Here is a 72,089-nt window from a genome sequence, read left to right as displayed (position 1 = left end):
GAGTGGTAGAATTCATAGAATGCAGGTAACAAGGGAATTGAAGAAGGGTTGCAGGTGTTCGGGTAGTAGGAAGAATGGTTAGGGAGGACAGAAGGTGGTGGCCAGGATGTGAAAAATTGAGATTATGAAGGGATTTTAGTTAGTGAAGGGATTTAGTTATTACATGAAGGTCAAGGTCTAGGAAAAAACCATGAGGACAAATACCTCAAAGTAGGACAGAGGATATGATCACTGGAGAAGTCTAGAATTTTAGAAAAATTGTCTATATAAGTAGTGAAATTTGCATAAATTACCACAGAAATAGTGCTAGGGAAAAAGTGATCACGAGCTAGGAGCTCAAATCTTAAAAGAAATGAGGGGGAATGATCCAGAAGATCTATGCTCATACTCAGTCACTCAGTTGTGTCTGACTCTTTGCAACTCCATGGCCTGTAGCCCACCAGCTTCCTCTGTCCATGGAATTTTCCAGGCAAGAATACTGGAGGGGGTAACCATTCCCTTCTCCAAGGGATCTTCCCAACCCAGGGATGAAACCCACATCTCCTGTCTCCTCCATGGGCAGGAGGGCTCTTTCGCACTGCGCCACCTGGGGCGCCAGGGGATCTGTCGACGACTACAGCAAGGTCGAGTCTGATGAGATGCAGAGCTGGGGCGTTCAGAAGAAGGAAAAGAGGGGCCTGCAAAGATCCATGAGAACAATTCTCTCCTGTACCTCCTCGAGATATGAGGGGCACGGGAAGGAAAAGAGCCACCAGCTGAGAAGACTGCAGGAGAAAACTGAGGAAAGCGACATCAACAAGTGAAAAGCTCAGTTTCACCCTAAACAGAAAGATGAGGGAAATGTTTGGAGAAGAGGCTGAGGAGAAGGGAAGTCCTGTGAAAGGAGAGAGGCAAGGAATCTGGGTAGAAAAGTAAATGGACAGAGACACACGGGCAAGAGGAAGGACCCTAGAGTCCTGGGCTTCTTGTGGAGGTTAACGTAAACAGAGAATAAGAGTTTAATCTTGATGACCTGGAGGGAAGGATGAGTGAGGCTGTAATACTGGGTTAGGCAGGGGTGAAGAGAGCTTGGGGGCTCTTTCATTCTTGCCAACAACAGCGTGGATTTGGGTGAGGGACAGTTTCATCTGGGCACTTATTTACTTCTGGAATATGAAAAGCACTAGAGTTCCTTCCTCGCTCCTGCCCATAGACACCAAAAGGCTAGGAGAGTTTCCGATGATCTGTCCTTTCAAGAAGTGGCTTCACCCTCACTTCAAAACACCAATACCCTTTCAACTGTAGTTATAGCTTTCAGGAGCTGGAAGGGATTATACACAGTGACGCTCCATCCTCCCCACCAAGAGAGCAGATGTGCCAAGGAGCCAGCTGAAGCTCAGGGTATAGTCTGTGCCCATGAAGGGGAGCAATGCTAGCCAGGGTCACACTACGACCTCTGCCTTTTGGCACAAGGCTTCAAACAAATGACCTAGTAAGCCCTCAAAACCTAGCTCTAAACTCCTTTCACCCATTCAAAGCTCCAGAAGCCACTGCAAACGCATTAAAAACCTGTTCCATTTCTATGCTTAATAGCACCCCACCAAATTATGTGACTATGTATACAGATCCCTTCAAGTGGAAAGTTTATACATGCCAAATCTGTGAATTAGTGTTAATTCTAAGTAGAGCTGAATGTACATATGTATGAACAGGTACTAAACATTAAAGAAAGATGAGACGCTTGAAGCAAATTTCTTTTTGAAGGAAGACAGAAACAAATAACAAGTTGTATTCCACTGTGGAGAACGATTATGTGGAAGCAATTTCCCTTTTATTAGGTGATAGGCAGTCTCTGAGATAGCCCCAGTGATCCCACCTTCTCAAATTCAAGTCCTGTGTGATGTCTCCCCTTGAGTGAAGACTGGTCATAGTGACTTGATCCTAGCAAGAAAGCAGCGGAAGTGATATAATGTTATTGCAGAGCTCTCCCTCTCTGGGTGTCCATGTCTGTGTCTGTCTGTCCCTCCCTCTGTCAAAAGCCAGCTGCCTTGTTGCAAGCTGCCCCATGGAGAGGTCCACATGGCATGGAACTAAGGGGAGCACCTGGCCAAGAGCCAGCAAGGAACTGAGGCCCTCAGTTCAACAGCCCATGTGGAACTAAATCCTGCCAAAAACCCTGTGAGTGAGCTTGAAGTGCATGCCCCCTGCATTCAGTCTTCAGGTGAGAAGAGGTGCTCCTGTTGACACCCTGACTGCAGCCTCACAAGGAACTCTGGGGCAGAGGCACTAGCTAAGCCACATCTGAATCCTGACCTACAGAAACTGAGATAACAAATGTTTTAAGCAGGTAAGTTTTGGGGTGATTTGTTACATAACAATAAATGAATAGACAATGAATAGACCTTCAAATTTACCATCCAAACCAGGATAATTTTAGGACTGAAAGACAGCACTATTAATACTTGTCACAGATAACACACATAAATGAAGAGTTTTGGAGACAAACCAGGCTATATGCTCACCCTACCTTTTATTCCTTTTTAGTAGCACAAAAGAGGAAAATCTTAATGATAGCTCAGAAAACTGGTCAGACATGCTGAAAAGGCACACTAGAACATTCTCTACTTGCTCTTCTGAATAAACTACCCATGGCTGGGGAGAATAAAACCCTAACTTTAGGGGAAAAAAAAAATTCTTTGGGAAAGGTCTTGAATACTAAATTACTAAGTCCTACACTTGAATGGGATTTAACTCAAAGATTAGAAGTAAATGTGTTCAATTGAAGTTTTAAAACCTGAAATGAAACAATGGGTTTATTAGACAATGAACAGTGAGAATTTAAGTGTTAATTAGAAAGTATCAATTTCATTTCATTAAAATCTTGCTCTATGTATATTTCATTAAAATAGTATGTTCTTTATTTCTACCATATTCAGGCATTGAGTGGTAGAAAAGAAAACATGATCCGGCATTAGAAGACGGGTTTGAAACCTAGTTCTACTACTTCATGACTCAGGGCAAAAACAAAATTTTGAGACTGCTGTCTTCAAGTATAAAATGGTGATGTTACTGCATAGTTCAGAGTCTGGAGCAAATGAGATAATACATTTGCATGTATTACAGGAAAAACCCCTGTAAATGATCCACACAAATACTGATTTCAGGAAAATTCTATTTTTGAATTAAAAAAACAATTAAAAAAATTTTTTAAAGTGTAACAAATGCTCTTTTCAGGTATTGATATTCATATTAATGGTTAAAGCTTAATTATTCAGACAGATCAGCTTCCCTGGTGGCTCAGATGGTAAAGAATCTGCCTGCAAAGTGGGAGACCTGGATTCAATTCCTGGGTTGGGAAAATCCCCTGCAGGAGGGCATGGTAACCCATTCCAATCTTCTTGCCTGGAGAATCCCCATGGACAGAGGAGCCTGGCGGGCTACAATCCATGGGTTCTCAAAGAGTGAGACACGACTGAGTGACCAAGCACAGCACATTCAGACAGATACCTGTCCTCACCTGATGACGGCCTTATTCTCAGAGCAAACTAAGCACTTAGCAAGAAATAAATATGCATTTGAGTGCTGAACTTAAAACTCTAACCTTTCATTACTTGAGATTTTTTAAAAACTTAAAAATGTAGAAAAGAATCATTAAAAGCAATCATTAGTGCAGTTTTTATTACTAACTTTCATTATAACTGCAGGTATAACAACAGACTCAGAAAATATTTGATCACATAGGTCAAGGAGTAATCTTTTTTTTTTTGGCCATGGTGCACAGCATGCAGGATCTTAGTTCCCCAAACAGAAATCAAACCCACACGCACTGCAGTGCAGTGCAGTCTTAACCACTGGGGAAGTTCCAAGGAGTAATCATCCTAGTGTTCTTATTCCCATACAACCAACCCAGAAAGAAAAGGTAGGCAGAATACAAATATTTTTATAATACCTGACACTTGTTTAGCAAGTTATAGTTTACAAAGCATTTTCATAGCTATTTTCTCATTTAATTCATGTGTTCTTTAGAAACTAAAATATTCTAACTCTCAATGGGGAATTCTGACCCCTAAGAAATGAATTTTAAACTGGTTATTGCCAATCAAACTTTAATATGTCAATTATGCCACAAACTACTAGGAACTTCAAGATAAATTATTCATAATGTTGATCATTCAGCATTGTCAGGGAAAACCTTGGTTTAGGGGAGAGATGGAAGGAATACAGCCCCCAAAATAGAATGTCTGAGCTCTACAAAGATTCATTTAAAACCTATTTCATGCTGAAATTTAGCATGTGAATATCTTTAATTTACTAGGTGCTGCTAACAGAGATAAGATACAGTCCCTTACCCTCAAGGCATTCAACACAGAAAGGAAACAGGTAAGTAAGTTACAGTTGTTATTTCTACCAGAGGATAAGTATAACCATAAAAATGAACACAAAATAAAAAGAAAGTTGAAGATATAATTAACTGAAGTACAGAAGTTAGAGGTGGAATGGGAGATGGTATCTAAGCAGCAGGATGATTAATCTGAAAGACTAATATTATTGTTAGGTGAAAAGGGAAGAAAAAAAGACAAGGACTCGAGGTAGAGAGCACAGCACATGCAAAAGAGTTCTGAAGCAATGTGGTGTGTTTGAGAAATGCAATTTAGTACTACCGTGATTATAGTATACACTCGGACTACAAAAGAAAGCTAAAGTTGTACTCTTTAATTCAGTCAACAGTTAAACAACTACACAGCCTAGGCAATGACCAAAAGAAGTCCACCTTTGCAGAACTGACATTTCAGCAAGGAGAGCATGATAAAAAGCAATAAACATAATAAATAAGTGATGCCGGATATTAGAGGGCTATACATGCTATGGGGGAAGTGTTTAACAGCACAGTTTATTTCCATCTCCTTCTACTACACACTGCACAAGCTGGGGGAAGAGAGGAGTGCAGAGGAGAAAGAGGGAGGCATACTATTACACACACCTCACCAGAGAACCCCATACCCTCAGCATCTCAGTGGTTCTCAGCACGGACAGCACTACTGCCTAAAATACGTTCTGTAAATCTACGGAAGTGATTTGGGACTGTCAAAATGACAGTAGATGCTACTAATATCTAGTGGGCAAGGACCAAGGATGCTACATGTCCTGTGAGTGGGACAACAGGCCCACATTCCAAAAGACTTTCCATTATAGAGTCATGTAGCAAAATAAACTTTAATATCCTGAGCCTAGACTCTAACTCCATTTTACATACAAACACAATATATGTTCAGCATCATTTTACTGTAACATTTTCCAAAAATGCAATTCCCAAAAGAATATAGAAAAGGTTGGACTTGAACTCTGTCTTGTTAGGTACTTTACCAAAAGCACCTTTTGTTTCAGAAAGTCACATCAAAATCAGTATCACTTATTATATTTAAGTAACCATCACATCATACCTATATCAATCTGTCCTACAACAGTCATATTTATAGCTAAACTAACCTTACTTGCAAATATATCACCTCTTTATTCGGCTTCCTGGGTAGCTCAGCTCGTAAAGAATCCACCTGCAATGCAGGAGACCCCAGCTAGATTCCCGGGTCAGGAAGTTCTAGAGAAGGGATAGGCTACCCACTCCAGTGTTCTTGGGCTTCCCTAGTGGTTCAGACGGTAAAGAATCCACCTGCAATGCGGGAGACCTGTGTTCAATCCCTGGGTCGGGAAGATCCCCCGAAGGAGGACATGGCAACCCACTCCAGTATTCTTGCCTGGAGAATCCCATGGACAGAGGAGCCTGGTGGGCTACAGTCCATGGGGTCACAAAGAGTCAGACACGACTGAGCACAGCACAGCACTACTTTATTACTTTTCTCCAGTACCTGAGTATTTACTCACTTAAATGGCATAGTTTCCTACTCTTTCTCCCTTAACACAGCTGAGACATCATGCCAACCCTTAAAAATTTACATGTAAGAACAGTTACCAGTGAATTTCACTTCAGGAGAGCCAAAGAGGTGCTTCTAAAGACGCCAATGGCACCCCACTCCAGTACTCTTGCCTAGAGAATCCCATGGATGGAGGAGCCTGGTAGACTACCGTCCATCGGGGTCGCTAAGAGTCGGACATGACTGAGCGACTTCACTTTCACTTTTCATTTTCATACATTGGAGAAGGAAATGGCAACCCACTCCAGTGTTCTTGCCTGGAAAATCCCAGGGATGGAGGAGCCTGGTAGGCTGCAGGCCATGGGGTCGCTAAGAGTCGGACTTCACTTTCACAAATATGTTTTAAGAACAGGGTGTGGAGTCTGGTAGAGTTGAGAACCACTAAATGAAACAGCTCTTAAAATTCCAGTCAACTGTGAGCTTCAGAACGTCTTCTCCATCCCAATTTAAAACCAAGATTTGATTTTCTGATGTCTCCAAAATTCTCAGTCCAAACAAATGCTTCCCAATTTTCTGAACTCCCAAATAACTGTACTGCTTAGATCAGTCACAGATTCACAATTATTCATTTTAAAGTCCAAGAACACTTGATGTGTTTGTGCACGCATGTGTGCTAAATCCCTTCACTCTTGTCCGACTCTTTGTGACCCTATGGACTATAGCCGGCCAGGCTCGTCTGTCCATGGGATTCTCCAGGGAAGAATCCTGGAGAGGGTTGCCATGTCCTCCTTCACGGGATATTCTTGACCCAGGGATTGAACCAGTGTCTCTTAGGTCTCCTGCACTGGCAAGTGGGTTCTTTACCACTAGCACCACCTGGGAAGTCCCTGATGTGTTTGTATATTGTCACTAAAGAGATTTGGGCTGTCACAATCCAGAACATCAGAAATCTGATACTTTGAAATTTTACTCAACTGTGCTTTACTGTCAAATGTCGCCCCTTCCCCATGTTCTGACTGTGTTCTGGTGACAATAAAGTCACAATATCCTAAATACTGCCTCTTTGCTACTTGAAGAGTTCTAGTGAGACTATATTTCTCTGCCATAGAGTTAATTTCACCATTAAAGAAAACTATCTGCTGAAGAATTTTTTTCCCTAATATTGACGGGGTAAAATCTACCTCCCTCTGGAACGATACAAAAAAGGATAATATCAACAGTTCAGTTCAGTAGCTCAGTTGTGTCCAACTCTTTGCAACCCCATGGACTGCAGCACACCAGGCCTCCCTGTCTTTCACCAACTCCCAGAGTTTACTCAAACTCATGTCCATCAAGTCGATGATGCCATCCAGCCATTTCATTCTCTGTTGTCCCCTTCTCCTCCCCTCTTCAATCTTTCCCAGCATCAGGATCTTTTCAAATCAGTCAGTTCTTCGAATCAGGTGGCCAAAGTATTGGAGTTTCAGCTCCAATCAATAAAAACTGACCTTTTCCTTGCAGCTATCATACCCTCCTGTGTATTAAAAAATTCCCACCTGCTTCCAAAAGGAAGAAAAATTAGAAGAAAATGCCTAAGTAAACTCAAAATTTCGTAGATACTTTGGTTTTTGTTTTACTTTTCTGTATTCTAGTAAACTTTTAGCCTGATTAGGACTCCATCAGATTCTCATTCAATTTTTGCAGACCTATCACATAGTATTTTTTAAACTACTTTTATCTTTACTTTTTAAAAAATCATGGGATTCATTCTTTGGTGATTCTAGAGGTTTGAAGCATCCTCCCTCCCAAAATTCACCAAAGGCCTTCTTTTCTGCAGTCTCTAGCAACTTTCAAAGTTTATAAACCGGCACTTGAGTCTGGCCAGATCCCATCTGCATAGAATATAACATACGTACGACAGCCAAAATTCCTAGAATATAATCTGTTTCAATCTCATAAACCCAATCATGAAAATACTTAAATATGTAATTGTTAACTTAACCTACTTGGATAAGAGGCAGCCTGACCTCTTAGTAAATGATTAAGACTGAAAATAAGTAGCAAATAAGTCAGTACTCACAGAAAGTCTGAAATAAAATACTAAAATGTAAGGTAGTGCACACAAAATACTTTTCTAATTACGTGTTTGGAAACCTGACTCTGACACTTCATGTTGCTGCTGCTGCTGCTGAGTCGCTTCAGTCGTGTCCGACTCTGTGCAACCCCATAGACGGCAGCCTGCCAGGCTCCCTCGTCCCTGGGATTCTCTAGGCAAGAGCACTGGAGTGGGTTGCCACTTCCTTCTCCAGTGCATGAAAGTGAAAAGTGAAAGGGAAGTTGCTCAGTCGTGTCTGACTCTTCGCGACCCTATGGACTGCAGCCCACCAGGCTCCTCCGTCCATGGGATCTTCCAGGCAAGAGTACTGGAATGGGGTGCCATTGCCTGACAGTGCACAGGTCAACCTCTCTGGTTCTCAGTTTTCCCAATAAGAAAGTGACTAGGACAAACTAAAGACTGTCTGCAAGCTTCTTTCATACCAAGACTCCATAATTTTACTCACACAAAGAGGACTTTTTTCACAATAGAAAAATCGACGACAGTTTAAAAGAAATATGAAGAACAGCCTCTACTTTTTCCGTGGTGAGTTTCTAATATTATAAAATATTATTACAGCTCTTGCATATAGTATAAAAATGTTTTAAGTATGCTTAGGTGGTCTGAAGAACTGGAAGCAATTTAATATGCACACTGCAATGTTTATCTTTTTAAAGTATGGTACAAATCACAAACAGCTATCTGAGTCTCAGTTCAGTCGCTCAGTCGTGTCCGACTCTGTGACCCCATGGACTGCAGCATGCGAGGCTTCCCTATCTATCACCAGCTCCTGGAGCTTACTCCAACTCATGTCCATTGAGTCTGTGATGCCACCCAACCATCTCATCCTCTGTTGTCCCCTTCTCCTCCCACCTTCAATCTTTCCCAGCATCAGGGTCTTTTCTAGTGAGTCAGTTCTTTCCATCAGGTGGCCAAAGTACTAGAGTTTCAGCTTCAGCATCAGTCCTTCCAATGAATATTCAGGACTGATTTCCTTGGGATGAACTGGTTGGATCTCCATGCAGTCCAAGGGACTCTCAAGAGTCTTCTCCAACACCACAGTTCAAAAGCATCAATTCTTCAGCGCTCAGCTTTCTTTATATATTTGAGTCTAGATGATTTTTAAGATTCCTTCTCACTTTTAAATTCTATTTATTTACTCTTCAATGTAGACAAAAATGTCTGAAGACTGACGGCCAAGAAGAGATCCCTCTAGATAGAATAAATGAATCAAGTACGGATTTATGGTGCCAAACAGGAGAATCTGGAAGTCCAAGGGAGCAAGAACCTTCTCATTGGAGTGACAAGGGTTGTGAGGAGTTTTACAGAGATTGAGATATCCTCTGGGTTGGCAAAGGTTTATTTAGATGCCTTCTAAAGTGTTAAGATAGCCCAGGAAATCCACTAGGGTGCACTGAAATGCCTACTTCTCAATCCTGACATAACAGAGTGAGGCTACTCAGATATGGATGCAATATTGTCCTTGACAATAAGAATAGTTTGAATTATTCTTCGAAACTACAGTTATGCAATGACTTAGAAATCCAGGGTAACATCTTTCATGGTACACCTCAGAGGTGACACAGTCCAGATAGGCTACCTGCCTCCTTATTCAAAAAAGAAGGAAAGAAAAAAAAAGGCTTTATTTGTTTCAGAGTTTTAGAGGCAGTAAATACCCTTGCCTCGGAGCTATCCATGGTGCTTGACCCAGTCTGTCTCTTGCAGCATCTGTGCGTTAACTTTTTGATCATAGTACCAGTCAGGATCTGCCTGACCATCATCCACATTGAGGTCTGTGACTATTATGCCAATATCATGGGCCACTTGTAATTTCAATCTATTCCACTTTGCCTGTGTCCAGATGTTACTTTGTCCTACTGAAATTTCTCACCTAGCTCTGTCTCCCAGGTCTGCTACACCATCTGCTACAACAAAGTCCTTTCTGTAGATACAGTATACCTTGGGGAAGATCACTGGTATATTCTGGGAAAAAGATTATAGTTCTTCAGAGCCAAGTCTCCCACATGGTACCTTACATGACTTTTAAAACCTTGTGTTATAATTTGTTACCATTCTAAAATTATTTTAAATGAGTTTTAAATTTTATGATATGTTTTTCTGACTGACTGGAATGAATAAAGAATAGGAACTGTTAACTCAAGATTTATGTGTGGGTTTCAGGGAATTCATGAGCCTCTTGAAATTATGTGATTCTTTAGGCAGATGCATGTTTTTCTGGGGAAGATGGTGTTGAGCCTCTTAAACCAAAAAGGCTAAGATCGACAGACCAATGTACTGATGATTCCCAATAATAATCATCTCCCCAGGTTTAAGCATTAGACCTTTATGTATGCTCAATCACTCAATCATGTCCAACTCTTCATGATCCCATGAGCTGTAGCCTGACAAGCTCATCTGTCCACAAGATTTTCCCAGAAAGAATATTGGACTTGGTTGCCATTTTCTTCTCCAGGGAATCTTTCCAACCCAGGGATCAAACCCTCGTCTCCTGCATTGCCTGCACTGGCAGGCAGATTCTTTACCAATGTGCCACCTGGAAAGCCCATTAGACCTTTATATCTGTAGTTTAATAAATAATGGGTTAACCAAAAAGTTCATTCAGATTTTCCATTCGTGAGTGAACTTTTTGGTCAGCCTAGTATATCCAATCCAGTCTTTCTTCCAGTTCCTGGCAAAAAGCTCCTCAAACTCTTGAAAAATTTCCTGCATTATATGAGTATCTTTACTTATTCATAAGGAATACTTTTCAAGAGCTTATGCTAATCAATGATCAGGCTGGGGCCCTAGATAGCCTCAAGTTGGGACTGGTTACCAAAAATACCAAGTGATTAGAGGGCTGGAACTTTCAGTCCCAGCCACCAACCTCTGGAAAATGGAAGAGAGGGAGGCTGGAGATTAAAGCTCTATAAACATTCCTGAATAAAATGTGATGAGTTTCCAGGTAGGTGAATGGATCCACAGGCCAGGAAGATTTTGCACCCCAGTTCCACAAGGACAGAAGTTTCTGAACTTGAGACTTTTCTAGATCTTGACCTATGTACCTCTTCACCTGTCTATTCATCTATCCTTTAGAATAAACTGGTAAACATAAGTAAATGTTTTGCTGAGTTTTGTGAATCATTCTGACAACTGAATCCAAGAAAGGAGTAGTACAATCCCTTGATTTATATCTGGTCAGTCAGAGGACAGGAGAACAATGTGGACTTGGAACTGCTGTCTGAAGCAGGGACAGTCTTGCAGGACTTAACCTGTGGAATCTGATACTATTTCCAAGTAAACAGTATCAGAATTGAGCTAAACTGTAGGGCACCCAGCTGATAACCACAGAGGACTGGAGAAAACTGCTTGGTGCTGTGGAAAACATTCCAGAATATCCAACTGCTTATTGGATGCCTCTAAATGAATTTCCAGAAAACACTTCAAACGCAGCATGTCCAAAATGAAACTAATTTTTCTTCCTTATTCCTCTAACACAGGCTTCCCTGGTAGCTCAGCTGGTAAAGAATCTGCCTACAATGCAGGAGACCCTGGTTCAATTTCCTGGGTTGGGAGGATCCGCTGGAAAAGGGATAGGCTACTCACTCCAGTATTCTTGGGCTTCCCTGATGTCTCAGCTGGCAAAGAATTTGCCTGCAATGTGGGAGACCTGGGTTTGATCTCTGGGTTGGGAAGATTCCCTGGAGAAGGGAACAACCTACTCCAGTATTCTGGCCTGGAGAATTCCACGGACTGTATAGTCTATGGGGTCACAAAGAGTCGGACCAGACTGAGAGAGTTTCACTTTCCTCTAACATGTTCTGCTTCTAATCCTCACCATCTCGGTAGATGATACCACCTAGATATAAAGCTAAAAGTCTTGCCAATCATACTTGATCATGATTATGACTCTTTCCTTTTCTTCATTCCCCTTATTCAATCAGTCATGTCTTATAACTTACTGAAAGCTTAATAAATTCTTCCTGAAACAAAAGAATTGTGTACTCTGTAATCATTTTGCACGTGGTAAAGACTTCCAAATGTTAACAGATTCTACAGTTTGGAATCTGAACTTTTCATTTTTAATAGAAAGTGCAACTCCGTCTCATCACTCCCCTCCTGCAATAACTTTATGACTATACCAGAGAATGCAGCTAATTCTTTATTCTTCTGAGTTTATGAAATGAGATCAAAACAGTTTTCTTTTACCGAAGTGACAAGTGGGAGCTGTTTCTGCAAAACAGCTCTTATTTGGAATGCTTTTCATTCCTATCTAAACAGTCCTAAGGATCACAGCACTACTGCTCAGTGAGGGTAGCTGTTCTCCAATTTCCAGAAAATAACAGAAATTTTCCTTTGTCAATAATTCCATACCTTTACTTAGAAGCCAACACGATACAGAGCACTGGAAAACAACTGTCAAAAGCAAAAAACTAAAAATCAAAGTAACTGAAATTCCTGGCTCTTGCCACTACTTTAAAAATTCTTGATGAGAATGGGAGGAAATAAGCCTAGATCTCCAAGTGAAACTGGAAGACCCTACCTAATTCTTGGTAAAGCATAAATGACTTCTTGACCATTTGATGTCTGAATTCAGGTGGCAATCTTTCCTTAAAAAGATAGCAAGATGTCCAGAAACATGCAATGAGAATCTTCTGTTCTTCACACATTCCCATTAAAGATTAGGACGTTTATACTGATTTTCTTTTAGCACCAACTCCTGACATACCTTGCGTTCACTGGTGTTTTGTAAACAAAGAGAAAACTTTAAAATGCACTTATGAGATTTTACTTTGCATTTACTACTAAAAACCAAGAGAGACCAAATTCATACTTATAGGATGTGATGAGTGAAGTCACTCAGTCGTGTCCGACTCTTTGCGACCCCATGGACTGCAGCCTAATCAGGTTCCTCTGTCCATGGGATTTTCCAGGTAAGAATACTGGAGTGGGTTGCCATTTCCTTCTCCAGGAGATCTTCCCGACCCAGGGACTGAATCCAGGTCTCCCACATCGTAGGCAGACACTTTACCGTCTGAGCCACCAGGGAAGATCTTCACAGAAAAGAACAACTTTTTAAAACTCTTGTCAGTTGTCCATGTAAGAAAGTAAATCACTATGTACTTTAAGACCAACAAATGTTTGTAATGATCAAGAACAGAACAAAATCAAGGAATATCCAGACTTGGAATATCCTATACCGTTCAAATAGCTGCTTGTCAAATAGGCATAATGGCACTGGAAAAAGAATGTAAGGAAGGCCTTAGCTGTCTCTGCAGCCTACAGTATGATTCAAAGGTATTTTATTATTTTGTCTCTCAAACCATTACAAAGTGACCAAAGTGTAATCATCCTCTTAACAGGGTCTTTCAAAAAGCATAAATTTTCATTTTAAGTCCAGTTATCAATTTTTAAAAAAACGGATCATGCTTTTGATGTTATATCTAAGAATTTGTTACCAAACCCAAGGTTCTGGAAATTTTCTCTTTATTCTAGAAGTTTTATATTTTACAATTAAATCTATGATCCATTTTTAATTAATTTCTGGTGTGAAATTGAGATCAAAGTTCATTTTCTAAACTATGTTTAAGAGGATGAAAAGACAAGCTACACACTGGGAGAAAATATTTTTGAAGTACCTATCTGACCAAGGACTCATATCTAGAATATACAAAGAACTTTCAAAACTCTACAGTCAAAAACCAAACAGTCCAATTAGAAAGTGGGCAAAAGGACATGAAAAAATACTTCACTAAAATATTTTATTCATATTTCAATAAAATATGAATGGCAAATAATGAAAATATTTTGACATTACTGTTACGGAAATGTATATTAAGACCATGATGAGATATCAATATACGTCTATTAGGACAGCTAAAATAAAAGCTAATGATAAAGAAACTGTATCTTTCCTATATTACTGGTGGGAATGTAAAATAGTACAGTCACTCTGGAAAAGTTTGTCAATTTTTTTTAAGAACTAAACATACATTGATCACAGAACCTAAAATTGCACTGCTGGGCATTTATCTCAGAGATACAAAAAGTTATGTCCACAGAAAAGCCTGTACCTGTTTGTTCATAGCAGGCTTTAACAGCCAAAAACTACAAACAACTGAAATTTCTAATAGGAAAACAGTTAAGCAAACTATCTTTCAGACATCCATATTATAAATCCATATCCTGGGATGCTGCTGCTGCTGCTGTTGCTAAGTCACTTCAGTCGTGTCCGACTCTGTGCGACCCCATAGACGGCAGCCCACCAGGCTCCTCTGTCCCTGGGATTCTCCAGGCAAGAACACTGGAGTGGGTTGCCATTTCCTTCTCCAATGCATGAAAGTGAAAAGTGAAAGTGAAGTCGCTCAGTCGTGTCTGACTCTTCGAGACCCTGTGGACTGCAGCCTACCAAGCTACTCCATCATTGGATTTTCCAGGCAAGAGTACTGGAGTAGGGTGCCACTGTCTTCTTTGTATCATGGGATACTACTCAGCAATTAAAAGGAAGAAACTATTGGCACATCTACAACAGCTTAGATGGATCTCAAGGGCTTCACACTGAATGACAAAAGCCAATCTCAAAAGGTCAAAATCACAAAATCACAAATCTCAAAATGACAAAATCACAGAGATGGAGAAGAGGTTAATAATTGTTGCCCAGGGTTAGAGATACCAGGTGTGACTGTAAAAAAGTAGCATGAGGGAGATCTTGACCATGTTGTTACACAAATATACACATGTGATATGATAGAGAGGTACATACATATTTATACCAATAACAGTTATGTGGTTTTGATATTATACAATAGTTAAATAAAATGTGACCAAAAGGGGAACTGGGCATAGTATACATAACAATCTCTTTGTACTACCTTTGCAACTTCCTATGAATCTGTAGCTATCTCAAAATAAAAACTTAAAAAAAAAAAATGCAATCAATGTAAAATCACCCAAAAGCTTGGGAAAATGTATAAATGTGTTGAAAACAGTGATGCTGTAATGCTAAATGCAAACCAAAGAGGGATAGGGTGATCATGGCTATGACCAAGAAAGACACCTGGAGATTTCCTCCAATTCCTCCAAATACACAGTTCAATCAAATATTTATTAAGAACCTAGCATACAAAAAACACACTGTTATAAAGAGTGAAAGTGTGTTAGTGGCTCAGTTGTGTCCAACTCTGCCACCACATTGACTGTAGCCTGCCAGGTTCCTCTGTCCAGGTTCTCCAGGTAAGAATACTGGAGAGCCATGCCCTCCTCCAGGGGATCTTCCCTACCCAGGGATCGAACCTGGTTGTCCGGCACTGCCGTCAGATTCTTCACCGTCTGAGACACCAGGGAAGCTCTATAAAGAGTAGCTAGATTAAAAAGAAGGAAAGGTCCAGCATTTACCTCTGAATTACTTTACTCTCTAAGAAGATAAAACAGAATAATTACTAAAAGCCTCAGGGCCTCTGCAACACAAGTTTCCTTTGCCTGGAATCAGTTCAGTTCAGTTGCTTAGTCATGTCCGACTTTTTACAACCCTGTGGACTGCAGCACACCAGGCCTCCCTGTCCATCACCAACTCCCAGAGTTCACTCAAACTCATGTCCACCGAGTGGGTGATGCCATTCAACCATCTCATCCTCTGTCACCCTCTTCTCTTCCTGCCTTCACTCTTTCTGAGCATTAGGGTCTTTTCTAATGGGTCAGTTCTTTGCATCAGGTGGCCAAAGTACTGGAGTTTCAGCTTCAGCATCAGTCCTTCCAACGAATATTCAGGACTCATTTCCTTTAGGATTGACTGGTTTGATCTCCTTGCTGTCCAAGGACTCTCAAGAGTTTCTCCAACACCACAGTTCAAAAGCATCCATTCTTTGGCACTCAGCTTTCTTTATAGTCCAATTGGAACACCCATACATGACTACTGGAAAAACCATAGCTTTGACTAGATGACCTTTGTTGGCAAAGTAATGTCTGTGCTTTTTAATATGCTGTCTCGGTTGGTCATAGCTTTTCTTCCAAGAAACAAGTGTCTTTTAATTTCATGGCTACAGTCACGATCTGCAGTGATTTTGGAGCCCAAGAAAATAAAATTTGTCACTGTTTCCATTGTTTCCCCATCTATTTGTCATGAAGTGGTGGGACCAGATGCCATGATCTTAGTTTTTTGCATGTTGAGTTTTAAGCCAACTTTTTCACTCTCTTCTTTCACTTTCATCAAGACACTCTATCTCTTCTGTGCTTTCTGCCATAAAGTGAAACTCACTCAGTTGTGTGTGACACTTTATGACTCCATGGACTGTATGGTATTCTCCAGGCCAGAATACTGGATTGGGTAGTCTTTCCCTTCTCCAGGGGATCTTCCCAACCCAAGGATCGAACCCAGGTCTCCAGCATTGCAGGTGGATTCTTTACCAGCTGAGCCACAAGGGAAGCCCCAGAATACTGGAGTGGGTAGCCTATCCCTTCTCCAGCAGATCTTCCCAACCCAGGAATTGAACCAAGGTCTCCTGCACTGCAGGCGGATTCGTTACCAACTGAGCTATCAGGAAGGTGATGTCATCTACGTATCTGAGGTTATTGATATTTCTCCTGGCAATCTTGATTCCAGCTTGATTTCAATCTTGATTCCAGCTTGATTTCAATCTTGATTTCAGCTGGATTCCAGGTTGCCTGGAATGCTCTTGTTTTTCTAGTTAGTTCTTACTTGTCTTTGAACTATTAGCTCATTGTCACTTCTTCAGGGAAACCTTTCCTAGCTCACTGACCTCTATATTTGAACACATTCCTCTATTACATGCTGGTACAGTATCCTACATTTTTCATTTGTAACACTAATCATCGTTCACAAAGACCTCTGTGACATTTTGATCTGTGACATCTCTTTCCCCCACTAGACTAATCTCCAAGAAGGCAGAGACAGTCTGTGCAGTTCACCACTGTATTCTCAAACCCAATGCCATGCTTGGCAAATGACAGAAGCTCAAACAAACTATGTTACATATGAAGCTAGAATTCATGTGTGCAAATGAGCAGGCAGACAAGGGCTACTGGGGTTTGTAAGAATCTGAGATCACTCTAACTTGAGAAAGCCAGTTTATATAGGATAGGAGGTTCGTGCAGAGGGTAAAGAATCTTATCTCCAAAGCTGAATAGGAATGCATCCTTTCATCAACAGGAATCCACTGAAGAATTGAAACAAGGAAACCGCGTGTCCTGTGTGCTGTATAGGAAAATTAATGTGGAGAACTGGACTACTAGGGGCAGTAACAACTATTAGAGGCAGTAAAATAAACTGCAAGGAACTGTGGTGATGCAGGCATAAAATGGTAAGGTCCTGAAAAAGAAGATGGTCACAGGAACAGACAGATGGGAGAAACACTGAGAATGAAGAGCCAAAAGAACTTAAGGACTGATTAGTTCCAGGGGCATGAAAGAGCTAAGAGTCAAAGGTGATTCAAGTGGTTTAATGGTGGGTGATCCATGAAAGACAGTACCATTAACAGAAATGGGAAGTCAGGACCAAGTTCTCTTAGAAGGAATGTGCTTTGTTGGAAGTGATGGCTAACATCCACACAACTGAAGACATGAGTCCAGATGGAGAACAGTCAAGGCTGACAATGCAGATGCATGACTTGACTACAGTTAACGTTTTAGAATGTATGAATTCTCTCAGAGGTTGTGGTTAGTCGCTCAGTTATGTCTGACTCTTTGTGACCCCATGGACTGTATCCCACCAGGCTCCTCTGTCTATGGAATTCTCCAGGCAAGAATATTGGAGTGGGTTGCCATTCCCTTCTCCAGGGGATCTTTCCAACCCAGGGATCGAACCCGGGTCTCATGCATTGCAGGTAGATTTACCATCTGAGCCACCAGAGAGAAGATATAAAGGGCCTTGAATGGAAATTCTCTAAGCCATTTGATCTGCCCCTGGTGTGAATTATGTTTTTCAGGCTATGGAGTCATTCAAACCAGTGAGTTCCCTGAGGGTATGCTGAGCTCAATCGTGCATTCCCTAAAGCATACGTTAAAGAGTGTTGTACACAGCTGGTACAAAATAAGTAGCCTATTAAAGGGGTCAATTATTTTCAAGATAATTTTTGATTATTAATTCCTGTTCCATTTGCATTTTGTATTTCAAAAAGTGGTGCCCTAGGTAGAACTCTGAAAGATCCAGGCTTCAGTTGAAATTATTATAATCAATAAAGCTTGACAGTTTAAATCATTTATCCAAAGCTCTGATTTCCCAAGGATCCAGAACTGATGAACTGAAAGACCAGACCCTGAGACTGTGAAAACCTTAAAACAAACAAACAAACAAAAAAAACAGGTGGTTGGAGGTGGAGGGGAAGAGAGGCCCAGTGAGACTGGGGCTAAAGCAAATCCCCACTAGAAGTACAGAACACTCTTCAAGAAGTTTTTCCACAAAGTTTAATAGGAAATATTACTAAGGAAGTGAAAACAAGAAAAAAAAATCAACTGTACCCTATACGAGTTGACAATGTACAAAAATAAAGACGCTTCAAGCAAAGTTAAGGATAAACGAGAATAATTAAAGGGAATTGAGAAAAGCGACTTAAAAACAACAACAGCATAATGATGGAAAAGTCATTGGCCTGTTCTCCCATAAAATGTTCCTGGGTGTCAGTCAGAGGTGTGGTAACAATCTAAATTCAATGCTTAGGTGAACATTATTTCCCCAGTCACAGTTTAAAATTTTTTTAAAAGGATTACTAAAATGGATCAGAGGAAAGATTTCTGTACAGCTCCCCTCCCTCCAAAAAAATTATCAAGGTGGAATATACCACAATTCTGCAACTGCAACAATGCTCTAACCGCAACAATGTTCTAACCGCAGCAATGCTCTAAACGCGAATTGTTGCAAATGTGCTAAGTGCTAACTGCTAAAATAGGTGAGTGTGTGTGTGGGAGAAGTCACCGAAGAGAAACCAGTTGAAGCCACAGACTCACCGAACCTGACAAGTCACCTACAATTCCACGACCAGTCTAAAAGATGGTCAACCAGTCTTTGCCGGCTGGTTTCCAACTACAACAAATGGGCCTCTGGTAAACTGACTTTTCTCAGTTGCACAGCTCTCATTTGTTGCAAAACCCTTCTAAGGTACCTTCTAGTAACTTTCACCCCTGGTCCTGGTTCTCTCAAGAGCAACACAGTAAACGGTGAAAGTCGCGTTCTGGTTTTATTTTTAAACTTCAGCAAGCAAACTAGGTTTGCTTTCTGGCATGTCAATACATTCCTTTTTTTTTTTTTTTTTTAACGTTTGACTCCCCTTGAAGGAAAAAGGAATGCCAAGCACAGGTTCCTTCAGACTCACAGGGCTCAGACCTCCACAGCAGAGCGGAGAAAAGGAGCTTAAATAACTACACACACTAGGAGACGTTGCAACTGATATGAAATACCCGTTGCCAAGAAGCAAGCAGCTCCAGCCCGTGACCGGGTGCTGGGAAGCGATAGAAGCCACACAGATCTGGCGTGGAAGCCCCAAGTCTGTGGGGACCAAGGACCCTCTATCTTTTTGCCACAGCGGCCGGGGGGAGGGGTGGCTAAGTGGGCACTCATCCCCAGCTCAGCGGCAAGCCCGGCGCCTCACGGAGCAGAGTGCTCGGCCCCGGGGAACCGGCATCGCTAAGAGGAGGGCTCGGTGAAACTGGCAAAGCCCAAGCCGCGCCGCTGGGCCAGCTGCCCGTATGCCCAACCAGCCCGCCCGCCGGACGCCGTCCTGAGAACCGGCACCGGTGAGCGCTCTGGCAGTTGGAGACGTCTCGGGCTCGGCTGGGATCCAGTCTATCCCGCCCGCCCACCCTGTCTCACTCCCCGGCCCAGAGCTGAGCCAGAGGCCACCCCAAGGGGTGGTGCCCAAGAGGCAGACGGCGTTGGTGGTGAATGGAGCGGGCTGGGCCCGAGCTCCCGCGCAGGCAAGCGAGCGGCTGCGGCGGGTCACTCACCGAGAGGACGCTCATGCGGATTGGGGTCTCCAACAGGCACGCCATCTTGAGCCTTCCCACCCGGCTGCAGCCGGCGCCGGCGCGGGGGCCGGCACTTTCGACAGCCGACTACTGGGCCAACCACAGGTACCTCTGCAGAAAGTCAGGCAGGTAGACGAGAACAGACCACCCTCTAGACACCGCTGAACTATGGCCAAAGCCCGCAGAGGGACGAGCAATGGGAAACCGCGCCAGGGGCCTCCTTACGAATCGTCCTCTCAGAAACGGCAGCTACTCTCAGCCTGGGTTAGAGGTGGGAGCGGGCAGCAGTTCCCGCATGCGCAAAGAAGATCTGCCGGCCCCACCTGCGGCTCGCGGAGGGCGGAGCGTCAGGGGCGGAGTCTCGCTACAAGCTTCTTAGACTGATTCGTTACAATTTCTTGAGTTCCAGTGCTCATTATTCCAAAAGACTGGTGTGTGGAGCCACCTACATAATTTGAAGTTCGCTTTCGCATTCATTATCTCACTCCTTCTTTGCACCAAACTCCTAGCGTCGTTATTATCTCCATCTTACAGAAGGAGAAACTGTGATCCCAGAGCCAAGTGTTTTGCCACCAGTAAGAGTGTTTCACGATCCGATGCTGAAGGGTGAGCTGTTTCAGCATTATCCGACTCTTTTATTAGAGCCAGAACGCCTGAGTTTAATCCTTGCTGTTTCACAGAGCTGCATTACCTGGGCATCTCCTATACTTCAGTTTCCTCCTGTGTCAAATAAAGGGTTAGAAGAATGGAAAATGTAAAGCTCTTTTGCCTGAGACATAGAAAGCGCTGTATATGTGTTAGCGTTTCTCGAGCCGCTAGGTCAAGTAGAAAAAAAAAGGGGGGGGGGCAAGAATCTAATTCACACTACTGCTCTGATCGTTGAAGCTAAATAAAAATATGCTTCTAATTCTATTTTCTGACTGACGAGTTCAGCTCTCTCATTCCATTTGTGTGGTTGTGTATATATTTGAACAAAGCCGCTCTGGATTTGGCTGAACAGGTTTCAACTTCATGCTGTTCGCAACCAGCGAGGTTTTCGCAGGATGACTGCAATGAACCTATTATATATTACTCGTCCTTATGCCATTGGCCACCTCATGCGAAGAGTTGACTCATTGGAAAAGACTCTGATGCTAGGAGGGATGGGGGTAGGAGGAAAAGGGGACGACAGAGGATGAGATGGCTGGATGGCATCACCGACTCGATGGATGTGAGTTTGAGTGAACTCCGGAAGTTGGTGATGGACAGGGAGGTCTGGCGTGCTGTAATTCATGGTGTCGCAGAGTCGGACACGACTGAGCGACTGAACTGAACTGAATGCTGCGATTCATGGGGCTGCAAAGAGTCGGACACGACTGAGCGACTGAACTGAACTGAACTGATGCCATTGCTGAAGACACTCCCTAATGCAGGCTGATATTACCTCTCCCCTGGACTAGACTAATAGCCTTCCGATGGAGGTTGTAGCTCTAGCGTAGCTTTCACTTTGCTCCTCACTGTTTTCCTATCTTCTCCCTGTGTTTGGTTTCCAAATTTATTGTTGTTCCAAATTCTTGCTTGTGGGCCAGTGTTCCCTCACTGTTGATCTTCTAGAAAGCAGGGATTTCATTTTAGGTTTTCTTCCTACAGCAACACTATTCCCCAAATTTCATTACCCTGCATACCACCCACACAATGTTTGCCAATCTGCACCCAGGTATTATTCCCTCAATGTTTTTCTTTAAAAACAATTTCAACTCATTAATTTCAGCCTCATCCTAAACCATAAAGCTCTGAAAAGTCACGTATAGTTTTAGTCTTGTACACATTAACATGCTGGGAGGGATTGGGGGCAGGAAGAGAAGGGGATGACTGAGGATGAGATGGCTGGATGGCATCACGGACTCGATGAATGTGAGTCTGAGTGAACTTCGGGAGATGGTGATGGACAGGGAGGCCTGGCGTGCTGCGATTCATGGGGTCTCAAAGAGTCGGACACGACTGAGCGACTGAACTGAACTGAACACATTAACATAATAACTACAAAAATGTTTAAATGTCCATCCATGTATCACCTAGCATCATATCATATACCGCTACAAACCACAAAAGAGCAGAGCATAGCCCTTGTACAGAGCGTGCCTGCTAAGCTACTTCAGTTGTGTCCGACTGTTTGCGACCCTATGGACTGTAAGCTGCCAGGCTCCTCCTTCCACAGGATTCTCCAGGCAATAATACTGGAGTGGGTTGCCGTGTCCTCCTGCAGGAGGTCTTCCTGACTCAGGGATCCATCCAGTGTTTCCTGCACCTCTCGCATTGGCAGGCAGGTTCTTCACCACTAGCAACACCTGGGAAGCCCTATGCAGAGCATACAAAGGTATCAACTCAAAGTTTAGTTGTCGTTTGCATGGTATACAGTTGTTGCTGTATATTCGATTCACATGTCATTAATTAGCTCATCTGTTAATTATAGTGACTCTTTCTTCTTTGTTGTCTCACTCTTGCTGATCCATCAATTCTATTCTGTGGAAACACTTTCCAAATAAACTACCCCATGTCTTGATGCATAATTCTGTTCTTGCCTCTAACATAGCATCTCCAACAACAGACTGTAACTTTGAGGTAATGTTCTACTTTTCTATCTCCCTGTTATACACTTCAGAGCAGGCACTAGGAATTTTATCATAGACTAGTCATTTAGTGGCTTCCCCGGTGGCTCAGTGGTAAATAATCTGCCTGTAATGCAAGAGACGTGGGTTGGATTCCTGGGTTGGGAAGATATTCTGGGGATGAGAATGGCAACCCACTCTAGTAGTCTATGCTGGGAAATCCTGTGGACAGCGGAGCCTGGTGGGCTATAGCCTGTGGGGTGGCAAAAGAGTCAGGCATGACTGAGTGATTAAACAACAACAAAGTCATTTAGTAAATGTTTGTTGAATGAATTGTTGGCTTAGTTTGCATTCATATTATATCCAACTCTTTGTGACCCCATGGACTGTAGCCACCAGGTTCCTCTGTCCATGAAATTCTGCAGGCAAGAAAACGGGAGTGGATTGCCATGCCCTCCTCCTCCAGGTGGCTTAGTTTGGGCACTCCCAAAAGTACATCTTGGGGACAATGATTTGGGTGCAGCTAGTTTATTTAGAAAGTGTTTCCGTGGAACAGAATTGATGGATCAGCAAGAGTGAGACAAGAAAGACGAAAAAGTCGGTATAAGGGTCCGTTGTTGAAGTCACTGCTTATTCCTTAAGGACCCTTGAGAAACATACAGCATGCCCCCAATCCTGGATAGCCATCGTGAGGTTGGAGCATTAATTCACCACTCCCATCCTGTATTGGTTGAGGGTTTCCCACAGCTTTTAATTCTCTACCCTCCTGGATTGTACTTAGGCATAGAATAGAAAGGGCTTCCCTAACCTGATGTAGAAAAGCAGAATGTGCAGGCTTACGTTTGGGGTAGAATGCAGAGAACATCTCCCTGGTGGGTCAGCCATAAAGAATCCCCCTGCAGTGCAGGAGATGAAGGAGTCATAGGTTTGATCCCCAGGTGGGGAAGTTCCTCTGGAGGAGGGCCTGACAACCCACTCCAGTATTCTTGCCTGGAGAATCCCACGGACAGAGGAGGCTGGTGGGCTACAGTCACAAAGAGTTGGACATGACTGAAGCAACTGAGCATGCATGCATTTAGATAGCATGCATCTAAACTTGCAATAGAACCCTCATTACAGCTGTGGCTAAATCAAAGCATCCAGGCTTTTCTGGTTTATTTCCAGAATATGACACGGCTGTTTTACAGGAAGAAAGTATTGATTAGCAAAGCCCTAAGCTCTGGGATCAGGCATCCCATTTCTAGCCCAAATTTTGCTAATAAATAATCTTAAGCGAGAGGAGAAGGGGATGACAGAGGATGAGATGGTTGGATGGCATCACTGACTCAATGGACATGAGTTTGAGTAATCTCTGGGAGTTGGTGATGGACAGGGAAGCCTGGCATGCTGCAGTCCGCGGGGTCATAGTCAGACATGAATAGGCAATTGAACTGAGCTGAACTGAATCTTAAGTACATCCTTCAAACCTAAATAATGAGTAGAAATTCAGGGGTAATTTAAAAAATTTGTTTCAGCCTCCATGGAACAGCAACAACAAAACACAGACTTCAAAAAACAGGAATGAAATTTCACCCCATCCTTCCCTTTCTCAGAGCAGTATTAATTTATGAAAAGAAAATCACAACAAAGTGAGTTTAATAAAGAAAAAGTAGGAATACACAACAGAAAATAAGGGTGGCTCAGCTGGTAAAGCATCCTCCTGCAATGCAGGAGACCCTAGTTCGATTCCTGGGTCAGGAAGTTCCCCTGGAGAAGGGATAGACTACCCACTCCAGTATTCTTGGGTTTCCTGGGTGACTCAGATGGTAAAGAATCTGCTTGCAATGCGGTTTGATCTTTGGATTGGGAAGATACCTGGAGGAGGGCATGGTAACCCACTCCAGTATTCTTGCCTGGAGAATCCCCCAGGGACAGAGAAACTTGGTGGGCTACAGTCCACGGGGTCAGAAAGAGTTGGACATGACTGAATAACTAAGAACAGCACAGCAGGAAAGAAATCCGAAAAGTATTTATAAATGTCTAAAGGGAATTGCCAGGGTAGAGAAATAAAGCCTTACTTTGGAAAGTAGAAGCATACCAATGTGAAAGAAAAAAATAATAATAAGGAAAGTTTATGGTGTAGAAAGAGCTTTCCTCATAGCTCAGCTGGTAAAGAATCTGCCTGCAATCCAGGAGACCTGGGTTCAGTTCCTGGGTTGGGAAGATCCCCTGGAGAAGGAAATGGCAACCCACTCCGGGGAATCCCATGGACAGAGGAGCCTGGCAGGCTACAGTCCATGGGCTGCAAGAGTTGGACCTGACTTAGCGACTAAACAAAAAAGGAATGATCCCAAAAGGAATTTAGAAGACCCTTTAAAAGATTTGAAAATAAAAGCTATTTCTTAAGTCAATTAAAAAGAAAAAAATAGACTAACAGTGGTACAGAGCAGATATAGTTTGGTTCAACAGACACTAACTGTGGGTTTACTTTGCACACATTGTCCTAGGGATTCAAAGTGAATAAAGATGTGGCTCCTGGCTTCAAGCAGACAGGAAAAAGAGTAAGTCTCTGAGAGGTTCAATACTTTGCTCTCTAATACATAGTCCTCTGGGACCCAATAGGACTCTCCCATATGGGATTACAGAGCACTTAAGCAAGCAACCAATTAAAGAAAATCTACAAGAGCTTTGCAATGAGAAATAATGCACCCATAATTCAGGTGCTTGGAGGATGTAAGATATGTATACACATAAAGCAGAATTAGTACAATATTCAAAAGTCTCTTAATAGAAACAACAGTAAAAAAAAAAAAAAGAAAGTGCACTTTTTGTTTTTTTTGTATTTGGTTGTGCTGGGTCTTAGTTGTGGCATGTGGAATCTTTTAGGTCTGGCCTGTGGGATCTTGTGCCCTAGCCACAGATTGAACGCAGGCCCCCTGCACTGGGAGCGCAGTCTTAGCCACCGGACAATCAGGGAAGTCCACAAAATGCACTTTTTATAACTAGATAACTGCTATGGCTGAATTTCAACTTACAAATATAGAAGAAATGATGAATTTGAAAACCACTCTTTTGACAACCATAGGAGTTATAATTGAGGCAAGAATCAACAATGAATGCTCAAACTAATTGGGAGAAATATGATGAAAAACAGAACCTCCCCACAAGTTACTAATGATAGTAGGTAAACTTGATGGATGGGCTTCCCTAGTGGCTCAGACGGTAAAGCATCCACCTGCAGTGTGGGACACCTGGGTTCGATGGCTGGGTTGGGAAGATGCCCTGGAGAAGGAAATGGCAACCCACTCCAGTGCTCTTGCCTGGAAAATTCCATGGACTGAGGAGCCTGGTAGGCTACCGTCCGTGAGGTTGCAGAGTCGGACATGACTGAGCAACTTCACTTTCAAACTTGATAGATACTACTTTATTATAGTGATTATAATTAATAATACCACTAGTGAGATAAATAGACATCCCATGGTATTATTCACTGAAAGGGATATAACATCAGTTCTGTGGTATTCCTGCCAACATCAGACAAACCTTGAGGGACATATAATAAAATAACACATCTATATCCTTCAAAACTGTCATGAAAGACAAGAAAAGCTGAAAAACTGTTAGAGGTTAAAGGAAACTAAAGTGACATGACACTTACTAAATGCAATTTGTGTTCTAGGATTGAATCCTGAAAAAATAAAATTCCTCTCTTGCTACATAGCACGTAAACTGGAACACTGGCTAAGTGGGAACAAATTCTGTGGATGAGGTACCATTGTTAATGTACTGATTTTGATAACTGTACTGTTATGAAGAAAATATCTTTGTTCTTAGGAAACACAGAGTGAAGAATTTAAGTGTGAAAATGGAGTCACTGTGGGTTAAGCAACTGTTTTTTCTTTAATAATGAGAAAAGAACTCATTTAGAGAATAATAATCAGAAGACCAAGGATCCTGGAAATTAATTCAATCAACAAAATGTACTTACTAGGTACCTACTATGTGTCAGGAACTGTGGTCAGGGGTGGTAATACAATTAACAGTAGAAACATATTCCCTGTTATCACAGAGCTTACAAAAAGGGAAAGAGAGGAACTTCCCTGGCAGTCCAATGGTTTGGACTCTGCTTCCATTTTCCACTGCAGGGGACATGAGTTCAATCTTATGGAACTAATATCACACTTGTGGCACTGTCTGGGGCGGGTGGAGGTGGGGAGGAGAAAAGAGAGACAAGTCATTAGAATGTAGAATGTAGGATGACTAGTGAAAGGGTGTGGGGCTAAGAGAGGATCTACAAGGAAACCCATCAGGATGAAAGTCATAAGAAGTCTTTCTGGTAGAGGTGGCTCCCAAGCTCTGACCTAAAGGGTCAACAGAAACAGACCAGGCAAAGCTCTGTGTGCTGCTCCACACAGAGCTTGGCTTTTCCATAAATATTTGTCTAATAAAACAATTAAGACACCAGTTCTCTGCATTTAGCTGTGGAAACACTGACAGATCTTCCAAGATCAATGCTAGGATGAGGACCTCAATTATTTATAGGAAAAGAGACACTATAAAACCAACAGGGCTTCAGATGGCTTACCATCTTCTGGATTACTGGGGACTCCAAATTCAGACTTAAATTTAAGAAAGTGGGGAAAACTACTAGACCATTCAGGTATGACCTAAATCAAATCCCTTATGACCACACAGTGGAAGTGAGAAATAGATTTAAGGGTCTAGATCTGATAGATAGAGTGCCTGATGAACTATGGATGGAGGTTCGTGACACTGTACAGGAGACAGGGAGCAAGACCATCCCAAAGAAAAAGACATTCAAAAAAGCAAAATGGCTGTGTGAGGAGGCCTTACAAATAGCTGTGAGAAGAAGAGAAGCGAAAACGAAAGGAGAAAAGGAAAGATATACCCATTTGAATGCAGAGTTCCAAAGAATAGCAAGGAGAGATAAGAAAGCCTTCCTCAGAGATCAATGCAAAGAAATAGAGGAAAACAATAGAATAAGAAAGACTAGAGGTCTCTTCAAGAAAATTAGAGATACCAAGGGAACATTTCATGCAAAGATGGGCTCAATAAAGGACAGAAATGGTCTGGACTTAACAGAAGCAGAAGATATTAAGAAGAGGTGGCAAGAATACACAGAACTATACAAAAAAGATCTTCATGACCCAGATAATCATGATGGTGTGATCATTCACATAGAGCCAGACATCCTGAAATGTGAAGTCAAGTGGGCCTTAGGAAGTATCACTAAGAACAAAGCTAGTGGAGGTGATGGAATTCCAGTTGAGCTATTTCAAATCTTAAAAGATGATGCTGTGAAAGTGCTACACTCAGTATGTCAGCAAATTTGGAAAACTCAGCAGTGGCCACAGGACTGGAAAAGGTCAGTTTTCATTCCAATCCCAAAGAAAGGCAATGCCAAAGAATGCTCAAACTATCGCACAGTTGCACTCATTTCACACACTAGTAAAGTAATGCTCAAAATTCTCCAAGCCAGGCTTCAGCAATACATGAACCGTGAACTTCCAGATGTTCAAGCTGGTTTTAGAAAAGGCAGAGGAACCAGAGATCAAATTGCTAACATCCGCTGGATCATGGGAAAAGCAAGAGAGTTCCAGAAAAACATGTATTTCTGCTTTATTGACTATGCCAAAGCCTTTGACTCTGTGGATCACAATAAACTGTGGAAAATTCTGAAAGAGATGGGAATACCAGACCACCTGACCTGCCTCTTGAGAAACCTGTATACAGGTCAGGAAGTAACAGTTAGAACTGGACATGGAACAACAGACTGGTTTCAAATAGGAAAAGGAGTGAGTCAAGGCTGTATATTGTCACCCTGCTTATTTAACTTCTATGCAGAGAACATCATGAGAAACTCTGGGCTGGAGGAAGCACAGGCTGGAATCAAGATTGCTGGGAGAAATATCAATAACCTCAGATATGCAGATGACACCACCCTTATGGCAGAAAGTGAAGAAGAACTAAAGAGCCTCTTGATGAGAGTGAAAGAGGTGAGTGAAAAAGTTGGCTTAAAGCTCAACATTCAGAAAACTGAGATCATGGCATCCAGTCCCATCACTTCATGGCAAATAGATGGGGAAACAGTGGCTGACTTTATTTTTCTGGGCTCCAAAATCACTGTGGATGGTGATTGCAGCCATGAAATTAAAAGACACTTGTTCCTTGGAAGGAAAGTTATGGCCAACGTAAACAGCATATTAAAAAGCAGAGACATTACTTTGCCAACAAAGGTCCATCTAGTCAAGGCTATGGTTTTTCTTGTGGTCATGTATGGATTTGAGAGTTGGACTATAAAGAAAGCTGAGCACAGAAGAATTGATGCCTTTGAACTGTGGTGTTGGAGAAGACTCTTGTGAGTCCCTTGGACTGCAAGGAGATCTAACCAGTCCATCCTAAAGGAGATCAGTCCTGGGTGTTCATTGGAAGGACTAATGTTGAAGCTGAAACTCCAATACTTTGGCCACCTGATGCAGAGAGCTGACTCATTTGAAAAGACCCTGATGCTGAGAAAGATTGAGGGCAGGAGGAGAAGGGGACGACAGAGGATGAGAAGGTTGGATGGCATCACCAACACAATGGACATGGGTTTGGGTGGACTCCGGGAGTTGGTGATGGACAGGGAGGCCTGGCGTGCTGAGGTTCATGGGGTTGCAAAGAGTCGGACATGACTAAGTGACTGAACTGAAACGAAAAGACACCTACACCCCCACCCCAAGCAATAATGACTATAGTAGGCAAATGAGTTTGCAAATGGAGATGTAAAGGTGGCAAGTTAGGCAAAGTAAATCCAATCTTCACCATTTACAAGACAGGAATGGAATCTGGAAGTCATCAAACCTATAAACAAGAGATGTTGCTAGCTTTAAATTAAAAAGTCTGATGAAATCAGGAAGTCTGATGGAATGTCTGACAGGTTAAAGATGCAGAGCCTAGAGCCACCACGGAACTCTTTTCATGAATATATCTCTGTGATGCTTGCCTCTCTAGTCTTCCCACCGCAGACTTGCTCACTTGTTTCTTGCAGTTAACGTACTGCCATCAGGTGTGGTAGGTGCCACAACAACCTAGTTCAATTACAAGATACAGACAGCAGGGATGGATGTTTTATTTTGATGTATAACGTTTTATTTATAAACTGACTAGAAGGCTCATTGCCCAGATAGCTCCATAGCTCATTCCTTTATTTCATGAAGCTCAATGTCACCCTATCAACATAATCTTGCAGAACCACCCTATATTCATTAAGTGCCCTGCCCCTACCATAGCATTTCCGATTCCCTCACTCTGTTCTGAATCACCCATCTTTTAAATGCAATTCTTCTTTCCTGTGTCATTTATTTTTATTCAGCTCTTATTTGGCTGGATTTCATTGTCAAGCCATATTTTTTCAAGAGGGGCTCATGGGTATTGTCTCCTTGGAGGCCTTTCGTGGCTGAAAATATCTTGCTTGTTGCCTTTTAAATACAGAACCCATTTTAGGTATTTTAAGCAAAAAGATTTCAAAATTATTGGGTAAACAGGGAGGGAATAGTTTACTCCAGATCAGGAACAGCAAGAAGTTTACCATCACTAAATGAGCTCAGGGTGCTGAGCTGCCACAACTGTTACCAGAGCCAGAAGAGAAAATAATGTTTTTTACTTTTCTTCTACTTTCTGACTTTACACAAGTGTTTCTCATTTGTATAACCTAATCCAAACTTCAGCTGGCAAGGGACTCTAAGAAATGTAGTTTCTTAGCTTCTAGCCCCTGCAACACACAAATGGGCAGATACATATGTTTCTAAATATTTCAATGTGTGTTCTCTAAAAACAAGGGAATCCTTTATGTAGCCATAGTAATATGATCAAGAGCAGGAAATTAACACTGATACAGTGCTATCTAATTTACCGATTTTATTCAGATTTTACAATTATCCTCATAATGTAATTTTATAGCAGCATATAGCATTCAGTTCTCACAAATCTTCAGTATCCTTTAGTTTTTAATCTTTCTCAGTCTGTCCTTCTATTTCACAACAATGATATTAAAAATAAAAGACAGGCCAGGTAGTTTAATATTTTTTGTCAATTTCAATTTATCTCCTATCTTTCAAGATTAGATTCAGGTTATGCATTTTTTGCAGGAATACCACAGAAATAACGTAAGTCATATCAGGAGGCACATGATGTGGATTTGTCCATTCCTAGTGAGATTAACTTTGATCACTCTATTAAGTGGTGTCTGCAAGGTTTCTCTAGTGCAAAAATCCCTATTTATCTCTTTGTTTAAAAAAAAAAGTATCTTTTGGAAAGAGACTTTGAGATCATATAAGTGAAGTGAAAGTTGCTCAGTCCTGTCTGACTCTTTGTGACCCCATGGATTGCAGCCTGTCAGGCTCCTCTGTCAATGGAATTTTCCAGCCAAGAATAAATGAGTGGGTTTCCATTTCCTTCTCCAATAATTGAGATCATATAAATAGCTTCAAATAATAGCTGTGTTGAGACTATATAAGTATCCTCTGTGTGTGAATATGTGCATGTGTGCTCAGTCACTTCAGTCATGTCTGACTCTTTGTGACCTCGTGGATGGTAGCGCCCCACGCTCCTCTGTCCATGGAATCCTCCAGGCAAGAATACTGGAGTGGGTTGCCATGTCCTCCTCCAGGGGATCTTCCCGACCTAGGGATTGAACCCAGGTCTCCTGTGTATCCTGGACTGCAGGTGGAATCTTTATTGCTGAGTTACTAGGGAAGCCCTATAAATATCTTATTACTCTTCAAAGTTTTTCCCAGTTGTTTTAACATTCATGTGAGAGTTGGACTGTGAAGAAAGCTGAGTGCCGAAGAATTGATGCTTTTGAACTGTGGTTGGAGAAGACTCTTGAGAGTCCCTTGGACTGCAAGGAGATCCAACCAGCCCATTCTGAAGGAGATCAGCCCTGGGATTTCTTTGGAGGGAATGATGCTAAAGCTGAAACTCCAGTACTTTGGCCACCTCATGCAAAGAGTTGACTCATTGGAAAAGCCTCTGATGCTGGGAGGGATTGGGGACAGGAGGAGAAGGGGATGACTGAGGATGAGATGGCTGGATGGCATCACGGACTCGATGGATGTGAGTCTGAGTGAACTCCGGGAGATGGTGATGGACAGGGAGGCCTGGCGTGCTGCAATTCATGGGGTCGCAAAGAGTCGGACATGACTGAGCGACTGAACTCAAGTGAACTGAACTGAAAATTCTTAGTTGAAACAGTGATGATGATGATGGTAAATGGTAATTTTTAACTCCAACTTTCCTTCTATACTTATCAATCAGCATTCTTATGTAAATGTGAGCTCTCTTTTCCTACGTACTTGTTTATTCACTTCTGCCAGGAGGAAATAGTGCATTCTTACTTTATTCAATGGGCTAATGTCTGTTATTACAATTATGCATTTTGATGCTGAAATTGTCTCAGATTTGGCTTGTAAGAAAGCCTTCAGTCGACGACATTTTGGTGTTCCAGATTCTTTGGGTACTTCCTGTTTTCATTTTCTTTATTTTTTAAATTATGAAAGTATGATAACACATTTATAGGAGACTTGGAAAATACAGAACAGAGTTACATACAGTTCCACTATATATTACAATTATTTTTTAAGTAGATAAATTAAGACTTTTAGTTGGAATTTCACTATCAAACTCTTAAAAACTAATAGAATGAATATAAAGAAAAGTAGAAGGATACAGTAGGCCTAAAAAGCACAATTAGGTGAAAATACAATTTTCATACAACAGTAGGATACAAATTCTATTCAAGTTCCCATAGACTATAAAATAGGGGACATATCCAGGGACATAAAACAAGGTGCAAAAATTTCATGGTCTAAAGGTATTGAAATCCTAGAGTCTGTTCTCTTATCACTGTGGAATTATGTTAGAAATTAATATCAAAAGATATTTGAAAATAACTCACATATTTTCAAGGAGCACACCTTTGTTTTATGGCACAAAATGATCCAGGCTCATGTTGTACTTTCTCTGCCTTGGAATCAATCAACCACTTCAACAAGCAGACTTGATTTAGAGGAGAAAGGTCTGGTTGTATCTACAAAGTTTTAATTAATATCTGCTCAGCTTTACCCTAGATTAGGCTTTTTTTTTTTTTAGCATGCTTCTATAGTTCACATGTGGTTTCTTTTCTCGTCTTGCTCATCATTGAGTATCGGCTTCCCTGGTGGCTCAGAGGCAAAGAATCTGCCTGCCAAGCAGGGGACACAAGTTCAATCCTTGGGCCAGGAAGATCCCCTGGAGAAGGAAATGGCAACCCACTCCAGTTCTTGCCTGGGAAATTCCATGAACAGAGAAGCCTGGTGGGCTACAGTCCACTGAGTCACAAAAGAATGGACATGACTTAGTGACTAAACAAAATGAGTACCTCTGTCTAGATATTGTCTTTACTCTAACAGAATCAGTATTCTTGACTGGAGAATTCCCCTGGTGGGCTACAGTCCATGGTGACGCAAAGAGTCGGACACAACTGAGGGACTAATATATATCTACCACATTACCCAGAGATTCCATTCCTGGCCATAATCCAAGGAGAAAAAGTGCTATGTCCACCAAAAGATTTTACAAAAATGTGCATGGTGGCTTTATTAATAACAGCCCAAGTTAGAAACAATCCAAATGTCCTTCAACAGAAAAATAGATCCATGAACTGTGGTATGTTCACACAATGGAATGCTACACAGTAATATGAAACAGCATACTACGGCTGTATCTATCCATAGTAAAGATGATACCAAACCAAACTTGGGTCTGCTTGCCCGTTTCTAGTCAAGTCAAATCTATTGGTTGTGATGAAGGAAAGAGCAGCAATTATTGCAGGACGCCAAGCTGGGAGTCCAGATAGCTAGTGCCCAAAAGATCCGAACTCCCTGATGGCTTTCAGGGAAAGATTTTTAAAGACAGGATGAGGGAGAGGGTTGTGGGGTGCATGATTAGCTCGTGGACATTCTGACTGGTTGGTGGTGAAGCAATCAGGAGACATATCATCAACCTTCTGGTTCCAACCAGCCTGAGGTCTCTGTGCTAGTGGGCAGCATACAGTTAACTTCTTCCACCCAGGGTTTCAGTATCTGCAAAACAGTTCAAAGGATATGGCTCAAGATAGTCTCTATAATAGTTCTTGGGGAACTAAAGGTCCTTGACTTTGTTTAACAGCTAAACAATTATTATTTTGTCTTGTTTGATTGCTTCCCTTTGCTTCCACATTTTCTCACTTTAATTAAATGCATTCTTTGGATTTTGGGGTAGACCTAGGACGCTAGTGTCTCTACAAACAAGGTGCGGGTGGAGGACTTTATATGGGTTGGGGGTGGGGTGGTGGTGGTGGTGGTGGTGGTGTGGTCCTCTGCCCTAGAAAGACTCCATAGTGTCCTCCTGCTCGGTTACATAAGATTCATGAACGAATTTCACAGGTATTAAGTGAAAAAAGCCAGACTTAAAAGAATACATAATATACACTGACATTTCTATGAAATTTAAAAACAAGTAAAGCTGATGCATGACGATAGAGGTTAGAATAGAGTCTTAACTACTGGATCGCCAGAGAAGTTCGATTAGATTCATTTCTTGACTAAATTTGCCATAAGGGCTTTATTTGTTTACTTGTCTCTGCCTTGGGAGGATCGCCTGGAAAAGGGATAGGCTACCCACTCCAGTAGTCTTGGGCTTCCCTGGTGGGTCAGACGGTAAAGAATCCGCCTGCAGTGCAAGAAACCCGGGTTTGATCTCAGGAAGTTCGATTCTTTTCTTGATTAAATTTGCCATAAGGGTTTTATTTGTTTACCTGTTTCTCCCTTGGCCACTAATTCATCAATTGTCAGTCTGGTCCGTTTCCCTCCGGGATGTTTTCGAGACATTCTTCACTTTCACTGAGTTTGCTGTCTAGTTATGCAAACAACTGGTAGGAAAATGAAGAGTCCCCGGCCCCCTTTGAAAAAAAAAAAAAAAAAAAAAAAAAAAACAAAAAACCTGATAATTTTAGAAACTCTTCGAAGAGATAATTTCAAAATCGTCAGTGGGTTTTTAAGTTTTATTTTAAATTTGTTTGTTTTTATTTTGTAGTGTCTTTTAGAAATCTTTTAATTTCTAATCATTTTCACGCAACTATCTTTGCCGTGAGGGGTACACCCTGTTTGGTTTCATATTATCAAACTACACTATTTTCGGGAATGTTTGTTTTACTATTCTGGTTTTAATTTCTAGCGTCTGTCAATCTGTTCGGACGCAAAAACCCGCCAAGACAGGCAAAATCCGAGTCTATTTGAAAGTTCCCTGGAATCCCTGAGTGGATCTTGCCCTTCCGATCCCTTTCTCGCGAGATTTGAAAACCGGAAGTGAATTATATTACTGGAGAGTCAATTGCAGGAGGCGGCATGTCAGGAAAGGCGGGCGGCTGCTGATCTCAGTCTGGTCTTCGCTGTCCTGGGCTGGTTCTGGTTAAGGGGTGGCGGGCAGCGCTCCCCTCTTCGGACCGGCAGGATGCGCGTGGCTGTGGCCGGCTGCTGCCACGGCGAGCTGGACAAGATCTATGAGACGCTGGCGCTGGCGGAGCGGCGTGGCCCGGGGCGGATAGATATTCTGCTCTGCTGCGGCGACTTCCAGGCAGTGCGCAACGAGGCCGACCTGCGCTGCATGGCCGTGCCGCCCAAGTACCGCCACATGCAAACCTTCTACAGGTGAGGGACGCGGTCCTGCCCGCGGTACGAGGTGTGGGGGCAGCCAGCGGTGGGGGCTGGGTTCCAATCCCGTCTGCCTACCACTGACCAGCTGTCTCTCTTAGTTCTCGTTTCTCGCCTTTGTTCACGCTGTGTATCTATGAACTGGAGCTTAGTAAATGTCACTTTTCTTCTTTCCATTCGTCTGTTTTATTTGTTTCGAAAGGGATCTTAGCCTGAGAGGGACACCTGGAGAAAGAAACTGACAGGTTCCTCTACCTCACTGTTTGATAAGACTCTGGGACTTGTTCATTTAATGATCCAAGAGTTTTTATTGGATCCTTGCTGTGTACTAGTCCTCGTTCAGGGCCTGCCCGATGGCTCAGACTGTAAAGAATCCGCTCGCAATGCAGGAGACCTGGGTTCGATCTCTGGGTTGGGAAGATCTCTTGGAGGAGGGCATGGCAGTTCACTCCTTTATTGCCTGGAGAATTCCATGGACAGAGGATCCTGGCGGGCTACAATCCATGGGGTCACAAAGAGTCGGACACGACTGAGGACTAAACACAGCGCAGTCCTCATTCTAGAAACTAAGGTTTTAGCAGTGAACTGACAAAACTTTTTGACCTCACTGAACATACTTTGGCTTGAAACCCAAAGTGGCAGCTCTTCATTCTTAAGGAAAAGGATGGGGAATTCGTTTAGAAAGAGCTTTTAAAGTTTTTATGATGAGCTCAGATTTTTTTCCTTGAGATCATTTTGCTTTTCTGCTGTGACTAAGTGTATAGGCGTGCCCACTTGCTTTTCTCTGTGTCTCTTTTCTGCAATACCAATTGACAACTTTTAACCTTATGTTCTAGGTATTACTCTGGGGAGAAAAAGGCCCCAGTTCTCACGATTTTCATTGGGGGAAACCATGAAGCCTCAAATCATTTGCAAGAGTTACCCTACGGTGGCTGGGTAGCACCAAACATTTATTATTTAGGTATGTGTTTATGGTTAATTTCTTGGTCTGATGGCATGGAAGAGCCTGCCAGGATTTGTATATCAGTTGATCAGCATCTTGAGATGTGTGGTGTTTTGGGGACTCTCTTGATTTAAATAGTTAATTATGAAAATTTAGCTAAAATAATTCACATAAGTAGGCAATCTTGAGAATATGCCTGTGCATCATTTAGTGCTTTAAGCAATACTTAATGTAACTGCAAAGAGCTTCCACACTATTTGCATTCTTTTTATTTTTTTCCTATTCCTCTTATTAAATTAAAGAAATAAACTTTTAATAATGGAAATTGTTAAACATTCATAAAATAGAGAATAGTATAGTGAATCTCTGTACCTATTAACCAGCTTTAACAATGATTATCGTACTGTGTTCCTTCTTTTAACCCACTCTCCACTAAACTCTTTTGTGGGAGGAGGTTATTGTAGTATTTTAAAGCAAATCTTAGCCATCAGATTATTTCACCTGTAAATACTTTAGCACATATTTTTAAGTGATGAAGACTTAAAAATACCACTACTACAGTACCAGGATTTTACCAATTATCTATTATTATCTGTTACCTAGTTTATGTTCATATTTCCCTGATTATCACAAAGAAGTCTGCTTTACAGTTGACTTATTCACATAGGATCCAAACAAGGTCTGTGCATTTTATTTGATTGTCATGATTCTGAAATCTCATAACTGTCTCTTGTCACTTTCCTCCCCACCCCACCCCCCCACCCCCATGCTATTTATTTGTTGAAGAAAATGGGGAATTTATCTGGCAGTAATAGACTTTCCTGCTTTCTAGGTTTAGCTGACTGGATTCCCTCGTGTTGTTTAGCACTTCTTTTATCCTGTGTGTTCCCTGTAATTTGCATTTAGGTTTATAGTCCTGATTAAGTTCAGATTCATTTTTAATCCTTTTGAACTATACAGTCCTTTCATGTCTTTATTTAAATGTTTACAGGTGTTTCTAAACTTTAGAAACTTCATTCTTCTTCATTACTGATTGATCTTCTTTTGACAATTGTAGTATTGTGAAAAGATGAAATTGAAGATGATCAATCAGAAATGAAATATAGAAACTGCAGGTGTAAAGTATAAAGAACATATAACATATATATGTTCTATAACATATAAATCCATCATAGAACATTATAAATCCATGGATTTATAATGGATGGATTTATAACATATAAATCCATCATAGAACATTTTCCCCTATTTTCCCCACCCTCTCCCCATATTCCATTAGGTACCAAGCTTCCCAGGTGACTCAGTGGTAAAGAATCTGCCTGCCAATGCAGGAGACACGAATTTGATCCCTGGGTAGGAAAGACCCCTTGGAGAAGGAAATGACAACCCACTCCAGTATTCTTGCCTGGAAAATCATACAGACAGAGGAGCCTGGAAGGCTACACAGTCCATGGGGTCACAAAACAGTCGAACAGGACTTAATGACTACTGCTGCTGCTAAGTCGCTTCAGTTGTGTCCGACTCTGTGCGATCCCATAGATGGCAGCCCACCAGGCTGCTCTGTCCCTGGAATTCTCCAGGCAACAATACTGGAGTGGATTGCCATTTCCTTCTCCAGTGCGTGAAAGCGAAGTTGCTCAGTAATGTCCGACTCTTCGAGACCCCATGGACTGTAGCCTACCAGGCTCCTCTGTCCATGGGATTTTCCAGGCAAGAGTACTGGAGTGACTACACAACAAAACAATTTCCCTCTTCACACACCCTGTCTCTTTTGTTCCTCCCTCTCCGCTCAGTCTCTTGCCTGATTTGCTTCTAGTCCCCTCTCCCTAGTCCACCTTATATATATATATTTTTTTTAATTTTATTTTTTTACTTTATAATACTGTATTGGTTTTGCCCTCCATTGACATGAATCTGCCACAGGTGTACATGAATTCCCAACCCTGAACCCCCCTCCCACCACCCTCCCCATATCATCTCTCTGGGTCATCCCAGTGCACCAGCCCCAAGCGTCCTGTATCCTGTATCGAACCTAGACTAGTGACTCGTTTCTTACATGATAGTATACATGTTTCAATGCCATTCTCCCAAATCATCCCACCCTCTCCCTCTCCCACAGAGTCCAAAAGTCTGTTCTTTACATTTGTGTCTCTTTTGCTGTCTCACATACAGGGTTATCATTACCATCTTTCTAAATTCCATATATATGTATTAGTATACTATATTGGTGTTTTTCTTTCTGGCTTACTTCACTCTGTATAATCAGCTCCAGTTTCATCCACCTCATTAGAACTGATTCAAATGTATTCTTTTTAATGGCTGAGTAATACTCCATTAAAAATATGGAATGCTTCACGAATTGCGTGTCATCCTTGCGCAGGGGCCATGCTAATCTTCTCTGTATCGTTCCAATTTTAGTATATGTGCTGCCGAAGCGAGCACCACCTTATATATTATTGGCATATTTATGCAAAAGGGTAACCTCATCATGATACTTAATTTTCACATAATTTTAGGACTGAATGGTATTCTTGACCTCTAAACCGTTAAGTTAGTAATGAGATTGCTTTTTCCTATAGTAATTTTATTTAATTGTGTAATTTTTCAGGTTTGGCAGGAGTAGTAAAATACCGAGGAGTAAGGATTGGTGGAATCTCTGGTATCTTTAAATCTCATGACTATCGAAAAGGTATTATTATCCTTTTTAAAAAAAAAAAAGACGTTACATTCTTTTTTAAAAAATTGAAGTATACTTGACTTACATTGTTAGATTAATTTCAGGTATACAGCAAAGTGGGTATTGTTATTCTGAAAATTGTTTTAATTTCTTATTTATTTTTAGTATTATTTTAAAGTTTTTATTTTATTTTTGGCTGTGCTAGTCTTTGTTGTGGTGGGAGGATGTCTCTGGTTTCATTGTGGGGCTTCTCTAGTTGTGGCTTGTGGGCTTAGTGGCCTCATGGCTGTGAGGTCTTAGTTCCCCAACCAGGGATCAAACCTATGTCTCCTGCTTTGGAAGGTGAATTCTTAACCACTGGACCGCTAGGGTGGTCCCCTGAGAATTGTTTTTAAACTTTAGAACTTATATGCCACAGAGTAACTTAAACAGAGTATATAGTTTGACTTTTTCATTGAATTTCTTCTATGAATCTGCTGCTAAGTCGCTTCAGTTGTGTCCGACTCTGTGCAACCCCATAGACAGCAGCCCACCAGGCTCCCCCATCCCTGGGATTCTCCAGGCAAGAACACTGGAGTGGGTTGCCATTTCCTTCTCCAAGGCATGAAAGTGAAAAGTGAAAGTGAAGTCGCTCAGTCGTGTCCGACTCTTAGCGACCCCATGGACTGCAGCCTACCAGGGTCCTCCCATGGGATTTTCCAGGCAAGAGTACTGGAGTGGGTTGCCATTGCCTTCTCTGTCTTCTATGAATAGATTTGTTAAATTTATAAAATATTATATACAGATGAAAACATACAGAACATTAGAATGTATCATCTGTGTATCCACCATTTAGTTTTATTTGGTATTTTGCCATTTTTAGTTTTGATTTTTAAGAAAAAAAGTGCAGATACAATCAAAATTCATTGTTTGTCTGTCCTCAGTCCCATCTCTCCCTTTTTTTCCTCTCTTACTTCACCAGGCAGTCACTATTCTGAATTTGGTGTTTATCTTTCACTTGACTATTTTATGTCATTACCATATCAGTTAATAGCTTTAAACATTATATTATATAGAATGCTTTAAACTTCATTATAAGTGTATCATTTTACATATATTTTTCTGCCACATGTTTGTTTATATGTTTTTGAAATCCATGTTGATACATATAACTGTATTCATTTTAACTTGTGAATAGTATTCCATTGTATAAGTATACCACACTGAATCTGAAAGAATCGTACCTTGATTTTAAAGAAATAGCTTGGATTCCCATTGATTTTAAACTTTCACGAATTAAATTGGCAGTTAAAATTTATATCCTCAGAACTGTTAAATTCAAGTCTGTTCCTTGCTGCCCTGCTCCCTGTTGTAAACTGTTGGAACAGGTCTACAAAAATAGGCCACCTCATATGAGGCAGGTGTAGATGCAAATAGAAACCACTCGTTGGAGGATAATTGGTAATATCTGTGGAAATTATACAATATTTTGACTAAGGAATTCTACTTCTAGGAATTTATCTACAGATATAGTCCACAAGTACAAAATGATATAAACAAATTTATTTATTTCAGTCTTCTTTGTAATAGCAAAAGATGGGAACTAGTTAAGTACATCATGATATAGGGACTTCTTTGGTGATCCAGTAGTTAAGACTCCAAGCTTCCACTGCAGGGAGCTTAGGTTTAATCCCTGGTCAGGGACCTAAGATCCCACATGCCATATGCCAAATTCCCCATCCAGCCTTCCCTCATTCTTCTTTCGCCTTCCCCATACCTTTCAGATGGTATCTTTCAAATCTTAAACTATGTGAATAAGCAGTGTATTCCAAAATTAAATATAATGTAATTTTAAAAATCAGAAGCCCCTCTAGCCATTTAGATTTATACTTTGTAATTACTTTTTAGAAAATACCAGCATTTTGAGAGCAGGGTTTTTCAAATAAAATTTTTAAGAACCGAAAGTATTGACAAACGTCAGTTTTGGAGAAGTATATGTATGTATTTATATTTTCAGTACTTAAAGGAGTTGAATACAACTTCTCTTCTTTAAGGTCATTTTGAGTGCCCCCCTTATAATGCAGCTACAATAAGGAGTATATATCATGTGAGAAATATTGAAGTCTACAAATTAAAACAGGTATGTAAAAACTATACTATGACAGACTTGAAAAAATGTAAAGAAATTGTGTACCAGAATGTATTTTGATCAGTTTAGTCTACTACTTCCAAGAAGAGCTTAATTCTGTATTTCTAAAATTTGGATCTTGAGTTGGTTATAGGAGGTTTCCAGATGAACATTTATAAATTTTTAATGGCTATACATTTATTTTAGTGATTAATAATAAAATATTTGATCCATGATTTCAGCTACTATTTCTTAAGGTAAAGCTAAAGAATACATATAGGAAAAAAGTGATAGTTTACAGAAAGTATTACTTGTTTATTTTAAATAGTGATATTAAATAGAAAATAATAGTGATAATAGAGGATATGGGAAAATCATGAAGGTGATATTGAAACACTGGCTTAATTGGAGAGTGGGTGAAACTAGGTTTTTGTTTGTGATCCCATTCAGTGCCTGGGTTTCCCCTGTGGCTCAGCTGGTAAAGAATCTGCCTGCAATTCGGGAGACCTGGGTTGGGAGGATCCCCTGGAGAAGGGAAAGTCTACCCACTCCAGTATTCTGGCCTGGAGAATTCCATGGAATGTGTAGCCCATGGGGTCACAGAGTTGGACATGACTGAGCGACTTTCACTTTCACTTTTCAGTGCTTAACTGGGCTAGCAATTTTCATCTGTGACAGTTCATATAAATGTCACTCAGATTCTGTGAGATAGATATTACTCAACTTTGTCACACTAAGGATGAGAGGCCAAGGCTCAGTTAGGTAAAGTCACCTGCCGGAGACTTCCCACACTGTTCAATGGTAGAGTCTGTCAGGCTGAACTGAGCCTGGCAGTCTAATCAAAGTGTGTCTCTACTGAGCTGCTTTGCCATAGAAAATAAGGATCATTTATGAGGTAGAGAGAAAGTTATTTCTCTTTGCTTTAATGAGTGAGTAGCTCAGTATTTCTGTAACTTCATTAAACAAAGTGTCCCTAGGATGAATTACACTGAAATCTAGAGAACTCCGTGGGTAAGTGGTGTGGTAGCCGAAGGAAGGCAGGGAATTCCTTTTGTTTAATCTCTTTTTAATAGCTTGCTTTCTTTTCTTTTTCTGTTAAAGCTGAAGCAGCCTATGGACATATTCTTATCTCATGATTGGCCAAGAAGTATCTATCATTATGGAAACAAGAAGCAACTTCTTAAGACTAAATCTTTTTTCCGACAAGAAGTGGAAAATAACACACTAGGAAGTCCTGCTGCCTCCGAGCTTTTAGAGCACTTAAAACCTACTTACTGGTTTTCTGCCCACCTCCACGTAAAGTTTGCAGCCTTGATGCAGCACCAGGTAGGAACCAAAATGTTTATTCTCTGATTTAATAAACGCTTACTGAACATCTGTGGGCACCATGGGCACAGTTGGGAAGTTAGCGAAAGAAATCAAAGATAAGTTTCCTTTTGTGAGTAACTCAGCATCCAAGAGGGAGAAGGGACAAGCAATCAATTGTAGAATAGTGTAGTAAGTCTGTGACAAAAGTGCTAGGGTACTGTGGGAACACCTAAACCAGGCCATGGTGAGATGGGGATGTGGACAGAGAGATGAAGGGATAGAGGAGGTTTTCTAAAGGAATTGATGTTGCCAGGAAGAAGCAGGTTATCAGGGTAATCTAGGCCAAGGGGCCAGTGTGTGCACAGGCTGTAAGTCTGAGAGTGTGGTGTCTTTGGGGAAGTGTAGTTGGTCTCTGGGGCTGAGGCACAGGGAGAGATAAAGCTGGAGAAAGATCATAGCTGCCTTCCAGCCATGCTCTGGAGTTTGGGAAAGTTGGGAAATAATGGCATCAGAGTTTCATTTCAGAAGGATCAGTTTGGCAACAGTTTTGTGTGTGGGTTGGAGTAATGTAAAGTGGGAGACAGAGGGGGCTATGTAAGTAAAAGATGAGGTTCTAACCTATGGCAAAGAGGAAACACAGAACGAAGCAGGCTCCAGAGAGGTTTTGGAAGCATAATCATCAGGATTTAGCGACAGAGGGAGGAAAACTCCCAGAGTGCTCCTTGAGTAGCTGCATAGCTGATTGTACTTGATGGCAGGTAGATAATATAGACTTTGTTGCTGCTAAGTCACTTCATTTGTGTCTGACTCTGTGCGACTCCATAGACGGCAGCCCACCAGGCTCCCCCATCCCTGGGATTCTCTAGGCAAGTGCACTGGAGTGGGTTGCCATTTCCTTCTCCAAGGCATGAAAGTGAAAAGTGAAAGTGAAGTCTTTCAGTTGTGTCTAACTCCTAGCGACCCCATGGACTGCAGCCCACCAGGCTCCTCCGTCCATGGGATTTGCCAGGCAAGAGTACTGGAGTGGGGTGCCGTTGCTAGGCTATTATGGAAATACATGGTTCTTCCTTTCACCTCCAATTCTGACTTAATTCTGACTTTGTATTCCCTAGGGAAAATGTTTAGAAAACACTGGGTTAACAGAGGTACCTTCTCAGAAGCTTCTCTAGAATTTCTGAGCATCTTTGTTATTTCTTTGGCTGCATTGGGTCTTAGTTGCAACATGTGGGATCGCGCGTGGCACTTGGGCATCTCTCTAGCTATGGTGCATGGGCCCCAGAGCGTGCTCTCAGGCTCAGTAGTTGCAGCGTGGGCTTAGTTGCCCCATGCATGTGGGAGCTTATTTCCCTAACCCTAACCCCTGTGTCCCCTGCATTGGAAGGTGGATTTTTTAACCACTGGACCACCTGGGAAGTCAACCTGAGAGTCTTTAATGTCCTAATGGGCATCACCTTTCTCCAGGATCAGGGATGGGGGTGTGCAGCGCTTCCTGAACTTACTGGACCAAATCCTCTTCTGTGGTAGAGGTGTACTTCAGTGATGCTCCTCAAACACAGTCTGGAAGGTTCTGTCTGAAAACATACCTGTGGGCCCTCTCTGATTCTCACTCTCCAGCTTCACTGGGGGAAGGAGGTGGGGTGATCTCTTCCATTTTCCTTTGGGCTGTTGCCAGCGTGATTATCCTCACCTCCAAGTCTTCTGTTTCTGTCAGTCACCTGCCCCGCATCACTGTTAATCTCTTCTGGGCTTGTGACTTTCTTGGACTGTTACTGAAGCACCTGACTTGATACTCCACCCCCGCCCCCACCTGCCCAACTCAGTCTTCTGGTATCAACCTCAGGAGCTTGTGTCTCTGAATTAAAGCTATGTTTGATCCCCTTTTTCTTGGCACCTCTGACTTCACCAGTCTTCTGTTTGAGCTCTTTAACCAACACCAGAGATCACCTTTCCTCAGAACCACCCTGCTTCCCGATCTGCCCGTGGTCTCTGTGCCTCCCACCACGGAATAAAAACTCTCAGCAGGGTGTCCAAGAGCTTGCTTCCTTGCTGTTCTTAGTGAGTCACTTTTTACTTCTTCCAGTGTGACTTTCTTGTTTGTGATCCCCCCATGTTGCTTTCTGCCAGTTCACTTTTTAAAAAGAGCTTTATTGGATTTTTATTTCCATATCAAAAAATTCACCTGTTTTAAGTGTAGAATTCAGTGATTCTTAGTAAATTTCCAGAGTTGTGCAAACATCATATATAATCCAATTTTAGAACATTTCCATCACCCCAAAAGATCCTTTGTGCCTCTTTGATGTCAATCTGTGTTCCTGCCCTCAGCCCCAGCCAACCACTGCTTTTTATCTCTGTGGATTTACCTTTTCTGAACATTTCATATAAGTGGAATCATAAAATAAATAGTCTTTGGTTTCTGATTTCTCTCTTTTACTTGCTTTGAGGATCATTCTTGTAGCGTGTGTCACTATTTCTTTCATTTTTATTGAATATCTACTTTGGTGTTATATCTAAGAATCTTTGCCTAACCCAGGGTTACAAAAATTTTTTCCTATTAATTCTACAAGTTTTATGGTTTTAGCTCTGCCAATTTACTTTTAAGCTCATCTCTTGTCTGGTCTTTAACGTTTGTGTTTACGCTTTGGTTTGTGTGTATTATTTGCTTTAACATTATCATTACCACCATTACTTTCTGCTGTGACTACTATAAGGACTTTTTTTTCCTTTTGGCTGTGCTGGGTCTTCGTTGCTCTGCCTGCTGCTGCTGCTGCTGCTGCTAAATCGCTTCAGTTGTATCCGACTCCGTGCGACTCCATGGACTGCAGCCTACCAGGCTCCTCCGTCCATGGGATTTTCCAGGCAAGAGTACTGGAATGGGGTGCCATTGCCTTCTCCTTGTTGCTTTGCCTGGACTTCTCTAATTGCGGTGCACAGCTTTAGTTGCAGTGTGTGGGCTCAGTAATTGTAGCACCCCCAGCTTAGCTGCTCTGTGGCATGTGGGATCTTCCTGGACCAGGAATCAAACCTGTGTCCCTGGCACTGACAGGCAGACTTTTAACCACTGGACCACCAGGGAAGTCCTCTTGTAAAGAAATTGAAACCCAGAGAATTTAAGTGCCTTGCTTAGCATTGTACAAGTAGAAATAGAGCTAACTTGTTTTGGAAAAGTAACAGTTGTTCCTTTAGCACACAACTTAGAGGTATGGGTAATAAAGATTATTTCTATCCTATTCAATGTATGACTTGCCTGAGATGATTTTTTAAAAAAATTTTTAATTGGAGGATAATTGCTTTACAATGTTGTGTTGGTTTCTGCCATAATGAACATGAATCAGTCATAGGTAAACATATGACCTCTCCCTCCCCACCCCACCCACCTGAGGTGATGTTTTACCATTCTTTATTAAATCATGGTTCATATTTTCTAGACCATGGATAAAGGACAGTCAGCCAAAGCAACCAAATTTCTAGCCTTGGACAAGTGCTTACCACACAGAGACTTTCTTCAGGTAAAGAGAAAATGAAATAACTTTGCCATGGAGTTTGCTCTTCCAATGATTAAAAAAAAAATTACTATTCTTTCAGAATTTATTGTTGCTTTTTGTGATTTATATATTCTAAGATTTCTCTGGGAATGTTTACGTTACGTTAATGTTTTTACGCTACTAAATTAAATTCCTAAACTGTGTTGTTATATTGACATTCCTAGAATATAAGAATAGGTATGTATTTCTTAAAATTACCGATTTCTTCCTATAGGTAATAGAAGTAGACCATGACCCCAGTGCTCCTGATTCCTTGGAATATGATGCTGAATGGCTCACTGTTCTCAGGGCTACTGATGATCTTATTAATGTGACTGAGCGCCTCTGGAATATGCCTGAGAATAATGGCCTGCATACAAGGTAGGTCTGGCCTTCTTTAGGATTTGCTGTCTCCAATGTATGCACAGTTTTTGTCCCCTCCACCTTGTTATAATTTTTTTAAACAAAAGGAGTTATTGTTAAATGACTATCAGAACAATTCAGAGTTTACCGACTGGCATGAAAACTGCATGTTTTCCATCTAAGAAATCCAAGAAAATGGACTGCTGAGCACCAGCTGTAATAAGTGTATAAGTGCATCAAACTGTAAGATAGTGGAGATTTGGTTTGCACATTAAAATAATTTGTACTTGTTTTAGGGCTTGAGTTAAGGTCAGCTTTTTCTAAAAATTGTTTTAATTTCAAAAATGGCCCTTTGCTAAGTTAACTATAATTTTATTAATTTTGAAATGTGGTTAATTTTTTAATTCTTTCACCTGCAGTCCATAGTTAGATCTCATTATTTATTGCTGAGGTCGATAAAATGTAAAAAGCTATTGTTTTGGACTTTTTAGATGGGATTACAGTGCAACAAAAGAAGCTATTAACGAAGTACTGGAGAAATTGAATCATGACCTCAAAGTTCCAAATAACTTTAGTATAACAGCTGCTTGTTATGACCCAAGCAAGCCACAGACACAGATGCAGTTGGTTCATAGGATCAATCCTCAGACGACTGAATTTTGTGCCCAACTTGGCATCACAGACATTAACGTCAGGCTTCAGAAGGCCAAGGAAGACCAGCACTTGTGTAGTGACTATGAAGGGCTGGATGACGTGGAGGGTAATGACTCTGGAGAAGACCCTAGTGAATATAACACAGACACATCTGCCCTGTCCTCTATTAATCCAGATGAGATCATGTTAGATGAAGAAGAGGAGTATGATGATAGTATTGTAAGTGCACACAGTGACATGAATACACCGTCTGTAGAACCGTCTTCTGATCAAGCTTCTGACTTTTCTGCAAGCTTCTCTGACATCAGAATCTTGCCAAGTTCCATGACTGTATCTTCTGACGATACTTCGGGTTCCCCAGTGTGCAAGGAGGGGAATTCTGGTGACCCTGTGGACGTGGGGGATGGAAAAGACTTAACCACGGTGCCATTGAAGAGGCTGAGTGATGAACATGAACCTGAACAAAGAAAGAAAATCAAGAGAAGGAATCAAGCCATCTATGCCGCAGTGGATGATAATGATACAGCCTGAGACAGTTTACTTGTCTTAGTATTATATGTAGATACATGATTTTTAAGACTATATTTTTAGAATTGGATCTTTGACTCAAGACTTAAGTTTGTAATAATGAACTTACATAAGAAGATTTTAGTTAGGTATAGACTTTATCTTTAGAACTTTGTATATTTCAGATGAAAAAGATATTAAAATTTCATATATTTACTTGATTGAGTACCCCTTTTTCTGAGAACTTATTCACTTTAATTTTTTTTGAGCAAGCACTTACTGAACACATACTTTGTACCAGGTACTATTCTATAAGATGGCACTACAAGGATGAGTAAGACGAAGATTCTTGCCTTCAGAGAGTTACTACCACTATAAGTATTTTGGTGTATAAAATATGGCATATTTATATATTTTTTTACAGAGTTAAGTCATTATTGTATCTATACATATATGTGCTCTCTTTTCATTTGTTATAAATATTTTCTCTTGTCAGCTCTTCAGTTCAGTTCAGTCACTCAGTTGTGTCTGACTCTTTGCGACCCCATGAACTGTAGCACACCAGGCCTCCTCCATCACCAACTCCCGGAGTTTACTCAAACTCGTGTCCATTATGTCGATGATGCCATCCAACCATCTCATCCTCTGTCATCCCTTTCTCTTCCTGCCTTCCATCTTTCCCAGCATCAGGGTCTTTTCAAATGAGTCAGTTCTTCACATCAGGTGGCCAAAGTATTGGAGTTTCAGGTTCAACATCAGTCTTTCCAATGAACACTCAGGACCGATTTGCTTAAGGATGGACTGGTTGGATCTCCTTGATGTCCAAGGGACTCTCAAGAGTCTTCTCCAACACCACACTTCAAAAGCATCAATTCATTGGAACTCAGCTTTCTTCACAGTCCAACTCTCACATCCATACATGACCACAGGAAAAACCATAGCCTTGACTAGATGGACTTTTGTTGGCAAAGTAATGTCTCTGCTTTTTAATATGCTGTCTAGGTTGGTCATACCAGACCACCTAACCTGCCTCTTGAGAAATCGGTATGCAGGTCAGGAAGCAACAGTTAGAACTGGACATGGAACAACAGACTGGTTCCAAATAGGAAGAGGAGTGCATCAAGGCTGTATATTGTCACCCTGCTTATTTAACTTATATGCAGAGTACATCATGAGAAACGCTGGACTGGAAGAAACACAAGCTGGAATCAAGATTGCCGGGAGAAATATCAGTAACCTCAGATATGCAGATGATACCACCCTTATGGCAGAAAGTGAACAGAAGCTAAAAAGCCTCTTGATGAAAGTGAAAGAGGAGAGCGAAAAAGTTGGCTTAAAGCTCAACATTCAGAAAACAAAGATCATGGCATCCGGTCCCATCACTCCAGGGGAAATAGATGGGGAAACAGTGTCAGACTTTGTTTTTTTTTGGCCTCCAAAGTCACTGCAGATGGTGATTGCAGCCATGAAATTAAAAGACGCTTATTCCTTGGAAGAAGAGTTATGAGCAACCTAGATAGTATATTCAAAAGCAGAGACATTACTTTGCCGACTAAGGTCCATCTAGTCAAGGCAATGGTTTTTCCTGTGGTCATGTATGGATGTGAGAGTTGGACTGTGAAGAAGGCTGAGCGCTGAAGAATTGATGCTTTTGAACTGTGGTGTTGGAGAAGACTCTTGAGAGTCCCTTGGACTGCAAGGAGATCCAACCAGTCCATTCTGAAGGAGATCAACCCTGGGATTTCTTTGGAGGGAATGATGCTGAAGCTGAAACTCCAGTATTTTGGCCACCTCATGCGAATAGTTGACTCATTGGAAAAGACTCTGATGCTGGGAGGGATTGGGGACAGGAGGAGAAGGGGACGACCGAGGATGAGATGGCTGGATGGCATCACTGACTCGATGGATGTGAGTCAATGAACTCTGGGAGATGGTGATGGACAGGGAGGCCTGGTGTGCTGCGATTCATGGGGTTGCAAAGAGTCGGACACGACGGAGTGACTGAACTCAAGTGAACTGAACTGAGGTTGGTCATAACTTTTCTTCCAAGGAGTAAGCGTCTTTTAATTTCATGGCTGCTGTCACCATCTGCAGTGATTTTTGGAGCCCCCCAAAATAAAGTCTTCCACTGTTTCCGCATTAATGTCTCAAATATAATTGAAACGGAAGAGGGTAGATAAGATTTCAGGAAGTAAGTACTCAACATTGGCAAACATAAAATCGTATACTTATTTGCTGAGATTAAACCTGTTGACATTTACATATTATATTTAGCTTTAATTTTAATGTAACTAAGCTCATGTGCTACAACTATTGAGCTTATGCTTTAGAGCCTGGGAGCCGCAACTGCTGAAGCCTGTGTGTCCTAGAGCCCACGCTCTGCAACGAGAGAAGCCGCCACAGTGAGAAGCCCTTGCACTGTGTAGAGTAGCTCCCACTCCCCACAACTAGAGAAAAAAGCCTGCCCAACAAAGATCTCATAGCCAAAAATAAAATTATTGAGAAAAAATTTTTGTAATAACCTATAAAGGAATTTTAAATAGAATATATATATATGTATGTACATACATGAAGTGAAATGAAAATCACTCAGTCGTGTCTGACTCTTTGTGACCCCATGGACTATACAGTCCTTGGGATTCTCCAGGCCAGAATACTGGAGTGGGTAGCCTTTCCCTTCTCCAGGGGATCTTCCCAACCCAGGGATCAAATCCAGGTCTCCTACATTGCAGACAGATTCTTTACCAGCTGAACCACAAGGGAAACATATATATACACACATACATACATACATACATATATATATATATATATATATATACACAAAACTGAATCACTGTGTTGTATACCTGAAACTAACACGACATTGTAAATCAACTATACTTGAATTAAAAAAATTTTTAAATGTATGATCTAACACCATATTTAAAAAGACAGAAGTTATTAGTAGAGATCAAGTTGCATCAGTGCTGCCTCTCATGCTACATAACAGGTTACTAATATTAAACAGTGTATAAAGATCCATGTGGAGAAGCCGCATTCTGTTCTGTGTGTGGCTAGAATGCCTGGGCCACCAGAGATTGTCAACCAGCACTTGGGTCAGAACTCATGGAACCCAAAGGCTGTTCCAGGATCCCATCCTCCCACAGCAGTTGAAATTCAGGAGCTAATCTAGGAGAATGTGCTGGCACTTGGCTTCCGTCTTATCAACATCTGACTTGAAAAATGTCTTAGACTTTGGGGGTTTTATCTTTATTGCTTTCCATCTTCTTGTTTACTTTCTTTTTTGAGTTGAATAATTCACTGATTTTAATTCTCACATAAAATATTTAAAAACTATGGATTTTCCCCATCATCGATTTAATTGAATTTCCATAAACTGACATTCTTTTTCAGAAATTTTTAATAAAGTTTAAAGCAGAAAGTAATTAGATGTAAAATAAATAATAGAGTTGATAAGTGCTGTTTCTCAAGAAAAAAAAAAAAAGATAATCCCTAGCTTACCCAATCAAGAAAGAGCAAGCACAAATACCAAAAGAATAAATAAAAGGTAGAAATGGCCACTGAAACAGGATACTCAAACTAATAGGATTACTCTACACAGTTTGTTACAAGTGAATTTGATAAGTAAATGATTAATTTTGTAGGAAAATAGAATTTACTGAAATCCTAGTAGAGGCAGAAAGTGAAAATAATTTCTGGAGAAGGAATAAGAGTTATCAAGGAACTACTTGTTATATGGTTTCAGGAGAAACTACCAAATCTTTTAAAGGCCGGGTAATCCCTAACATTATGTAAAGTGTTCCAAAATATAGAAAATGAAGGAAAATTCAGTTTCTTTTCATGAAGCTAATATAACATTGATACCTAAATCTGACAAAGATTGCACAAAAATACTACAATCTTACATATGAATATCGAACCCTAAGTAAAGTCCTAAATAAAATATTAATAAACAGAATCTATAGCACATTTTTAAGATACAGCATGACTGATACAAAGATGGTTCAATATTAGGCAGCCTGTTCATAGATTTACACAGTAATATTAATAGATCTAAGGACAAACATGATCATTAATGATGAAAAGGCCTTTGACAAAGGTGAACACTCTGATTTTTTAAAAATTAAAATCTAACATCTTGTTTAACAGGGAAAAACTATAAGCATTCCTATCAAAGGAAAGTAAGAACAAAATCAAGGAATAAGATACCTACTATCTCTACATTTTAATATTTGTGAAAAGAGCAAAACAATCAGAACAATGAGGGGAATCAGAATTGCAAAGGCAAAAACATCTTTATATGGATGACCTGAATGTTTCCATAGAATAGCAAATCATCAGAATATCAAAACTAAACCTAATATATCAATATCACTACTATGTAAATAAAGCAGTACAGCAAAGTAATAAGATATAAAATTAACATGCAAATCAATGGTTTTCACATACAAAATTACCAATGAGTGGCATGGTATAAGCAAAACAATAAAAAGAAATACTTAATGAGAAATGTGCAAAGCCTACAATGAAACCCTTAAAATGTAGCCCCAAAATGCAAAAGTTGACTTGAATACAAAACCATCTCTTATTTTTGGATAGATAAACTCAATACTATAAAGATGACAATTCTCAATACATAAATTTAGCATTAGTTAGAAATCAATACATGCTTTTTTTTGTTTGCTTTTCTGGAGCTAGACAAGTTGATTTTAAAGTGCATATGGATAAATAAGTTAAAATAGACAGCAAAATCCCACCCCTCAAAGAATAATGGACCTATCCTGCCCACATCAGTTATTAAAACATACCATAAAGCCTCTATAATAATTAAACAACACAGTACTATTCCCTTAGTGGACAGGCCAGTGGGACAGAAAGACAAGAAATAGGCCCAAACATATATAAGAGTTTAATATATTATTCAAGTGGCATCTCAAATCAGTGAGGAAAAAGATGACATTTTAAATAAATAAGATTGGATCTCTGGATATTCACTTGAAACATTTTTTTTTAATATAGCAAAATTCAATCCAAAAATACGAGAGATAAATGTAAAGAATCAAACCATAAAAATATCAGATGAAAACATGGGTACAATTTCTTATAGTCTGGAACTGAGGAAAACCTTTGTAACTCTGTCTCTGAATCCAGAAACAAAGACTGACACATGTGACTATATACAAAAATAGACACCTTTCTTATGGCAAACCAAACACCACTAACAATGGTAAATGACAAGAATGGAAGAATATATTTACCAGCTCATAGCACAGATAAAGGGCTCATCTTTGCAAAATACAAAGAACTATATAGACCCAGTAATTACACTTGTAGGATAGGTCCTAAAGATGTAATTTAGTCGCTAAGTTGTGTCTGACTCTTTGTGACCCTGTGGACTGTAACCCACCATGCTCCTTTGTCCATGGGCTTCCCAGACAAGAATACTTGAGTGGGTTGCCATTCTGTCTTCAAAATAAAAGGAGGCATAAGCACAGGAGTATTCATTGTAGCATTATTTGTAATAACAAACTATTGGAAACAGTCTAAATGTTCACCAGGAGAGGACTGATTGAGCAAATACCCAATGGAGTAATACACAGGTTTAAAAAAGAATGTGACTCTATTGAGATGATCATATGGTTTTTATTCTTCAACTTGTTGATACACTGTATTACACACTGATTTGCGAATACTGAAAAATCTTTGCATCCCTGGGGATGAATCTCACTTGATCATGGTGTATGATCCTTTTAATGTGTGGTTGGATTCGGTTTGCTAGTATTTTGTTGAGGATTTTTGCATCTATATAATGGATACAGAGGCTTCCCTGGTGGCTCAGATGGTAAAGAATCAATGTGGTACACATACAGTAAAGCATTACTCAGCCATTAAAAGGAATGAAATAATGCCATTTGCACCAACATGGATGGACCTAGAGACTGTCATACTGAATGAAGTGAGAAGTGAAAGTTGCTCAGTCACGTTCATCTGACTCTTCCTGACCCCATGGACTATACAGTCCATGGAATTCTCCAGGCCAGAATACTGGAGTGGGAAGCTGTTCCCTTCTCCAGGAGATCTTCCCAACCCAGGGATCGAAACCAGGCCTCCTGCACTGCAGGCAGATTATTTACCAACTGAGCCACCAGGGAAGCCCAAGAATACTGGAGTAGGTAGCCTATCCCTTCCAGCGGATCTTCCCTACCCAGGAATCGAACCAGGGTCTCCTGAATTGCAAGTGGATTGTTTACCAGCTGAGCTACAGGGAAGCCCCACTAAGTGAAATACGCCAAAGAGAAATAGCGCATCGCTTATATGGAAAAGGTAAAATAAAAAATGATATAAATGAACTTATTTACAAAACAGAAACAGACTCACAGACTTAGAGAATGAATTTATGGTTGGAGGGAGTGGGTAATAATTAGAGAGTTTGAGATTGACATGTGATTCTGTGTGTGCTCAGTCACTAAAGTTGTGTCCGACTCATTGTGACTGCTTGAACTGTATCCCACCAGGCTCCTCTGTCCATAAAGTTTTCATAGCAAGAATACTGGAGCAGGTTGCCATTTCCTTCTCCAGAGGATCTTCCTGATGCAGGGATCAAACCCACATCTCCTGCATTGGCAGGCAAGTTTTTTACCACTGATCTACCAGGGAAGCCTGAGACTGACATATACACACTGTTGTATTTAAAATAAATAACCAACAAAGATCTACTGTATAGCACAGGGGACTCTGCTCCATATTATATAACAACTTAAATGGGAAGAGAATTTGAAAAATAGATACATGTATGTATATGTATAACTGAATCAGTTTGCTGTACACCTGAAACTAACACAACATTGTTAATCAACTATTCTCCAATGTAAAATAAAAAGTTTAAAAAATCTGTTTCACTAATAAAAGTTTGAGAGAGTAGTACAAAAAATGTGGAATACAAAAACATATACACAAATGTTTATAGCAACATTATTCATGATAGCCAGAAGTAGAGATCACCTAAATGTCCATCAACTGATGAATGAATACAGAAAGTACATATCGACACGATGGAATATTATTCACCAACAAAGAGGAATGAAGTACTGACATATGCTACAACGTAGGTGAAACTTGAAAACATTGTGATAAATGAAAGAAACCAGATACTAAAAGAATTGTTTGTTAATTGATTTCCATTTATATGAGAGGCCCTCAATAGACAAATCCGTAGAAACAGAAAGTAGATTATTGGTTGCCTAGTACTTGGGGCAGAGAAGGCAATGGCACCCCACTCCAGTACTCTTGCCTGGAAAATCCCATGGACAGAGGAGTCTGGTAGGCTGTAGTCCATGGGGTCGCGAAGAGTCAGACATGACTGAGCGACTTCACTTTCACTTTTCACTTTCATGCATTGGAGAAGGAAATGGCAACCCACTCCAGTGTTCTTGCCTGGAGAATCCCAGGGATGGGGGAGCCTGGTGGCTGCCGTCTATGAGGTCGCACAGAGTCGGACATGACTGAAGCGACTTAGCAGCAGCAGCAGTCCTTGGGGAATGGAGTCTGTAATAATGAGGAATAACTGCTAATGGATATATGATTTCTTTCTGGGGTGACAGAAGTGTTCTAAAATTAGATTATGGTAACAGTTACACAACTCTGTGAATATACTGTGAATATAAAAATGATTGAATTTTACACTAAAAAAAGATTCATGAACTGATACAGAGTAAATTTTAGGTTATATTAAGTTAAAAAAAAATCAATGTAGAGAGCAGTGTATATTTTCTGTATGAGAAGGAAAATTTCACTCCCTTGCTTTCTTGTTTCTCTTTTAGGTTTAAATTTGTAAAACATTTACATATCTCAAAAGTCAAAATTTTTTTAAAAAATTGAAATGTAGTTGATTTACAATACTGTGTTAGTTTCAGGTGTATAGCAAAATGATTTGTATATATATATATTTTTTTCAGATTATTTTCCATTGTAGGTTATTATAAGATACTGAATATAGTTTCCTGTGCTATACAGTAAATCCTTGTTATTTATTTTACATATAGTCATGTGTAACTGTTAATCCTATACTCTTAATTTATCCCTCCGCCTCCTTCCTTTTCCCTTTGGTAAACATAAATTTGTTTTCTGTATCTGTGAGTTTGTTTCTGTTTTGTCAATAAATTACTTTGTATTATTTTTTAGATTCCACCTATAAGTAGTATCACATAACATTTGTCATTCTCTGTCTGACTTACTTCACTTGGTATGATATTCTCTAGGTCCATCTGCTTATTGCAAATGGCAGTATTTCATTCTTTTTCTGTGGCTGAGTAATATTCCATTATATATATATATATGTATATATACAGCACATCTTCTTTATCCATTCATCTGTTGATGGACCCTTAGGGTGCATCCATGTCCTGGCTATTGTAAATAGTGATATGATGAGCATTGGGGTGCATATATCTTTTTGAATTGAAGCTTTCATCTTTTCTGGATATCTGCCCAGGAGTGGAATTGCTGGATAATATGTGGCTGTTTTTAGTTTTTTAAGGAACCTCCATGCTGTTGTCCATATTGACTGTACCAGTTTGTATTCTCACCAACAGTATAGGGGGTTCCCTTTCCCCCACAGCCTCTCCAGAATGTATTACTGATAGACTTTGATAATGGCCATTCTGACCAGTGCAAGGTGACACCTTAATGTAGTTGTCAAACTATATTTAAAAGGTGTTCTCAGAGATGTCTTCCTTCAGCCCTGAGCCTCTTTACCCTGTTACTCCCTCCCCAACTCTTTTTTTTTTTCCCCCCAACTCTTTTTGTTAGTTTCTATTTTATCCTAGTGTCTGAAATGGTGATAACTGCAGGTAGATCTTTAAAGTGGTAGACACCCAAAACTTGTATGTTGTGGAGACCATTGATTTATGGCCTGCAAGCATCACTTCCTCTTTCTGGTAGTAGCACCACATGTTATTTCTTTGGGAATCACCACTACTGCACTGGTGCCCTGCTCTCACCTGTCCAAAGGCAGTCATGTGACTCAGTTTACACTAGTTGGATGCTCCCTCCTTGGAATATGGCTCTTGATTACAGAGATAAAAGGAAGAAAATAGTTGTTCCCGTGGCAGTACCCAGACAATACTCCGGAGCAGTTTCTACTGTCTGCTCCACACCCTCAGAATTGCTCTTTTCTTAACCTAGTGTTTCAGCCTTCCTTTCATCTTCTAATCCCAACCCCCTATTTGATCTTCTTCCACTAAATTCTCCACTTATTTAGTCAGTATGACTTTTGGTGCTTGCAATGCAAATATCCTGACTGATACATATGCTCTTGGGTGTTAATGGGGTTGTAACTGGAATAGGCAAAGGAAAAGCAAAATAAGAAAAGTCAGGTCATCTATTATGCATTTCTTTATCAACATATGCCATTTATTTATTTATTCTTTCAAGAAATATTTATTGAGATAAATATGTCCCAGTCACTACACCTGGTTATAACTCCAGGTTTCATGGTGCTTTAAGTACAATGAGGGGATTTAACATTAATTAAATAATCACATCAATAACTGAGTTCCAACTATGGCAGTGTGACAAATGAGAAGAACATGGTACCATAAGAGCAAATCAAAAGGACAGATATATTCACAGTATAATATAAATGACCAAGGTCTTGGTTGAAGCTATAAAATAAGGAAGGTTGTATAACATGGGGAATATAGCCAATATTTTATAATGACTGTAAATGGAAAGTAACCTTTAAAAATTATATAAAAATAAAGAAGGCTTTGCCATATAACAAAAGATCAGCAAATGAATGTATATTTTTGCTTTAAGTAGATATAAAATAATAGATGTATCTTTAAAAAAGAAAAAATATATGAAATTTTGAAAGGAAACATCATTATTTTCAGACCATCTATAGCTAGATCATCTATATACAGAAAGGAAAAAAGCAAAATAGAAAGATTTATAGAAGTGAACAAGTCAATGAAAGTTGCTAGTTCAAAGAAAACTTTAAAAATCATAGCATTTAAAAAAACTTGTTTTGGCCATGTGGCATGTGGGATCCCACTTCTCCAGTTGTGCTCCCTGCATTAGGAGCACGGAGTCTTAACCACCAGACCGCCAGTATTTATTTTCTAAAACAGCAATAATCAGTAAGCAAAAGTGATACATAGATATAACAGCACAGCAACAAGAAAAGTGAAAACACTTATGAGAAATAGTTTATCAAAGTTGCATAAGGCTTCAGTAGGGAAAAACTGAAAACTGTTTTAAAGTAAATAAGATTTAAATGAATAAGAGAATGGTCTAGGATTCCAGATGTGATAGCTTAACATTGTAAAGATGTCAATTTTTGATGTATCAACAGCTACCAATTATCCCAAACCACTGGGAGAAAATATTGACTCCATTCTGGGAATTTAACAAATGCTGGCAAATTAAATTTTAATATAAATTATTGTACTGAAATTATAAAGAAGATTCAGAATCAGCTCCTAACAGTATATAAAACTATGGTAACAAGAAAGAATGCTGTGAATTATTGATGTGACCATTATTTTTATTTTTAATGTATAAAACGTGAAGAGGAAAGGTTCAGTTCAGTCCAGGTCAGTCGTTCAGTTGTATCTGACTCTCTGCGACCCCATGGACTGCAGCATGCCAGGCTTCTCTGTCCATCGCCAACTCCCAGAGCTTACTCAAACTCATGTCCATTGAGACGGTGATGCCATCCAACCATCTCATCCTCTGTCATCCCCTTCTCCTCCCACCTTCAACCTTTCCCAGCATTAGGGTCTTTTCAAATTAGCCAGTTCTTCGCATCAGGTGGCCAAAGTATTGGAGTTTCAGCTTCAATATCAGTCCTTCCAAAGAATATTCAGGACTCATTTCCTTTTGGATTGACAGGTTGGATTTCCTTGCAGTCCAAGGGATCCTCAAGAGTCTTCTCCAACACCACAGTTCAAAAGCATCAATTCATTGGCACTCAGCTTTTTTTATAGTCCAACTCTTACATGACTACTGGAAAAACCTTAGCTTTGACTAGATGGACCTTTGTTGGCAAAGTAATGTCTCTGCTTTTTAATATGCTGTCTAGACTGGTCATAACTTTTCTTCCAAGGAGTAAGCATCTTTTAATTTCATGGCTGCAGTCACCATCTGCAGTCACCATGATTTTGGAGCCCCCCAAAATAGAGTCTGTCACTGTTTTAATTGTTTCCCCATCTATTTGCCATGAAGTCATGAGGCAAGATGCCATGATCTTAGTTTTCTGAATGTTGAGTTTTAAGCCAGCTTTTCTACTCTCCTCTTTCACTTTCAACAAGAGGCTCTTTAGTTCCTCATCACTTTCTGCCGTAAGGGTGGTGTCATCTGCATATCTGAGGTTATTGATATTTCTCCCGGCAATCTTGCTTGCATTTTGTGCTTCATCCAGTTCAGCATTTTGCTGATGTACTCTGCATATAAGTTAAATAAGCAGGGTGACACTATACAGCCTTGACGTAGTCCTTTCCCAATTTGGAACCAGTCTATTGAGGCAAGGTTAGGGAAGAATATCAAAGGATTCCAAAGCATTTCAGTTGCTTTCCTTTGTCCACTTTGGACTTCTCTACCTATTGACTTACTGAATCCAAGATAGGAAGTTCCTGATGATTTCCTGAATTCTTCACTAGCAGTTGTATCAAACTTTTGAACCCTCATCATAAAATCTGTTCATCACTCTGTTGGGATACTCAATTGCTCTTACTCAAACTTTTTTGGGGGGAATTGCTTGTATATTCATATAGAACTGAATTCCAATAGTACTAGGTGAATATGATGAAAAATCTCTTTGTGTCTCTATTTCCGAGTCACTTGAATGCTTTGTTTTCTTTTAAGAATGATAGTGGTTCTCTTCTTTACCGTGTTTTTTAAATCACTTAAAGTATGTATCTTGGAGATGATTCCGTGTCTATATATAAAATGTTTTCCTTGTTTTTTTTTTATGGAAGCTCATTATTCTATTGTATGTGTGTGTGCTCAGTCGTGTCCGACTCATGTGACACCAGGCTCCTCTGTCCATGGGATTTCTCAGGCAAGAATACTGAAGTGGTTTGCCATTTCCTCCTCCAATTCCATTGTATGCTGCTGCTGCTGCTTCTGCTGCTAAGTCGCTTCAGTTGTGTCCGACTCTGTGCGACCCCGTAGACGGCAGCCCACCAGGCTCCCCTGTCCCTGGGATTCTCAAGGCAAGAACACTGGAATGGGTTGCCATTTCCTTCTCCAATGCATGAAAGTAAAAAGTGAAAGTGAAGTCGCTCAGTCGTGTCCGACTCTTCGCGACCCTATGGATGCATCTAAATTTACCAAAGTGTTTTGCTCGGTCGTGTCTGACTCTTTGCGACCCCATGGACTCTAGCCTGTCAGGCTCCTCTGTCCATGGAATTCTCCGGGCAAGAATACTGGAGTGGATTGCCAACTCCTTCTCCAGGGGATCTTCCCAACCCAGGGATTGAGCCCTGGTCTCCTGCTTTGCAGGCAGATTCTTTACTGCCTGAGCGACTATGTCATTTGATGGACATTAAGTTTTTCACAACCCTTTGAACATAAACTCAACAAAAATGAAAACATGTCATTTCTCTCAGGTGCACCTAGATCTCTAGGATAAATTCCTGCAAATAGAATTCCTGGACATATATTGGTTTATAATTTTGATAAGTAGAGCTTGACTGTCCTCTGCTGAAGCTATACAGATTTATGCGCCCAGCAATTTGTGAGTGACTGTTTCTCCACATCTTTCCCAATGTTATAAAACTTAATAGGCATTGAGAGATGAAAAATGGTATCTCAGGGCAGCTTTTAATTATCTTATGAGTAAGACTGTCTTCATATATTGCAATCTATTTGGATTTCTCTTACTGTAGACTTCCTGGTCATAGTTTTTCCCTAATTTTCTACTGAATTCAAGTTTAATTTCTTACTTATTTATAAAATTTTTATATAACAGGCCATTTTAAACTTTCCTATTTGATTATCTCTGACTTACTATTAAGGAGTTTGTAATCACTGTAGGGTCTGTAGGTCTTTTTATAAAATAAAATTATAAAATCAAATAAAACACAGAATCAGAATACCTCATAAGACAATGTGTTGTTACTGAATTATTGTTAGGTGAACACCCTTGTAAGTATAATCCAGGACACTCAGGTGACTAGAACCTTGCCATTTACCCCAGGAGCTCCATTCCATGGCTCCATTCTGATCTCAATACCCTTCCTTCTTCCAAAAGTATCCATTATCCTGTCTTTTATAGTAATCACTCTCTTGCGTTTCTTTGTAGTTTTTCATCTGTGAGCAATCCTAGATACTACAATTTTGTCCATTCAAAAATTATGTGTTTAAGGGGCTTTCAGTCTTCAGGACTTCAGTCTATTTTTTCTTTTATTTACAATATTTCAGGTGAAAAATCTATGCCTTTGATGTGTAGTTTCCCACAGTGTGGATTTGTTTTTTGGTGCAGTTCACCATACTCCCCTACTGTTTTTCCTGCAAATTGGCAGCTGAAGCCAGATGCTTTATCAGACTTAGGGGAAATTCCTTTGAAAAGACCATAGGTGGTGCTGTGTTCCTTCATCAGCAGGTACACATGTCTGGTTTTCATTCTTTTTGTGATATTAGCAGTGTTTCATGCCCAATGTGTAGATCCAGTCATTTATTGGGGGTTGAAAAATAGTGATATTCTAATTCAATAATGTATTTTTCATTTATTAGTTGGAATATCTTTTATAACAATGCTATCTGTATAGCCAATAACCAACAGTGCAATTTTATATGGGAAATATAGGATGAATATTTGATTCTTTCTCTTAAAAGTCTTTACATAGTGAATAGATTCTCTATCACAATCTAAAGGAGAAGTAGAAGCAGTGATAGACTTTATTTTATTGGGCTCCAAAATCACTGCGGACAGTGACTGTAGCCATGAAATTAAAAAACACTTGCTCCTTGGAAGGAAAGGTATGGCAAACCTGGGCAGTGTATTAAAAAGTAGAGACATCACTTTATTGCCAAAGGACTGTATAGTCAAAGCTATTTCCAGTAGTCATATATGAATGTGAGAGCTGGGCCATAGAAAAGACTGAATGCCTTTTCTACGAAAGAATTGATGCTTTCAAATTGAGGTGCTGGAGAAGACTCTTGAGAGTCCCTTGGTCTGCAAGGAGATCAAACCAGTCAATCCTAAAGGAATTATCTCCGAATATTCATTGGCAGGACTGATGCTGAAGTTGAAACTCAGATACTCTGGCCACCTGATGGGAAGAGCCGACTCATTGGAAAATACCCTAATGCTGCGAATGATTGAGGGCAGAAAAAGAAGAGGGGCACAGAGAATTAGATGGTTAGAGAGCATCACTGACTCAATGGACATGAGTTTGAGCAAACTCTGGGAGATAGTGAAGTACAGGGAAGCCTGGTGTGCTGCAGTCCATGGATCCGCAAAGAGTTGGACATGACTCAGAGATGAACAACAATAACACAATCCAAAACTGGTCAATAAGTTTTTAAAACCTATGGGTTAAAACATATTGAGTTTCAGTTTCATTTATGCCTTGTAAATCAAAGAGTATCCTATTTCTGTTAGTAGAAACCCCTATCACTGAATCATCTTGCATGATTCCTTGCTATCTGGTATGAAAATATATTTCAGACTTACCTTATACGTTTTTCTGCCTCAGGCATGAAATAAATCATTTTCCCCCAGAAGTCCTTGTTTCTCTTGGCGAGACATTATATTTCAAGACCATAATCTGAGTACAAGAATAGTTACTTACAGTTGAATTGGTCATTGTTTCTAGGTCTCTTAAATAGACAGAGCTAGGAAAAGTGTATACACACACACACACACACACACACACACATCAAAACACCTCACACATTCACACTGATACTTCCAATTCAAAGTCAAGGATTGCAGGATGTTTCCCTTAACCTCTTGGATGTTGGTTTTTTTTCTCTTGTTAGTTTGATTTTCTAATGCCACTCCCTTCTGGCCTATAAAGTCTCTGCTGAAAAGTCAGCTTATTGGAGTTTCCATGTATATTGTTGTTGCTGTTCAGTAGTTCAGTAATGTCTGACTCTTGGCAACCTGGTAGACTGCAGCATACTCCAGGCTTCCCTGTCCTTCACCATCTCTTGGAGCTTGTTCAAACTCATGTCCATTAAGTTGGTGGTGCCATCCAACCATCTCATCCTCTGTTGTTGTCCCTTTGTCCTCCTGCTTTCAATCCTTCCCAGAATCAATATCTTTTCTAATGAGTTGGCCCTATGCCTCAGGTGGCCAAAGTACAGGAGCTTCAACTTCAGCATCAATTCTTCCAAAGAGTATTTAGGATTGATTTCCTTTAAGATTGACTGGTTTGATCTTGCTTTCCAAGGGACTCTCAAGAGTCTTCTCCAACAGCACAGTTCAAAAGCATCAATTCTTCGGTGCTCAGCTTTCTTCACAGTCCAACTCTCACATCCATACATGACTACTGGAAAAACCATAGCTTTGACTATACAGAACTTTGTCAGCAAAGTAATGTTTCTGCTTTTTAATACACTGTCTAGGTTTGTCATAGCTTTTCTTTTATGGTTAATGTCACCATCTGCAGTGATTTTAGAGCCCCCCAAAATAGAGTCTGTCACTGTTTCCACTGTTTCCCCACCTATTTGCCATGAATTGATGGGACCAGATGGTATGATCTTAGTTTTTGGATTGTTGAGTTTTACACCAGCTTTTCCACTCTCCTCTTTCACTTTCATCAAGAGACTCTTTTTAGTTCCTCATCACTTTCTGCCATAAGGGTGGTGTCATCTGCATATCTAAGGTTATTGATGTTTCTCCTGGCAACCTTGATTCCAGCTTGTGCTTCATCCAGCCTGGCATTTCTCTTTATGTACTCTGCATGTAAGTTAAATAAGCAGGGTGACAATATACAGCCTTAACATACTCCTTTCCCAATTTGGAACCAGTCGTTTTCCCATGTCCAGTTTTAACTGTTGATTCTTGACCTGCATACAGGTTTTGCAGGAGGCAGGTCAGGTGGTCTGGTATTCCCATCTCTTTTAAGAATTTTCTACAATTTTTTTGTGATCCACACAGTCAAAGGCTTTACCATAGTCAATGATGCAGATGTTTTTCTGGAATCATCTTGCTTTTTTTATGATCCAATGGATGTTGGCAATTTGATCTCTGGTTCCTCTGCCTTTTCTAAATCCAGTGTGTATATCTAGAAGTTCGCAGTTCATGTATTATTGAAGCCTAGCTTGGAGGATTTTGAGAATGATCTTGCTAGCATTTTTTAAAAATTCTTTTTTCTCTTCTCCTTGATTGATTTCCATTACTCTGTCTTCCAGTTCATTGATCTATTCCTCTTTATCATTTAACCTAGTGTTGATTCCCTGCAGTGTATTTTTTATTTCAGTTACTTTTTTCTTCAAACCTATCTGGCTCTTCTTTGTGTTTCTTAACTCTTTGTTAAGCTTCCCACTGTGTTCAGCAAGTCGTCTCCTGAGCATCTTTATGGTCATGACCTTGAATACTTTATTGGTTAGACTGCTTATCTCCAGTTTGCTTAGTCCTTCTTCTGGGGTTTTGTTTTGTTTCTTCATCTGGAACATATTCCTTTGTCTTCTTAGAGAAATATATAAGAATGTCTCCTCATTTTGCCAAATTTTCTGTGCTTTTTTCCTATGTATTAGATAGGTTGGTTATGTTTACTGATCTTGGAGAAGTGGTCTTATGTAGACTTCCTAGGGGATCCAGCAGCACACTCCACTATATGCTCTAGGAGTGCCAGCTCTTGGGCTGAGCGAGCCCTTCTGCTGTGATTGGGCTGACTAATGTGGGTGCTGGGGCTGGGTCCTGTTATGTCTGATTGTGTGGCCCAAGATATCCCAGGCTGGTACTGGCCTTCTACGGGGTAGGCTGGGTCCTGGTGTGGCTATGTACATAATCTGGGGGTGGGGTAGTACCAGGGCTGGCCCACTGTGTGCAGGGTTGGGCCCTGTGTGGCTGGCCACAGAGCCTGGGGTTCTGGGATTGGAGCTTACCTGCTGGGAGATGGGCCGGAACCTGGGGCATCTGGCTGGGGGCCTGAGTGGACTGGCACTGATGCTGGCCCACTGATCAGAAGGGCTTGGTCTTGGATGCCTGGGGAGGTCCAGGACTGCTTCTGGGCTGCTGGTGAACAGGTAGGCCCCCAGCACTCATAGGCTAGAGGGAGGACTCCAGTATGGAACTTGCTAGAACCTGTGTTCTAGCTGTGTCCCACCAGCATCTATGTCCCCAAGGGGAGTCCTGGTTGCCTCCTGTCTCTCCAGGAGGATATCCAAGACCAGCAAGTCAGTCTGACTGAGTGCTGTTTCAAGCTACTGCCTCTGTGATGATTCTTAGAGTGTGAGATCTGTGTGCAGTTTAAGAATGGAGTCTCTGTTTCCCACAGACCTCTGGCTCTCCCAAACAGAAGTCCCACTGGCCTTCCAAGCTAGATGTTCTGCAAATCATCTTCCTGGTGCAGGACCTCCTAGCCGGGAAGCCTGACTGAGGCTTGGACCCCTCCCTTGGGGAGAACCCTTCATATTTTGGTTATCCTCTTGTGGATTGCCTTCCCAGGGGTGTGGGTCTTGACTGTACTCCATTTCATCTCTGTTACCTGACTCACTGTGTTTTTTCTTTATATCTTTAGTTGTGGAAATTTTCTTAAAAATAGATTTTTAAAATAATTTTTTCAAAGATTTACTTATTTATTTTTTGGCTGTGATGAGTCTTCCTTGCTGCATGCAAGCTTTCTCTAGTTGCGGGGAATGGGGTTTACTCACTAGTTGCAGTGCATGGGCTTCTCATTACAGCAGTTTCTCTTCTTGCAGAGCACAGGCTCTAGGGTATGCAGGCGCGTAGCTGCAGCGCATAGTCTCAGTTGTTGCAACTTGTGGGGCTCTAGAGCGCAGGCTCAGTAATTCTGGTGCCGTGGCATGTGGGATCTTCCAGGACCCAAGGATTGAACAGGGTGTCCCTTCCATTGCAAGGCGGATTCTTAACCACTGGACGACCAGGGAAGCCCTCACCATCTCTTCTGTTAGTTTCCATGTCATTCTCAGCGATAGTTCTCTGTACATAGTTGCAATGTTTGTGTGCCTGCGGGTAGGGTTGAGCTCAGGGTCCTGCTTCTCTGCCATCTTGGCCATCTCCTCTGCTCCATCCTCTCAGGTCTTGCTTTTAGAATTTGTTAGGCAGAAAAAAAAAATCTGTTTGGCAACATCAGAGCTGTGTTTGGCTAATTAGTGTAAGGCTAATTTTTTTCCCCAGTACTGAGACAAGAGCATTCTGAGTTTTCTACCCCATACCCTATGAATTATCAGGTTTCTCAGCCTGACTGTTGGGCCTGGGTGCTATTTCTGGCCCTGTGTGAGTGCCACGTACTCTTCTTCTGATCCCTTTCGGTGGTTCTTTCCTCAGCCTCAGATGCTTATCTCACACACCTGCTGTAATTATTGCTTTGCTGAATTCTCAAGCATAACCTTGTCTGTAGGTCTCTGGAATTTTTGCTCTGTGACTCTCTTTTCTAGTACTCTGCTTACCTCAGGCTTTTGGATTCTCAGCTCTCTTTTTTTCTCCCGAGTACAAAATGTGGGTTATACCTGGGCTCCCACTCTCTGCGCTGAGGCTAGAAATTCTCAGAAAGCTGGGTTAACCAGAAGGCTTACCTTGTTTGTTTCCCATCAGTCAGGGATGATTGTCCTTTATTGCCTGATGCTCAGCGTCTTGAAAATCCCTGTTTCATATGCTCTACATTTTGTTTGTTTCAGGTGGGAGGATACCTGGTTCCTTTATTCTGCCTCTGGAAGTGGAATTCCTTATCCTGTATGTGTTTGATTGTTCCATTCATATCAGTATCTCCTGTGTGTGAGGCTCTATGTTGAAGAGAAAGCTCACAGAGCCATGTCACCCACTTCAGATCTTACTGGAAGCCCTCATCCTTGCCCTCATCCACTGTTTTTATTTATTTATTTGGCTGTGGCAGGTCTTAGCTGAGGCATGTGGGGTCTAGTTCCCTGAGTAGGGATTGAAACTGGGCCCCCTATATTAGGAATGTGGAGTCTTAGCAACTGGACCACCAGGGAAGTCCCGCCTCACCTACTATTGTACTGGATAAAACACCTCCCTGTTTCAGTGTGGCCACACTTGCCAGTAAATATCAGTTGGATACTTTGATTTTCCCCTCCTCTCAGGTTTGGCTGCTTCTCTCTGCTTTCTCTAGTACAGAAGCTGAAACCATGGAGCTCTTGGGGCTATTGGTGATTTGTCACCATCCACTTGTATTTTGGGATTAAAGGAGATTACCTTGTCACCTAGTTTTGCTGTAAATGTTGTCTGTGGGATTTTTGACTTTATAATTTCGTTTTCTGCCTGTTTTTACATAGAGATTTGGATTTAGATTTTATACGGCTGCTATTATCATTTTCCCAGAATCCTGCTGAAATCCCTCAAGAGAAATTTGTTTTTATCATGTCATGTACTTCTTTTAGACCACTGCTTTTCACTAATAGTTCACCAATGCTTTCTTCTCCTACATAATTTAAATTCTTCTGCAAATTCTACCCCCGCCCCGAGAAGGTATGGTTGCTTGCTCTTTTTTCTCCTTTTCTGCCCCCTCCTCTTTTCTGTTTCATTTCCTCCAAGAATATGTTCCATCCAGTCACAACTTTTTTGCCTGTTTCATACCTCTTCATTTCCATCAATTTATACTAAGGACAAGTTTCACCATCATTCTTCCAGCTATTTTGTGCTGCCAGGGCAGCTTTTCCAAAGGCTTGCGGGGAAATCAGAAAAGGGAGTACTTCTTCAATGCCTACCACAGATTAAAAAAAATAAAGCCAATAGAATTTAACAAGTACAGGTATAGGAACAGAAAAATCAGACCAGTGGAACAAAAGGGAAAACTCAAAGACAGGTGTGCACATATGTATATGGGGACATAATATGGTGACTTGCTACATGACAGCGCTGATATCACCACCCAATGGAGAAAGCACATCTCTACTGCAGATGATGTTGGAGAAACTAGTTCACTACATGGAGAAAAAAGAACAATCAATCTTTATATGCTACCACATACAAATGTACATTCCAGGTGGATGAATAAACTTAATGTGACCTATGACGTAACGAAAAAATGTTTAAATGTGGGAAAATATCTTTGTCATTTAGGAGTGTGGAAGGTTTTCTTTAATAGGATTCCCCAAAAGCAAATCATTCAACAAAATATAACTGCTGTATTTATTGCATCAAGATGAGAATATCTGTTAAATAGAGGACATCAAAGACAAATTATCCAGATGACATTTTGGGAAAAGAGAATTACGGTGTTTAAAACAACACAAAACTAATATCTAGATTCTACAAGGGATTTGTAGATTTATAAGAAGAAGGCAGAGCAAAAACAAATGACAGAAAAACCAGCAAAGCATATGGAAAAGCAATTTATAGGAGAGGAAAACAAATATGTGTGGAGGTATTCAAATTCATTAGTTATCAGAGAAGTGCAATTTACAGCAATGGTGAGGTACCTAACAGAATGGTGGTATACTGATGACAAGCTAACAATTGGTTACCAGCCTAGAACTGGCATGATGGGCACATGAAAGGGCACACTAGTAGAATGGATATGGTAGCAAAGATAGAGGCCATACGTTGTCCAATAGTATAGACTCCCACTTCCCAAGATTAATCCAACTTGTCAGCAACAGAGATCACCACCGAGTCCTTGGTTTGGCATTATTTCTTGAGACCAGCTGGCTACTTGGTGCCCAGTTGGTTGACTACATCAGGCCTTTTCCATTGGCAATGCTAATGCTTCATTGTCATAGGAATGAATAGTCCAGGTATGAGTTTGCCTTTCCTGTCTGTCGGCTTCAGCTACAACAGTATTTGGGGTTATGTACTGCGTGTTCCACAGGCATGGGATCTCATATAGCATAGCATTTGAAAAAGGGACTCACTCTGCAGTTATGAAGGTGCAGGAGTGGCTCCAGTATCATGGAATCTACTGGTTGTATCATATTTTGCACCATCCAGGGATGGTTTTCTGAAAAGACATTCTTAAAGGTGCAGTTGAAGTGCTGGCTTGGAGAAAACACTCTGAGAGAATTGAATATTATCCTTCAGTACACAGCATATTCATGTCAATTCAGAGACTTGTGTATGATGCTCTGTTCCTAATAGAAAGAGTAGATGGATCTGGGAATCAAGGGCTGTAAATAGGAGTGGCCCCACTGACCACCACTCTGAATGACCTCATTAGGGGATTTTGTGCTTCTGGCCCTGTAAATCTGGACTCTTCAGTGTTATAGGTTCTGGTCCCCAATAAAGCAGATTCTTGCCAGGTGATACAGCAAGTGTCTCATTGAATTACAAACTGCTGCAAGGGCATGTTGGACTTCTCATGTCCAGGGACCAGCAAGTAAGGGGAGCAGTTACCCTGGTGAAGGTAATTGACTCGAATCAGAAGGAGGAGGTCAGGCTACTTTTACATAATGGTACCAGGGAAGAATATGTACTGAACTCAGGAGATTCAGTTTGGGGCTTCCTGGTATTCCCTGGCCCCACGATAAATTAACAGGCATGTGCAGCATCCCTGACCTGAGGAAGAGTATGATTATGAAAGGCTCAGGCACTTCAGGGAAATAAGTTCCACAACCAGCTAAATTATGAAGAAGTGATCTCTGAGGGTGAAGGCAATGGACATTAGAGGAGGGAGAGGATGAATTGCAGCTGTGAGATCAACTTCAACTACAGTGACAGGGCCTGTAGTGCACTCCTCTAACCTGCTACTTTTTAGTTTTCCCTCAGTAAGAGAGGTCCGTGGGAACCATGGAAACACTGCTCCCCAAAACTATCTGGAAAAGTAAATGCATGCATCTCAAGGGCTGCACTGTGGCAGTTGTGAGACTGTGCCTCATGGTTCTCCAACTGGAGGGAGCATAAGTGACCAACAGCCCCAGCTACTGCACCATGAAATATATCACTGAGTTGTGCTGAGGCCACTCTTTCCACAGGCTTTTCCCAGAAGTCATTGTGTGTGGCAAGAATACTGAGGTAGACTCATTCCCGGGAGACACAAGACTCCTCTAGTGGCTGACCTTGGTTTGAGGACTCTGATGACTTTGCTGAGCCTTGTTTAAGGACAGACTTGGGCCAGACAACCTAGGACAATTCCACTCCAGCTTCTCTCAGACTTGCCCTGTGATTTGACAGCTCTCTCAGCTGTACACATCTCCCTTCCTATTCTCATGCTGGCATTTCTCCTAATGCAGTCTTTGCATAGTTAACCTCATCTCATCTCAGTTTCATCTCATCTTGTAGTCTGCTGAATCAACTTGGGATTTACCCCTGCTCCCAATAGGGGGGTGATGGCCCCTGAGCAGAGGGGAAGCACTGCCTCACACCTGGTTCTGGCCCTACTCCCTGCATCTCCTGCCCTACCTCCTACCAAGGTGATAGCTGCCAGCACACCCTGAGGAGAGATGTGACTCCTGCTCGCATCAAATCTAGCTGATGTGACTCTTGTTCACATCAAATCTCCTGTTCACATCAAGGACAGGGAAGCCTGGCGTGCATGGGGTCACAAAGAGTTGGGCACAACATAGCGACTGAACAACAACACACAGATTGCATAGGGATGCCCCTAAAGAATACCCCTTCAAGGATACCCCTGCAATTGGTGACTGTTTCACCTAAATTCATAGAGACAGAAAAAGTTAAGCAAAATGAAAAGACAGGGGAACGGATCTCAATTGAATGAGCAAGAGAAACCGCTGAAAAAATAATGAAACAGAAATAAACAATTTATAAGATAAAGAAATCAAAGCACTAGTAATAAGAAAGCTAACTGAATTATGGAAAAGAACAGATGGAAACAGTGAGAATTTTAATAAGGAACTAGAAAATATAAAAAGGAATGAATTAGGACTGAAGAATACAATAGTGAAGTGAAAAGCACACTAGAAAGAAGGAATAGCTGACTACGTGATAGCAAAGAACACACAAGTGATTTGGAAATCTTCCAAATCTGGTTGGAAATCATCCAACCAGAATAGCAAACAACAACAACAACAAACAAACAAATAAAAACAACTATTTTAGAGGTCTCTAGGATAACATCAAGTATACCAACACTTGCATTGTAGAGGTCCTAGAAGGAAAAGAGAGAGAGAAGGGGGTCAAAAATGTGTTGGAGGAAATTATCGCTGTAAACTTCTCAAATTCAAAGAAGGAAACAGCTATCCAGGTATCATAGGAAGCACAGAGGGTCCCAAACAAGATGAATCCAAACAGAACCATACCAATAAAGTCATAATTAAAATGGCAAAAGTTAGAGAGAAATCTAAAGGCAGCAAGAAAAAAAGAGAGTCAGGTAAAAGGGGATCCGCAGAAGGCTATCACAGCTGATTTCTATGCAGAAACTTCACAAGTAGAAGGAAGTGGCATGATATAGTCAAAGTGCTGAAAGGGAAAAATCTGCAACCTAAGATACCCTACCCAGGAAGATTATCATGAGAATGGAAGGAGAGACAATTTCTCAGACAAGCCCAAAGGAAAACAGTTCATCAGTACTAAATCTACCCTATAATAAATGTTAAAGAGTCTTCACTAAGTGGAAAAGAAGTAAGAAGTAGTAGGAAAGGGGAAAATCCCAGTAGAAAAGGGATATAGGATTGAGCCTCAACCACTTAAAAGAGCCAGTGTGAAAATCAAAAGACAAAAAATTAAGGTAACTGTAACTACAATAAGCAGTCAAGGGATAAACACAAAGATGTAAAATATGACTTCAAAAACACAAAATGGGGAGGGGAGTAAAAAAGGTAGATCTTACAGAATGTGTTTGAACTTAAATGACTATAGTTAAAGCAAACAGATAGTTATAGGCCAACATATATGAACCCTATGGTAATTCAGTTCAGTTCAGTTCAGTTCAGTTCAGTTCAGTTCAGTTGCTCAGTCGTGTCTGACTCTTTGCGACCCCATGAATCGCAGCACGCCAGGCCTCCCTGTTCATCACCATCTCCCGGAGTTCACTCAGACTCATGTCCATCGAGTCCGTGATGCCATCCAGCCATCTCATCCTCTGTTGTCCCTTTCTCCTACTGCCCCCAATCCCTCCCAGCATCAGAGTCTTTTCCAATGAGTCAACTCTTCGCATGAGGTGGCCAAAGTACTGGAGTTTCAGCTTTAGCATCATTCCCTCCAAAGAAATCCCAGGGTTGATCTCCTTCAGAATGGACTGGTTGGATCTCCTTGCAGTCCAAGGGACTCTCAAGAGTCTTCTCCAACACCACAGTTCAAAAGCATCAATTCTTCAGTGCTCAGCCTTCTTCACAGTCCAACTCTCACATCCATACATGACCACTGGAAAAACCATAGCCTTGACTAGATGGACCTTAGTTGGCAAAGTAATGTCTCTGCTTTTGAATATGCTATCTAGGTTGCTCATAACTTTTCTTCCAAGGAGTAAGCGTCTTTTAATTTCATGGCTGCAGTCACCATCTACAGTGATTTTGGAGCCCCCCAAAATAAAGTCTGACACTGTTTCCACTGTTTCCCCGTCTATTTCCCATGGAGTGATGGGACCAGATGCCATGATCTTTGTTTTCTGAATGTTGAGCTTTAAGCCAACTTTTTCACTCTCCTCTTTTACTTTCATCAAGAGGCTTTTTAGTTCTTCTTTACTTTCTGCCATAAGGGTGGTGTCATCTGCATAGCTGAGGTTATTGATATTTCTCCCGGCAATCTTGATTCCAGCTTG

General features: G+C 40.9%; 2 protein-coding genes and 1 non-coding gene across 9 annotated transcripts in view; 1 reads left to right on the top strand and 2 right to left on the bottom strand.

Annotated features, from left to right (window-relative positions):
• ARMC8 (armadillo repeat containing 8) overlaps nucleotides 1-20,153 on the bottom strand; it is a 105,751-nt gene extending 85,598 nt beyond the window's left edge. For 5 of the 7 annotated variants that reach the window (XR_005719729.1, XM_040233452.1, XM_040233489.1 and 2 more), the window contains exon 1: nucleotides 19,876-20,153. Coding sequence is in view for 4 of the 7 variants with exons in the window: in XM_040233452.1 (XP_040089386.1) it covers nucleotides 19,876-19,920 (45 nt within the window). In the remaining 3 variants the exon portion in view is untranslated. The remainder of the gene's footprint in view (nucleotides 1-19,875) is intronic. The other 2 variants (XM_040233467.1, XM_040233462.1) reach the window with 1 other exon arrangement.
• Nucleotides 20,154-34,857: 14,704 nt separating this feature from the next.
• On the top strand, nucleotides 34,858-47,499 carry DBR1 (debranching RNA lariats 1). The gene is made up of 8 exons (XM_040233425.1): nucleotides 34,858-35,191; nucleotides 36,031-36,155; nucleotides 38,746-38,826; nucleotides 40,848-40,933; nucleotides 42,023-42,247; nucleotides 45,655-45,735; nucleotides 45,986-46,131; nucleotides 46,605-47,499. Exons 1-8 carry the CDS (start codon nucleotides 34,995-34,997, stop codon nucleotides 47,296-47,298), a joined length of 1,635 nt encoding a protein of 544 aa, XP_040089359.1. The 5' UTR covers nucleotides 34,858-34,994; the 3' UTR covers nucleotides 47,299-47,499.
• Nucleotides 38,474-38,579, bottom strand: LOC120860217. Its single transcript, XR_005720270.1, has one exon. It is a non-coding gene; the product is annotated as a U6 spliceosomal RNA (small nuclear RNA).
• Nucleotides 47,500-72,089: the final 24,590 nt, after the last annotated feature.

Source organism: Oryx dammah, unplaced genomic scaffold (assembly GCF_014754425.2).
Source record: "Oryx dammah isolate SB20612 unplaced genomic scaffold, SCBI_Odam_1.1 HiC_scaffold_2, whole genome shotgun sequence".
NCBI classification, from domain to species: Eukaryota; Metazoa; Chordata; class Mammalia; order Artiodactyla; family Bovidae; genus Oryx; species Oryx dammah.
This window is presented reverse-complemented; position numbering and strand designations above follow the sequence as displayed.

Coding starts and splice junctions, on each gene's coding strand:
- DBR1 (XM_040233425.1), top strand. CDS start 34,995: ATGCGCGTGGCTGTGGCCGGCTGCTGCCACGGCGAGCTGGACAAGATC. Junction 36,156..38,745: donor ACCAAACATTTATTATTTAG/GTATGTGTTTAT, acceptor GTAATTTTTCAG/GTTTGGCAGGAGTAGTAAAA. Junction 45,736..45,985: donor CACACAGAGACTTTCTTCAG/GTAAAGAGAAAA, acceptor TTCTTCCTATAG/GTAATAGAAGTAGACCATGA.